The sequence below is a fragment of the Homalodisca vitripennis genome, chromosome 8 (genome assembly GCF_021130785.1).
Source record: "Homalodisca vitripennis isolate AUS2020 chromosome 8, UT_GWSS_2.1, whole genome shotgun sequence".
In the NCBI taxonomy this organism is placed as follows: domain Eukaryota; kingdom Metazoa; phylum Arthropoda; class Insecta; order Hemiptera; family Cicadellidae; genus Homalodisca; species Homalodisca vitripennis.
The window spans coordinates 77,332,880-77,404,968 of record NC_060214.1 but is presented as its reverse complement, the minus strand read 5'-3'; the positions used below and the strand labels follow the sequence as shown (position 1 = coordinate 77,404,968).

The window sequence follows — 72,089 nt, the reverse complement described above, 5'->3', positions numbered from 1 at the left end:
CATAGTCAACTGAATACTGAATAGCCGATTACTAATAATTATATTTTTACCGAAAGAGGGCTCTCCAATATTTTACACACTGGAAAAGTATTTGACCATGACCTCCTGTTGACAATTTTACCTAAAAACCATATCTAGAATCCAGACAAAGCAATTAGTCGAGATGCGGTTTTCTTACAAGAAATACAAATTGCAAGGAACAATTATTTTGGCTTTAGAATGACTTCTCTATAGGAGACAATATATAAAACCATTCTGAAGCAAAGAAACAGGATTTATTGCTAAGTTTTTCCCGTCCGTATAAGTTACCTCACAATTACTTGAGAAACTTCCTCGTCTACAGCAGGGTTCCAGAAACGCCCCTGTAGGAGTACTTTAGAACATGACATGGAACAACGAAACGGAAGAAGATACCGAGGTTTAGTTTTCTCTCAAAGTTTTAATGAATGGATTCACATGTAGTTCGTCTCTGACAGCCGATATTATATCTCACACATCGACAATATATCTCAACATCACATGGTAACCAAAGAGTTCATATCACGAATCGTTGATGGTATTTGTATATTGGAGAACTCTTCTCGTATTTAGCTCAAACATCACGTCTGATATTTATTGAAGAAACTGTGTGAAGCAGTATATAAATTAAAGGTAAAATCCTACTTGGTGTACCTTACATTACATTTACTGGGGAATATAAGATTGATCATGGCACTGGTCCGAGTAATATAACAAACTAGAGACAATAGCAAAAATCCGTCTTGAATTAACCGAAGAGTACTGAATGTGGAGATTGCGATAAAAATAAATATAAGTTACTTAATCTACATCAGAGTCAAAACCCCTATGCGAGTCCTTTGAATCACGGCTTGGAGCAACCATAGGCCACGGAATAATATATTTAAAGCCCTAGGAATATTTATTATATGATTTTACAAATCTGTACTTAAATTATAACTTTTAATGTATCTGCAAGTGTGTTAGGAACCTTATTTTCTTACATTTTATACACGGGCGCGAGCACACACACACACACACACACACACACACACACACACACACACACACACACACACACACACACACACACACACACACACAAGTTTTTATAAGTTGCAATAGCATAATTGAATTTTCAACAAAGAATAAATCATAAAAGTACTCGCTCCAACAGAATTCGAGCTCGGGTCTCTCACTGACCGGGTAGAAATGTTACCAATTCTCTATATATTTCCGTAAAACACTGCAATATACTAAAAAATAAGGACAACAAAAAAAGTTTTAATAATAGGGTTAAATAGCACAGGTGAACACAGTCAGTATACATATAACAGTCATAATATTCTAAACTCATAAGGTAATAATTTGCAGTGATGATACAACAATACTAAAATAATTACAAGACATCAAGGGGCATCAAGAGCTTGTAAAAAACATCATTTATAATCCCTAACCATAAAATTGTACGGTAGAAAAGGTATATCCAGAAAACCACATACAATTCAGTTAAGGGTCGTTCTTGAGCCATTTACAGGATCGTGATTGTCCCAGCGGACAATATAAGACGACCGATGTGAAGGTTTCTCCATCCTCCAGCAGTTATCATGAATGTAGCAACTCTGGTCCCAAATAGGTGCACGGAAGCCAACGTCCCTTAACATGTCGACTCTCATAAAATATTATAGTTAAATAGTGAATAATTGTTTATTAATACTTTTCTTGATTTGATAGATAGTGAAAAACTGTTTAGTTATTCAATTTAATTAAGTTCAGTTATGAAACCACACTTTAGCTTATGGTAAACACAAAAGCGAATTGTTGACGTATTTATGTTAAATGTAAGGTATTTGCTATTTTTGGCACGTTATTAAAGGAATAGATATGAGTATAATGGTTGCCTGGATAAAGGTTGTAATATTTAGGGTATTTATATTTTGTTATCTTTAAGTCAATAATTTACCGTACAAAGATGTCCATTTGTGGTCAAAAAGTGGACAGCAAAATTTTAATTTCCACATATTGAAATATAATAGAACCTACATTCTATGAATACCAACAGAATAACTGTTATTTCTTAACCCTTTGAATGCCGCAAGTTGACTTTACTTACTGTCTAAGAATGCAAATTTCATATTGTAACCCGATTATTTCCAATCGTTTACAATAAAGTTTTAGGCATACAGTTAAACCACTGTATACATGTCTGATATAAGGTGGTAGCAGGAGGTACTCGCCGGGCTTAAAGAGTATTAAGGAGGTAACAAGAAAAAGCCAGGGAGAGAGTTGTATCCTTGTATACTTGTTTTAAAGGTATACTAAGCTAAAAACAATGGTTTTTAAAAGGTCCTAGCTAAGAGCTACAAATCTTTTTTCGAAGGTGGCATTTCTGTAGTGTATCCAAATTAAATTTTAATAATAATATCAGAAAATATATACGTCACCATATGAGTCCTTACGACGAATTACTATCGTATTATGCCTCCAAAAAAGCTATTTCGACTAGAATTGAGTTGAAAACATCGCCACCAGTCGATACTAATAACGATCTCCGCATATATTCTATAAAAAAACTGTCCTCTTCAGTTCGAATTGTTTATGATTAAATTATAAATTATTTAAGCGGAAGACAATCAATGAAAAAAAAACGATAATTAATTATTTTAAAGTGACAGGTGATTAGTAAGTCTAGGCCTGGTAGAAGGGTGGCTGGTCTAGACCTGTTTTCAGGTGATTTGGCGTAGGAAGCATTAATCATCGAGTATGAAATTTCATTATTCGATTTATTATGAAACAAGGAAATTACGAGTACCATAATGAAATTTTGTTTGATTTCCGATAAGGGATACTCGTGAAAAAATAGTGGTCTCCGGATACACCAAAGTACCAAAACTTCGAAGTATAGTGGACTGAAGGAAAGTCGCAAGTAAACTCTGCAGTTCTAAAGTAGGAATTCTGCTGAGGTGACGCAGCTAAATGCTAAAAATATTTGAGTTAATATGTTATATAGGGTTACAATATATTTCTCTATGTTATTCAGTTACTCACTAGATATCTCAGCATCTTTTAAGTATCTGACCTGTTCTTTTACTAGGTTTAAGAGCGGGAAATATCAGTAGACTTAGAAACTAATATGATAAAGTGTAACTAGAGATTAAATATTCTATTAAATATCAATAACATATTTTATATGTATTGTGAACAGGTGTGATTAAAATAAAGCACTAAATCTAGGGCTTGACCTACAAGAATTATATTTAAAGTGACCGCAAAGCCAATGGAGATTCTAACAATACGAACAATCAGATTGCACGTTGTGGATTTATTGGATTAGAGTTACTTGGAAGCAAAACTATGACACTAGTACAAAATAAATAAATATTTATCCTATCGGGAAGTTCAAATGCTTTCAATTAAAATCTCGTTACTCCTCAATTATTCTGTTTGAAATCGTGACTCGTGTTTTGCCGAACAGTTTAACGTATTAACCCAATTATTTCGTGACTCTTGTTTGTCGAGAATGAAACTATATTCGTTTAAACACACTGAGAGATTTTTATTTATTCGCAAAACATTTTATTTAATTTTCTTTGGCATAAGATTCTAAACAATAAGTGTAATATTCGTTTCTGAACAAATGAAATATACTGTAAGTGCTTTATTAAAACGCAATAATCAAATTTAAAAGGAAAAGTGTGTTTGATGTGGGTAACAACAACATTTATTTGGTTAATAATAATAATAATAAGATAATAATTTTAAAATAGACTTAAATATTTAACAAATTACAAAAATAATTTAAGATATAATGCACGTTGAGATTAAACATAATTGATATGTTTATCTAGATAAATATTGGTTTGCACAAACTTTTATATTTATTATATGTTTTCTGGAGTTACGTTTATGACATTAGTGATCCAATCCTAGTCTATTTCTCCTTGATATATACACGTTTATTTACAATGGACCAAATTATTAAACTACTAAAAATACATTAAAAGAAATTCATATAATATTGAAGGGAAATACATCATTTTAAACGTATCATCTTGAAGTTTCGTTACGTATTCGTTGAGTATTCGTTAATGTTACGATTGCATAACCTAATTTGTTATTTTTAACTTTTATCAGTTTTCATTACAATAAACAATTTACTTTAATAAATTAGTATTTTAATTAAATAAAAGTATCTTTGACACATAATTCAAGTATTAAAGTGTTATTTTCAAATAATATCATAATTTATAATAATGAAGATCGACTTTTGATATAGTACAAGACATATCAATGCAAGCTTGGCTGTATGGGAATTTATCACCACTTTACTCTCAACACATTGTTATGTCAGTTGATTTTCAGTATGAGGTGACGCAATTATGTCTCGTTTCGTTTTGGTTGTTTACGTCCATTATGTTCATTAGCTTTTGAGTATTCTGCATGTTTTTGTTTTATTATTATTTTTGACTCAAGTATCATGGCGTAAATACGTTCTAATTTACATGATGTATATATAACACGTTCAAGAAGATATAGATATAAAGATGAGTAGTTGCAATTACTAAATTGATAAATTTAATCGACTATCCCATGACTAGATTAATTCATCCGTTACAGTTGGCAATACTGCGCCACAACCCAGACTTCTATTGGTATATCTCGAACTATAGCACAATATTAGTAATAGCCACAAGTACTGTGTGTAAATATTAACCAAGACATTAAATTTGCTATTCATTATTGAGATCGATTTAATAAACTTAGTTCTAAATGATAAATTATGTTCTTTTTCATAAGAAAATTTTAATATTATTTAAAGTAATCCTTGTTAGAAAAAAAACCTTATAACGCCTAGGAAAGTGAAAGTTACCCAACACTCTAAAACTATCATAGAACTCTAACAAAGCGCTAGAACGTATTTCAGGAGACCCAATCTCAGTAAAATATACTAACGTTATATTGACCTATCTATTGGAGTCCTTAAGATTTTATACTTATTTCGACAAACGATTTTAAAGATTTTAATAATATTAATGTCATTTATAGGATGGAAATCAATGTATTCATGTTTTATAGTTAGGCTATATAAAGTTAGTACGAAATGGGTGGAGGTTGGTTTTATTAGTCATTGAAACAAAACAAGATAGGTGAAGGATTATTGATTAGCGATTGCCTGACATGGACCACATTATAAGGGTCTTTTCACTTTGTAAAAATGGCTTCTTATAATTTATTGTTATACACTTTTCCATCTAACAAAGAACATTCTTCACAGTAAGTAATGTATCTCTACTACCAACATAAACTTTTCCTTAAGAACATCTTAGTTGCCAAAGACCCTGAGACGTAAAATACTGTATCCTTTGTAGATTGCTCCCTGAGAACAAGAGATTGAGTAAACACCACAAAGTACTTAGGTCTGAAAGGTCCTGGTTGGTGATAGGGGCCCGCTTCTGTCCAGATCCCATGAGGAAGGATGGAAGGCTCAGTAATGTAACCTTTAAAGATGAGGAGGATGGTTCTGTTCCAGGTTAGGTACAGTATAGATTAATGTTTAGACAATCAATAGACTTTACACTGAATGAGTTCCACCCTGAACTACAATCAACCTCTGCAATAAGCTAGACCATCAAGCAACACTTCATATGTCGACATTTGCGGCTAGTGATCTGCGGCTCCTTGACATCAATGTTGCTCAGATGTAAGTGAAATGTAGGTTTGTACTACATCCAGTGTCGGTCTAACTGAAAGACAGAAGTAAACCCTCATGGATATATTTGGTATTTATTACGTAAGACACTGTAATTTTCCCAAGGATATACTATCGTCTAAATCATGGATAGGATTATAATACATTCATTTTAAATTGTTATTTTGAAGTGGTATGTGCTATTTTTTCTTAAATTGTTTGTTAAACCCATGGATAAGCTATTTGGAAAAAATATACACTATTATTAGAAGGAGAATATAACATAATTCTTAGAAAGATTCGCAGCTAAACTTTCTTTTAAAATAAAAAAAACGCCTTTTTCATATTTCAAGCAACTAAATATGAAAATTATTGGTTATCAAACTGGATATTTTTTGCTTAATTTACCGAATTTGTGTGCAGATACATAAATATCCATATTCAACAGTTGCGCCATGAAATTCCAGCAATGAACAATACAAGACTACAATGGCAATACATTGGGGAATGTCTTTATTTTATAAACAAGCACCATTCATACTTCAGTTATGGTGCTTCATCTAGACTATTCATTCATCACTATTCATCAAGACGTGCTGCAACAACTCTGTCTGTCGATTTAGGTGCAGGGTTTGTGACTAAGCGTTAGCGAAGCTCATTACTTGAAAGGTTAAGAAAACTCTCACTTTTGTGCATTTGCCTTTATATTTATCTGGATATACCGCAAGATATACCAAAAAGAAGCCTATAGACTTGAAATTGTGCATGATGCTTTATATCTATGTAGGCAACATTTAGTTAGATGATTGTGAATTTCACTATGTTATTTTGTGGAGTGTGCGTTAATCAGTACAATGGTCTTATGGAGAAATATAACGGCATAGAGAAAATAACAGAAAAACCAGTTTTAAACTAACTGTATAGAGTTATGTAACATACTACCGTGGTCAACGTAATATACGTTACTATAGTCTCGACATTCAAAGTCAAAGTCTTTATTGCAACAAAAAATTAGTTGGTAACTCATACAGTTGACGTCAAGTTGCCACAAGGCATTAAAAAACAAATAATAGTTAATACTACTTACGTCTTTACAGGTACATCTTCACTTAGAGTTAAAATAGAGTTCAAGTATTAAAACCGATTCTTCACATAAAAGTAAAATTAACAATTAACAAATGGTAGCATAGGTAAAGCGGAGTACAAAAATTAAAGTTAGTCAATATTTGACGGACAAAACTAATTAAGACTTAAAATTCCATTTAAGGTAATGCACAATAATAATAAAAAGTAAAAACATACATGTAAAAGATCCTTTATGTACACAGAATTCTAAATAGTTAATTCATATGTCAAATAAGGCAAGGTCATCAATTAAAGCTAATGTAAATGGTTTAAAAATCTAAAAACTCATTTACACTGTAAAAAGCATTCCTCAGTAGCCAGTTGTATAATTTTGTTTTAAAAGATTTAAAATCAATATCATAAGCATTTCTAGGAAATTTGTTGTACATATTTAAGCCTACGTGAGAATAAGAGTTTTGTGTCTTGCTAAGCCTTACATGAGGTAAATCAAGTAAATCTCTGTTTCTGGTGTAGTTGTGAATGTCATTCCTAAACAAGGAAGAATCAATCCTCAACTTAACTCTAACTAGATAATGAAATATGTAAAAATTAAAAACTGTGGGTATTTGTTCACTTCTAAACAATGATCTAAAGTGAGCTCTATAATTAGAGTAAGTAATTATTCTGATTGCTTTTTTTGGAGTAACAGAATGTTTATTGTACTCGTACTACAACCCCAGAGCAGTATACCATGAGAGATTATACAATGAAAAAAGGAAAAATAGGCCATTCTCAAATATATTTTTGGGATATACTTTTTCAAATTACGCAAAAGATATATTACTCTAGAAAGCCTGCTACACACACCCTGAATGTGAGGAACCCATGAGAGTTTTGAATCAATGTTGATTCCTAATTGCTTGACATTAACACTAAAGCCTATATCTTGTGAACCAAGTTCTAGAGAGCTAATAGTGAAAAGAACAGATTGAGTTTTTATTACCATTTAACAAAAGGCCATTTTTCAAACCAGTTTTCACATTCCTTGAGACTGTTGTCAATTTGGTTAAAAAGATTACTTTTAACATTATCAACACTTCAACATTTTAGACACAACCTCACTATTTCCTGTTACGCGTCAGGATATTGAGAACAGCTGAAATAAATGTTCGAAACCCAATTTTATATGCAACAATAAAACCGTTCAAAAGAATGTCCATTTTATGTAAGACTTTTATATTTTTAGTAGGGTACAGTGTCTAGGGAATATTTTATATCCATCGATCTGATTAACTATATGTATCTATAATTACTCGTTGGATTTTTTAATTCACCGGAAATGTATATGGATCGCACTAGAGGTAATCAAATTTTGTGTTTTATTTTATTTTATTTTTCTCATAAAGTTAAGTTTACCGGTTAATTTTTGACGGTATTTTAGTTTTGGATTGTTTGATTTTTTAACTCCTTAGCTGTAAATGACGCTGAAAATATAATTATGAAAGTGTATTTCTGTTTATTTAAACAGAAAATATGAATGGCTATTGCCCATCCTGCTTTTCGATGAGCAATATAGTAATTGTGAAGATTACAGTTCCGGAAGCTCGCTACTAATGCTTTTAGCTAAATCATCTCACTTTATTCAAACTTCAAAAAGATTTTTGTATTTTGAAGTACAATTTTCACAGTTAGTGTACGTCCAGAATGCAGCCTAGCAAAGTCACATTCAGATTCTAACTGTCTAACTCCGACTAGCAAGTATAATGTGGCCATTGTGTTGGCAGGCTATCAGTATACATACAATAGCTAACGTATCAAGTTAAAACTAACGAAAAGAAATATACATTCCATTAAAAAGATATGATTTATTTACCATTAGTACAAATATTTTTTCTGCAATTTTTTTCCGATATAAACATATTTGATACAAAAAATTGCAGCAAAGCAAAGTTAGAAACAATATCGCTATTTTCATAGAAGAATACCTTCTCTCATACAAAAAGAATGACATAAATTAAGACTGTTGTATTTGCCTCTTTCCCCATACAAACAAATACCGTTCTTTAACTCTTTATAACAGCTTATATAAACTACTTGTCTAATATTGGTCTATTAAAATGTGTATCGTAAGAACACATAATAGAAAATGTTAATATTAAATTAAGCTCTTTTTCACCTTCGACATAATACAGCCTTTAAAATTGGACACTGGTAGATATTCTTCGCTCTAAAGAGAACCAAAAAATTCAGCAAAGAAGACTTTCAAAAATACTCCTCATATCGTAACAAAATAGTTCATTATATATATACTTTTTTCATCAAAATTATTCAATATAAGGAAATAATATAAAATATAACATATTTTTCAACAATTGGATAAACTATCAACATTGATAAACACCGCCTGATATACATTTGAGAACTAATGAGCAGAAGAATACACTTTTTCATGAGTGTTTTGATCCTGGATTGATGCTCGACGAAACATAAATAAGGTTATATTTTTCCCTACGTACTACACAATTTGAAACTTGAAGTGCACTACGATTTCAATGACTGTAAAGCTAAAATGAAATAGTAAATCTCGCAGTACTTATAACTAAAGCTAATGCCTTTGAAAATTAGTAGTTAACACGGTTTATTTTATTTTAAAAGGGACGTTGTAAATTTTATAACGTAAATACGATTCGTGGTCATTGTGCTTGGTCTACGGAACATATAACTTGTAAAACAGATATTACTTGATTTGTGTTGTATATATGACTTATTTTGCTTAGAAAGTATAAATTTATCTTCGACGTATATCACATTAAACAGTTTTTTTATTAGTTTATTCTTTATAAATAAAAAAAAAACGGGATCGTATTTAGTATTACTTTGATTTTAATAATTCCACTATTCTAAGTTTGTTATTTTATTAAAAACAACTGAAAATTCCCACCAACATATCACGTAGATGCACATTTTATGTGTGAAAAGAATCATTCTAAGAATCAAAGCTTCACAAGGAGAAGAAAGGTTACCGCTATTGGTTTCAGGGCGTTTCAACCACCATTTATCTCAGGGCGGTAATGACACGTCACTTGTCAGGACCCTGGCTATTTCTTGTCGCTATAGGGCAGACTGGTAAAGGGCTAATCTGACCTAAAAGGTGTTTCCATTAAATTCCAAAATGTTCTGTTAAATTGCATTAATAATATTTGGAAATAAAGATTCCCCTAACTAATGTCTTCCAAGAAACTATCTAAATTAGTCTCAGAAGAGGATTTGATAACCTTTTTCTTGTTGTGTCCTGCTCGCCGGGAGCGTCTGTTTCAATGTTTCTCAGGAGATCCTGTCATTATACTGATCGTCCTCTAACTAATGAATTAAACCAGTTCTATTCTAAATGCTACATTTCATAAAATTAAATATGTAATATACATATAACAACTGAGTACTAACACACTGAAGTCTATAACTATTTAACATAACATGATTGTCACAGCACTACTATCTATATGTATTTAAAATTAATGTAAATTTTCTCGACATGTTTAAATAAAATTAAAAATATCCAAATCTAATTAAAAAGGCTACTTTTATAATACAAACTACTTTGTATAATTATGCATAACATTACTATAGTATAACCAATCAACGATGCACATTTCATCAATAATTGTCTATACTTAATGAAATATCACTATGTAAAAGTCTGTAATTAATAAAACACAGTTTGAGATACTCCTCATCTTACTGAATTCTTGAATCGTTTACATTTTGGCGACAGCCTCTGAGGAAGTCTTGGACGAAATCTTAAATCATAAACATGAATAGCTTTCTATAAAGGGAGCACTAACCTCATTTTGTGCTTAATCATTTATCGGAAAGCTTTGTTGCATTCATAAATATTTTATGGGGTATGTGCAAACAATAGATAGCTCCAACTCTCGTCCGGGAATATAGAAATATTCACAATATAAGTCAATTTATATTATCTCAATTTTCTCTAAAAGTAGGCTCTTTGTGGATTTATATAATTTTTGGACTGCATAAACAATTTATATTGCTATACAATACAAGATAGGCTTGGCAATAAGCATTTTCTACAGTTTCTACCAGTTTAATCTATTAAATTCAAATTATGCCTTTAGACTCAAGTTTCTCAACAGCTGTATAGACTGTCTTCCACCACAGTCACCCGATCTTTAGGTGACCTTTATTTTATATAAAAGTTTCTTATAACGCATTCCGTTATATGCCACCTCTTGTAATTTTCTAATTAATGTAATTAATTCATAAATGGCTGTACTTTCACTACCCTTTATTTTCTCAAATGCATTGTTTTCATTACGGGTTACACATTCAACGCAAGTATTTAATGGAACTAACAAGTATTAATAATATGTAACAAATTTATATTTGTTAGATGAACTATTTTAAATCAATAATCAAGTAATTTGTCTTCAGGTACTCTTGGTTAGGGTGAAGAAATAAGATTAACAAATCATTTAACTAAATTAACATGTGCTGTATACACTAGCTTGGTACAAAAATGTTGGCACATTGGGTTTTAAATATTTATTTGCGTATTTGTGTGCAACTATGTAAATTAGGTGAATATGAATGCGTTTAAATTACTAATGTAGGTGAAATTTGAGGTATTGTTTCTTGTCAAGTAGTTTTAATTTCACAGGACTGAGATTATGCAGCAATATTACTGATTTTAAAAATTTATATAGGGGTTGTTTTAAATATATGAATAATTTTTGAATCTCAACGATCAATACAAGATAAGTTTTATATATCATCCTTCAAGGTATTTCAATAAATAAGGCACACATAATATAGAAAAGAGTACAAAAAATACATGCAATATTTTTATTCTTTTTACTTTTGAATTTTTTTAGTAGTTTTGAGACATTTAGTGCAGTTTCACTTTTTTTAAATTTAAATCTATTAAGGCTTTCGTTTGAATCTTCAGGGATCTTATTTATGCCTTTGATGGTGTAGCAATTTTCTATCTGATTTTGTTTATGGACATTGTTAGCGTGACTGGCTAAAGGTTTTTCTATATCGCTATGGACAATGTCAAATCGATGGCCAGTTACTCGTATTCGTAAAGGATTCGATGTGTCGCCGACGTACTGTTTTTCACAAAATTTACAGTCAAATTGGTAAATAAGGTTTTTTGTGTCACAGTTGATAGTTCCTTTGATAGGATATACATGATTGGTTACATTACTTTTGAAATTTTGGCTTGTAGACATGATCTTACAGGTTCCACAACGAGGTTTTTGGCAAGGTTTACAACCAAAGGACTGTGATTCCTTATTGACCTTTTTTAGAGGATCTATATATATATATATATATATATATATATACATACATCAGGCTATATATATATATATATATATATATATATATATATATATAGATAGCCTGATAGTACGGGCATCGTTTATGCTGTTCATTTCAACGATTTCAGGAGTCAAGTCAGACTTGGTCAGATTCTAGTATCTACACCTGGAGGGGGTGTAAACTGGAACATTAACATTTAATCAAACCTTGCTATCAATGTTGTGGTTTGTGTACTATACAAAGTGACACATCTATGTGTTTAATATATATATATATATATATATATATATATATATATATATATAAGTCTAGTTTTATAATATTGTAAATTAGTCTATTGATAGTGGATGAATTTAAAAAATAGATTTTCACAATAATTGTCCTATCCTTTGAAGAAACTTTAAATATGTTTGATAATAGGAGATAGGAGATGATAGATCGATCTGGAAAGGACTAGGACCAAAAGAAAAATATTTCAAAAATATGCTTTAGACCCATAAAAAATACCGGTTAAATTTACTTTTTACTTTCTAATATTGTAACTTGTAAACATTTTATATGTATATATCATATACAATTTCAATTATGCAATAGTAATAATAAATACCTGAATAGCATTTATAGAGAAGGGAATAATCATACACGTACCCAAATAAGTTTGTGCGGGGAGGAAAAACTCCAGCAAATGATGAAATCTGCTTGTGTATTGCTTGTGACGGTAAATTCTACCGTATCCGTGAGTGACGGTCCATTAGTAACGGGAGCAATAGAGCGTGAATGTAACGAAAGATTAATGGTTTTAGTTCCGAAGAGGTTTGTTAGCCGAGGTAAATGTTCTAAGGCAGTTAAACGTTGTGTTCCGAAATAAGGTGTGAGGCGTTAGTCTCTTCCATTATAGATTGATGACCAGTACAAATACAGGTAAAACTTTCAACCTTACGAATTATTTACTTTATAGCGTTTGTAACGTATAATCCTAAAAATTAAAAGGCAGTAATAGTACATCTATAATAAAATAATAATTTTGTGTTATACATTTTAAATAGAAATTATAAAATGTTTGTGTAAAGTTCACCATAAACAACGTACAAGGTACCAGACAAGCACAGTTGTCATCATGACATGTGTAACTAAATCTATTTACAAAAATATTTTAACGCATTTAGCACATATTTTATTTAAAAAATTACCATATGAGGTTAAACATCCTGGACTGTATAGCTTATCCAGTATTTATATTACAGTAACGGATAGGTGATTGTGGAACGAAACGGGAGGTGTCTACGTAACGTTAAAGTTTGCCGGTATTAACTTAGGATTCTCGATGTTTAGCAAATTATTCTCTACTCCTTTTTACTTCGTTAATTAGCCTTTTAAAACGTGTATATTTTATATAACAAAAAACATTTTTACACCAGTAAAGAAACATTATTTAAATTAATCTCCTACATTTTTACATTTACGTCGTACATATGATTAGATTTATTAAATTTTTGTAAGTAAATGAATAGATTTTATTTACATCTATTAAAAGTTTCGTTTTTCCTGTTATATTATAACTGCAAATTGTATTGCAGTGTATTCGTCACATAGTGAACCTTATTATGTGAAGTTTAACTTTGAAGTACAAGGACTCCCACGCACAGGTTATCTAGGAACTTTGTCTTGTCAATGTATGGTCAACATAAAGTTGCAGGTGATGAGATAAATAAATTGGATTTGATTTTATTTAACAGTGAGGTGTTATACAATCTACCGACTCGACTTTTAAATTATTAAACGTTAAAGTCTATAATAACTTGTCAAACTAATTGGAATGCCCTCGCGAAAGACTTTCTTTTCAACGTTCGTGTATTAAAACATAGTAGAGCTTTACAACCCACTACTATATTTATAATTATAATTTACTAATATTATTTACAACTTATACTTCAAATAAAACAACTACAAAGTAAAAAGTGAAACGAATTAAAATAAATCTACAACTATTATAATATATCCAGGTTGCATAACACCACGTGTCCTTACCATGATTTGCTGGCAACATAAGCTTCAGCGAATCAGCCTAAATTTTATAATGTAGACAATTTTCAGTGAACTTACATGCATATATATATATATATATATATATTTGTTTATTACAATAATTGAAGAATTCATTTGAAGATATATATATATAAATATAGATGAAATTCCATGTACAATTTCTTACTCTTCAGATAAAATCTGTGTCAAACTATCTTGCTAAATGATATATTGAGATTTTTTCATTACATTTTGTTTTTATATCAGAGTTTTAATAATAAATTTTCTACCGATCAAGTCGTATACAATCATGTGTTGTGTTTCAATTCTCAAGGCTAGTTGTGTTAAATAAATCTCTTATGTGCGTTTTTGATTGTGTTTACACATTTATTAATGCTCATATGGTAGATGTTCCCCGTGTAAATTGATTAGTAATATTCTAATATTTCCTACCTGACAACTCACTCAACATACGACATTCCGAGCGCTCTCTTTTCCGTATTTCAACGTTAGGCACTTCATGAGTCTTCTTTTACTTATGACATACAATCAAAGCTAGCATAACATAACACTTAGCAATAAATCGTGCAATGTTTTCAGTTTCGTAATATAGAAAATTTGTTAAAAAGCGTAGTTTTGTTAATTTTAATGAGTACATCACAGAATATCTTTTACGTTTTAAAATTAAATAATATTACTCTATATTTCATTAAGTGAGCATTATTTTATTTAAGAGTTTAGTGTTCATTCAATTTACATTTCCCACCCTTATTTAGCTACTGAGAGTTAATTGGATGCCCGCAGATTTAATTAAGTCTGACTTACGTCTCGTATATATCTTGGATAATATAACTACTACTTTCTACGTGTAATCTATGTTTACTCTTTCCATAACACCCATTGAGGCAAAAGCATTACTTTTGAGTAGGAAAGGGCAAAGACCAAGGGTAAAAACGCAAGGGTTTACCAATGTAGTTCACACAACTAACATTTCCGCTAAAGGTAGCCCGAGGAAAAACGTAATTTTACAAAAATCACTCCTAAATGCTGGAATTTCTATAGACGATAGTAAGGCAGTCCTCTTTCAGTTGTCCAAAGGTTAGTGATTTTCTAAGTAGTCGTTTGGCGGAGGGAGGTGGGTGGACTAATTGGGATAGCGAGTTGTTCTTCCGGTACGTGTCACTTTGGAGAATGTGTGTTTTTATTTTGGAGACAATCGGAAAGAGTGTCTTAAGGTTTTTATTGGTATTAACGAAAAAACGATTTCATATCACATGTATAAATGAATAATATACTTAGTTACTGTGAGAAACAGTGAAACATATGTTGCATATTGAAACTTTGGGAAAAGCCTCTAAATAATCGTTAACGAAAACATAATGCTTCTAATTCATTTTTATTGCTCTCATTAGATGAGCTTAATAATTTTTTTCATTAACAGAAATTCTAAATGTGTTAGTATCAAGAACAGAAATATAACCTAGAAATAATATAACTCAAACACAAAAGGGAAAGGAACATAATTTGAGATAAAAGTGTCCCCCTTTACATGGCTAGAAAACATATCGTAAAAGGTTGAACATTACGTAAACGCCCGCAAAGTACAGTGTTTAGTGTGTAAACTGTAGTTACGGCTTACTTTTTTACACATGTAAAAGATAGGTTCGAACTAAAATTGTTCGTTATAATGCATTGGTTAAACAACTCATATTCGTACACTCAAAATTATTTTATTTTAGTAACTGATACTCATTTATAAGTTTACAGACCATACACATCTTGGGATTATTCACTTGGCTAACGTCAAATTAAATATGCTTTATCAAAATAGTAAATTTAAAAATCATATAGATTCGTCATTAAATGATGCATTACATAACTATAAAAAAATAATGAAGTACATAAAATAGTTTTTTTTAATAACTTGAAAAGTACAATAGAAGCACTTCAATATAATTGAAATTTTTAAGGAGGTAAAAATGATCAATATTAATTTAACCTACGATCTTTACATTGTTCATATTCAATAATTTAAGGAGTACGATAGCCAAATGCCCCAGAAAAATGTGGCATTTTCCCTGAGCATTGAAACTTTTAGAAACATAAATTCTTTAGCACAATGAATATTAAATTTATTATAATTAAGGCTATTTTGACTAAATTTTCAGCAAAATTTGATTTTATTGTAGACATCTTATTTGTTTTTAAAGCTTGTATGTGTTCTTTAAACCTTTTATTAAAATTTCCTTCCAGTTTGCCCAATATAATTTATTGGAGACTGACCATAACTACACAATATTGAAAATATAAACATGGAAATTTTAGATATCGAAAGGAAAGGAGAGAAATTAAACACAAAAGAAGAATTACATATTTATTCTAAATTATAATAAAGATCCTCATAACATTTTAAATAGTAATCTGAAAAATAAGACAAATCCAATTTTTGAAAAAATAAAAATATTAAATACAGATTACTAATAAGAAAATTAGAACTGTGTCATTTAAATTTAACATATGTTTAAAAGGTCCACATGTGTGTATCTAATTGTTTACTATTTATTTTATTTAGAGGTTAATGTAACACTGATGATGGTTAAAAACCGAAACACGTGTATGTAATAAAAAGTTTTTAATTTAAAAGGGTTTTTAGTTATTTTCATTACATTTATATATATAGATATATGGAGTTATAACAAAACACACACACTATATATATATATATATATATAGATATATAGATAGATAGTTAGACCCAATCATATAAAAACGTTCATGCTGAGACGAAATAGATCAGGATATAGAAGACCATCTTCTATTTTCATGAGTGTTTATTTGGCTTTTTAAAAACGGATAAGTCTATTAAATGCCTGTTGTTCTAAAGGAAACCGTGTTCAGTCAGTACTGCTAATGTTCTATAAAGTGTTACTATGGGCAGAATGTCTCTTTAATCCCAAAATATAACAGTTTTAGTTTTAGTTTATTTAAATATTGGACACATAAAAAACTGTTCTCAAATAACCGTAGCATTACTAAAAAAGTAACTAATAATTATTCATCTCTGTTACAAATCAACAATTACACGAACCTCAGTTCAATTACAGTACCTCATACTGTATCGACTCTTCCCCTTATTCTGTTTGATAAGATCTTGCACAGGCCAGTGGCCCATGAGGACGGACAGAATAAGGCTTAAAAGGGGATATGCCTCTCACTTTAAAAATAAAACTTCAGTTCATGGTTTTGGCATGTTTAACTTGACGGCAAAAATACAATATATCCATTTAAAACTGAATGCATCTGAGTTTATAATTAATACTTCATTAGACAATATTCCTAATAAAATTGAATATTAGGGATAGACCCAAATGTAACGTTGGTTTTTTTAGGTTAGTGGCTTGTTTACTTAATCCCGTATCTTCACATCATACTTATTTCACAAAAACTTTCTAGACCAAAAACAATGTAATATTCACAGTTGTTCTTTAATGTAAATTTTTATGTAATACTCTACAAATTTTGAACGATTGAATTTTAATGATGAAATCTACCTAGCCAATTGACCAATCGATTCATTAAGGATTCCGTCTTCACTTTACTATACGGTATGAGCAGTTACTTGAGTAAGTGTGTGTGATATTTAGGGTAGAGCCTACCCTACAGCCACATACATCCTCTAAGAACCATCAGACCTGATTCATATCTGTATTTGATTAATATGATATCGCAACGTTAATCACAGAAATTGTATTGGGAGCGTAATTAGTAACATCAATTAAAAGGTAGGAGGATGCCAAACCCAGTGTTATATATCTTGTTTCCTTCAGTTTAAGGACGGCAATAACGCTATGATGTTAGGCGCGCAATATTAAAATTCTATAGCTACAAAATATAAGATTACTTCACATGGTAAATTTTATTTAATTGAACTGAGTTTGTTTTAAACATAATTTATTCGATGTAGTTTATTAATTTATATTGAAATGAAGATTCGTGTGAAATTGTAAGGACAGACAGTCTTTTAGTTACAGCTGTGGACAGATAGAAATAAGATATCTCCAGCCCCCTCACTCAGCGAATATCTATGTTTTGGATAATTTGTGTAAAATTACATCTGGAAGAAAGGGGTTTTAGATAATTAAACTCGTTATTTTATTTATACAGTATTAGCCAAAATAAACAGTATTGAAATAGTAATATTTAATTATGTTAAACACAGTAATATTACATATAGATTTTACCAATAAATTCAAGTCAGAGGAAGCAAAATCGGTTTAACTCGGGTATTTAAATGTTCAATATGACCCCCGTTCAGTTTAAGGCAACACCTGTACCGTTCAGGTAGGTTTTACATAATTTTTATGAATAGGGGTTTTTCCATTCTCTTAATACGCATGGTTATTTTTCTTTGAGTTAAACGAAGGTGGATAGTGGGTCCTTGCGGAAAATATTTTCTTTCAACATTTCCCAAACGTAGGTTTCCGGTGTTGTAAGATCGAGGGAGTGGGCTGGGTAAGGAAAATTTGTTCTAAGGGAGATGAGACGGTCGCCAAATGTCTTTTGGAGGAAAGCAATGTTGTTAACTGCAGTGTGACCGGTTGCTCCATCTTGCTGGAAACACTGTGAATTTAACGGCAGGTGTGAATTCGTGCACGACAAAATCTCCTGAGTTCTCTCACAAAATGAACAAGAATGGCCCTATATCGACACTGATTTATCTTAAGAGTCTCTCCATTGTTGCCTTAAAAAAAGAATGGTCCCACTATGATGAGTTCTCTCCCAGGCACAGCGCACTAAATGGTTACACGCTTATTATGCTGCGACTTCTCTAGGACAATTTCAGGACGTTCAAATCCAAAGAAACGTGTGGCTTGCTTGTTTATTAAACCATTAAGTTGCACATGACATTCATCTGTAAACCATGCATCACTCAGAAACGCAGGTTCTTCATAGCATATTGCTAACATTGAAGCACAGTACTGAAATCTGGCTAGTTTCTTTCTACAGTTCAAAGGTTATCCAGTTTGTATCCTGTAGGGAAAACCACCAATTTTTATGAACATTCTTCACATTGACGTATTGCTAATATTCAGTTTAAGAGAATCTCGCAATAGGCTTCTTTTCGGTGACTGTAACACTTGCTGCAACACTCTTGCGTGGTTTTCATTTGTCTAGACAGTATTTGGGCGACGTTATATCTTCCGCTGTGTCAAAACACTACTTGTTCTTCGGAATTTTTCAACAACACTAAGAATCACAACATTACTATGCGGGTTTTTGTGTAAATGTTCTTAAAAACGTAATGAAGTATATGCCAAACTTGGCCCACCCACACGTCCAATTCCGTATGAGCGAAAATAATGTTCTACGATAAAAACTTTTTCTACAGTTCTTGCACCATGTTACCAAAAACTAACCTCAAATAAGAAAGAAGTAATGAACACGAAGCCGTGGCAACAACCGAAAATTTAATCAGCTGATCGAGAAGGCAACTACAGCTGATTCAGTTTCAGTACTGTTTATTATATACTGTATAATACATATTAAGTATTGTATTAATTTTCACACCTGGAGTGTATGTATTTGCATATTTTCTGAAAATAAACTTTAGAGAAGAGTAGTATTATATTACACCTCGTAAGTATTTCTACACTTAACGTGGTTATAATGGGTTGAGATGATTCTTTAAACTAAGCAGAAGTTTAAGTGGAGCTGAACTCAACATTCACATATTAAGTATCAGTATAATTACTAGACTAAGTGATACGACCCACTTTGTATTATCAATGAACATTACGGCGAGTATCATAGCGATAATTAAACCTGCGAGTATTTAATTAACTCCCGGTAAGACATTTGGTGGTGTTTATTAAAATTAACTTTATAGTCATTAACTAGGTTTATTTAGATTTTTTAAACCAACGAATTTTGAGAAAGAAATATTAGTTTAGTGTCGATATATATAAACAAGTCACCAACTGACTTATTCCTTATTCACGAAAAATATTGTATAAAATACCACAATTGAAAATAAACTAAACTAGTATATAAGCAATTAGCAGCCCTTCCAATTGCTTATTTTACTACACAATAAGAGCTCGTGCCCTGACCTTGGAGTATATGTTGGATCAGGCATCACATCACACCACATCACACCAATATATGTAGCTATGTTCTACGAGCGATAAACAATGTGTATGCGATAAACAATGGATCCATTTTTACATATCTATATGCCACATCGATGTAGATGATTATAATTCGCTCAAGTTACAACATACCTCAGTATTTTATATTATTTATTTCTATAAAATACACGTAAATTAAGAAACAAAATTGAACAAATGTGTTAAACTCGTAGTAGAAACATGTATTGGGCAGAGAATAATGTATTATGTACTAAATATAGTTTCAGGAAATTATTTATGTTTATATTTATTTACATGGATGTACGTTTCCTATTGCCATAAATAATTCATTTAGAATAAATAATATGTGCTATACTTGCCGTATTTTATTTCTGAGAATGTATTCAACTAACAAGCATTTATGGAATTCATTCAAGCTGGCTCATTACGTGCTATACTTGTCGTATTCCATTTCTTAGAATGAAATGAAAGGTCTAATACAATATCCTTTTTTACTTTTAACATAAACATAATATAGATTTTTTTTTATTAGCACTTTTTCAAAACATATTTAAACATGCTATAGTATTCATAAGTCTTTGTTGTCGGTCTCATTAAGTAGTATACATAATATTGTATACCACTCATATATGTATACGTAATTAGCAACATAAAAATATATAACTATTTAATTTTGATAACAATTATAGCCATAGGTAGACCCTATAACTTTATTTCAGTCTATTTAAGGGGTAAGTAATTATGACATAATACTCATGAAGTTTTAATCGGTAATGCCACAAATTTGTAACTATTCGAGCTTACGAGCATTATTTTGAATTAATTATCCTATTGTTTTATGTGTTTCACACAACTTTGCATATAGCTATTATGAATTAATTGAAAATAAATTACAGACACTCATTATGGATTAAGCAGGAATACGTTATGTTTTTCTATCTGTGTTTCCTTAAAGGAACTAAAATAAATTAATACAGGTAGGTATTAATACAACGGTGTTTTTATTAATAAATATAATTTACACTGTAAAAATATACGCAAGCCCCGGGGGAAAGGAACGGTTCCCGATTGAAGCTTTTTGTGCGCGCGGCGGCCCGGCCACACCTCAAGATGTAAAAACCATATGTGACGAATTTAATGTTTATTTTGCCTCAGTGGGGTCGCGGTTGGCGGGCAAGCTCAACTCCAGTGGGCCTTCTGAAGTCGAGGACGCTGACCACGCTTTGAATGCCGTGTTTGAACTGAGGCCTGCCACTCAACAAGAACTTTTTAGGGTCGTAAATTCTTTAAGAGCGCGGTCGGCTCCTGGTTGGGATGCAATTCCAACAAATTTAATTAAAAACAATCTTTGAAAATTGGCACAGCCTCTTCTCCACGTAATAAATTTAAGTATACAATCCGGAAAATTTCCTAACGCTTTTAAGATCGCTAAAGTCATTCCTATCTATAAGTCTGGCCAGAAATCACAACACAGTAATTATAGACCAATTTCACTCTAGACATCAATAGATAAGATTCTTGAGAAATGTGTAAGAATTCAGTTAGCGAGTTACCTAAATCAATTTCACATTGTAGCTAAAGAACAGTATGGTTTTAGAGAAGAAAAAAATACAGCCGATGCTTTAATTGGCGCTACTAAATTAATTTCACATAAAATTGGAGAAAAAAAGACATGTTATATTGACATTCCTAGACTTAGCTAAGGCTTTCGATTCCGTTAATAGAACAAATCTCATTAGAAAACTGGAAATTATTGGAGTTAAAAACAACGCTCTTAATTGGTTTAACAGTTACTTTAACAATAGAACCCAAATGGTTTTTATCAGCAACATTAATAGCGACACCATACCAGTAAGCTATGGTGTAGTTCAAGGAAGTACCCTAGGACCACTTCTGTTTAGTTTTTACATAAAAAACATTGTCAAAATTGATTTAAAAGGGAAATTATTTCTATTTGCGGACGATACGGCCTTAGTTTCAACTGGTGACACTTGGGAGGAGGTATATGACCACGCGTCCTTGGATCTCATGAGAATTAAGAATTGGTTTGACCACAATGGGATGAGCGTAAACGTTGACAAAACAAAACACCTACCGATTTTCATGAAGAACGATCCAGGACCGAGGCAACTGAGGATGCACTCCTGCGGTGACCACCGTGCGATAGCTTGCGGCTGTGGCACTATTGAGCGTGTGGAACAATACAAGTACTTGGGAGTAATTATCGATCGGAAGCTAAGTTGGGTTCCACACGTCCAGTATGTAAAAAAAACTTCGAACCATGATTTATGCATTCATGCAGCTGGCGCAGGTTCTGTCCGCTGGTCAGTGTAGGGAGGTTTACTTACTCGACGCTGCAGTACGGCATTCTGGCGTGGGGGGCGGCCTCTTCGTCTACTCTCGAGCCGCTGGCGGTTGCTCAGAGATCCATAATGAAAGTTATCCTTATGAAAAACGGAAGATATGCTACTGAATTATTATTTGAGAGGTTTTCTGTTTTAAATATAAGACAGCTTTTTATTAAGTAACTATTAATATATATTCGCAATAATAAAAATACAATGTTCCATGAAAGTTCCCATTCATACTTAACAAGAAATAGAGTAAATTTTGGATTTGATATTCCCAGACCGGCACACACTTTGGAAATTAATAATTCGTTTTATTTAGCTCACCAACTTTATAGGAATCTCCCAACTGATGTACTGCAGGCCGAGGGTGGTGGTGCTGCTGCATACAAGCGAAGGGTGGGCGAGTGGTTGCTCGGTCTGGGCTGGGCAGCAGCGGAGGCGCTCATTCAGTCGCCATACACATAATGGTAAATTGCACACACACGTTCTTTCACTCCATCACAAGCACTTACACACGCACGCACGCACAGACACACATGCACAAAACCAACAAGTAACGCGCTTCCTTGCACCTATTCTGCAACATAATATATGATTGGCTTGACTAGCTCCGATTATTCTGACAGTAACGTATATAACTTTCTCTTAGTTCTTGGATTAACTCTCTCTTTAGCTTTATTAATTAATAGAATATCGTAGATTGTCGTGTTTACTTTTTTTACTTATATATTATGTAGGATGTATACAATGTTTTAGTTTAAAATTATATCACATTTAGAAGTTCATTTATTTAATGTTAATGTATGCTAGCAAAGTTCAATTAAATAAGTCTATTAGTGCTGCTGGACTGACTTAAGAACTCTAATCCTTCACACAGATGTGGAGTCTCTGCAGGTATTATTCCAATTTTCGTTTTACTATTTTGTAAGTCAATTGTATTCATGAATTGTTTGGAAATAAATAAATGAAATAAAATGAAAATATTCATAAATGTTTAGAGTAGTAATGAATATTTAAATAAATTCTCAAACGCACCATTTTCCCAAGGAAATCTGGCACAATTGAGCTAATTATTCTTTTTTATATTCATAGAAGCCTTTGGTTACTTTTAACTAAGTGTATGTTTATAAACGATTCCATAAATAATTTAAAATATCAAAATATTAACTCTTGTAGACACTTGCAGTAATATTCTTCCAAAGAAGGAGAAAATTTTGTCTCAATATTGAAGGATATAATAATTAAACAGTGTGTGATCTATATTGAATGGACGATTGCAAAGAAAAAATTAACATTAACTTTTAAACTACAGAGTTTGTCTTTAAATACATGAGGTAATTGAAGGTAATTGGCTTCTTTAACATTGTGAGAAGATATTTACATAGTATCTGGAGCAAACCCTGGGGACTAGACACTAACAGCAGCATTATTTTGACCTCGGTATGTAATTTTGTACGCAAAGTACTTCTTTACATTGTATAGATTTTGAAGTGACTAATACATATCTGACATAATCTTAATAACGGTTTACTGTTTACATTATCAAAAGATTGTATATATATATATATATATATATATATATATATATATATATCTACACACACACACACACACACACACACACACACACACACACACACACACACACACACACACACACACACACACACACACACACACACACACACACATATATATACATAATTAATTATGCAGATATTCCATATTTTACTGATATTTGACGTATCAATGTGCAAAATTATTCTACGTAATAATATGTGCTTTCTTAGCCTGATAATCACTTTTTTATCAATAATGTTATTCCTGGATATAATATTTTGATGATAAAACGACAAATAATAATATAATTTAAATTTCTAAATCTCAATGAAGTTTTTTAATCTAAAATTACATTTTATTTTAACAGGCAAATGTAGGATTAAGAAGCTCTCTCTAACCCATAACCTGGTGACAAACGGCTTAACGGTGACTTTCAAACCGTCATCAATGGCCGGGCAGGCGGACTGCTTGAATAGACGGGAACGCTCAGCGGTCACCCATCCAAACAGTAGCCAAGGTCAACGTTGTTTAGTTAGAACTATAATATAATTTAATGCCGTATTGAAGATATAAATTTAAGGATAATTCTGATATTTTCATTTTTATATTGTCTTCAATTACATAATTGCTCTATTTCCCTGTTTTAAATACCTGTAATTTCTTAGTGAACAACAACAATTTCTTTCTTCAAGAACTTTGCTTCATTAAAAGCTAAGGCCTTAAGAATAGAAAGATCGTGGATTAACATACACAATCGTGATATATTAAATGACACTGTTCGTGAGAAAAAAATTAATGCAGTAATGTAGTGTAGTCGAAAAGCAGTTGTTAGACAATCTAGAAGGTTACTATAAACGAAACAGTTTATACGACACTCGAAAACCTGTGTAAATAGCTAGGCAATACACTTATACGTCATTAATTATAAGTCCCAACAAAACCTTCCTCCTCTAAACTTTTGTACAATAACGTGGAAACCGTTCTCCAAATTACATAGGTATATGCCTATTTTAGTGGAAGCTGTTTATTAATAAAAAACTCTGCTAATTTTAAATAATGAAGAAAAAGTATTATTTTATAGATTAGACAAACAAATGTCAAATAATAATTTTTTACCAATACATATAGTTAGATAAATAAAAACTGAAAATATAATAAAATTATAACAGTCATTGGTACATTTTTTACGAAGAATGCGAAATATTATTACACCCCTAGTATTATGCCACTCTTGTAATGCTGTTCTTCCAGCGGTTGTCACAAAAAGTATCTAACATAATTTTCCGTCCAAAGTGCTTAATTCACGAATTAATGGTTTTCTCAGATTATTTTCTAGCTAATTAAAGTTATATGTATCGTATTTTTATGGATATATACAATTTACTGGATGAGCGTTGAAGCAAAGCCTATCACTCGAGGGAGTGGGAAGATTTCATTTGTGTCTGTGTGTCTCTCCACAAGATTACTCGAAATTAAACGTATATACCTGTATTGTGGTGGTGTCTTCAATGATGATTCATTTCTATATGGCCAACACTTATTTCAACTATAGTTTACGTCATCACGTTTTCTGAGTATTAGCTTTTTTTTACATTAAGTTTAAAGGTAACCAAGGTGTCAACGACAAAATAGAAAAATAAAAAAATACAATAAAATATATGATTAAACAAGCTAAGTACAATCATAAGATATTTTAGCATGATATATACAGCTTACTCGTACAGAAAGAAAACATTACTAAGTGGACAGTTAATCTTAAAAGTCTGTGGCAAGATTTCCGTTCAAAGCACTCCTGCACGGTAGTGCTCTCCTTGATCCCATGAAACCTTTATTATTTAAATAGTGATACAATCCATAACCTAATGAGAAACGGATAACGTATTGTGTAGAAATATATCTTGAGATAGGTTAATTCATTTATTTTGTAGGAATAGCAAAGACCTTTAATTAACCTGATTTATATTCTATAAAATTACAACATTTAATTACAATGTCAAGATAATGGTTATGAACATGGTAGAATAATTGTGTTTTTGTCTGTTTCTTATACATATAATACTTCTTTTTACAAACAAACAATTAGCACTCGCTGTCATAAGATTAAATAGCAGATGGTGGATGCATGAATATGGGCATGTTGTCTGTATATATATTGTATGCAAGTCTGAAGTAGGTGCAGTCATCTTATTTTTTTTATCGTGTTTGTAAAATTTGCACGTAGATTTCATATTAGCGGTTTATCTGGTGTAATTTACGTTTATCTGTTAACGGTAACTTATATTAAAGAAGAACAAGACCTTTTGATTCCGAGGCCACAAAATAAATGTAGAATTCCATTTCAATTTATTAAACTGGTAAATTAAAAACTTCGTCAATGAACTACTAGGTTCCTTGACATCCACAAGAATATCACTCTGAATTAATCTAAGCTCTTGAACTATATTAGTTCCTTGCTCATTGTCAGCTAATTTTTTAACCTTTCTGTTCCCAATAGCTTTCAACTTGTACCCCGTTACAGTAAAGAAAGTGAGAACACAAATATTTTTAGGAAGTTATTACGCTGATAATATTTTAAACATTATGTTTATACATTTTAAAGACTAAACTGTTCTAAACGTTTACAAACATTTTAACTTATGCATGGAAATTGATTCCATAACCTCTAATTAATAAAACCTAAACTGTATGCCCACACTACGGTGAAATTAATATTGAAATATATATCTAAGTAGTGAATTACTAAAAAATAAAACAACTGTAAAATATATTTTTTACACTCTGAAATAAAGTTTGTCTAGTTTTTAAGTACAATACATTAGGCCTACGAAAAGGAATTTAATTCATTTTACAAAAGGACAGTGTGTTACTACTAAAATAAAAATCGTTATATTAATAGTGAATGTGTTTAACGGTGAGTGATGACAGTTATCGCGTAACGACATTGTGTCCCCAGCCCTGACCACACAGGCAATAAAGCACATGCATTTTCTGAATGAGGTGTTTATTTGGAAGATATATGGCTCAGTGATTTATTGTTTGCTGGTTCAGATATAACATGACTCCTATTCATTTTAGTGAATATGATATTATATTAAGTGTTTACAATCAGCAAAACAATAATAGATTATTTGTGTATTACATAAAATTGCCAAAGACATATTAATATTGTCTAATTAATGCAAGGAGAGATCAATAGTTTTATTTGAAAAATAAATGAATATTTTCATGATTTCATACTTGGAATGAATTATTATAATAATTTTCTTCGGAAGTTTGTATTCAAATGTATTACACCCTACAGGAAAAGCTAGTAAGATTTAAAACTGCTAGAATAGTAATTATTATTATTTCATGAAGGTCCTGCGGGCTTCCACAGGGGCAGTTCTTAGCTGCTTCTTTATTATTGCTCGAGCAAACTTTAAAGCGATGATATGACATGTTAATAAATGGAAAGGTTTTGTACCTTTGCGTAAGACGTTGTATCGCTTTGGAGTATAAACGGTTATAGTGCGTCTAAATTTGTTAGCTTCTTTAAAAGACGTATATACTCTGATGGTTTAGAGATACATTTAAATAAATAATAAAAAAATTGAATTACCGAACAAACTTGATCGTAACGAGCCCATTATCAAATGTACTATTAATAAATAATTTGTAGTAAAGAACGATTTTTAGTGAAGGAACACAATTTCTTTACATACAATTATATATACAAATAAATCAACGATGACGTTAAATGGAACTATATGCAGAGTATAAGATGATCCTAGTTGCTCATCTCAGTATAAAAATAATTTTATTCAATATGAAACAACTAAATACTATTACTAAATAACTATTAAAATTCCTGTAAGTAGTGATTTTGTTTTACTACTATAAAGCTCACTAAGGAATCTCGATGTCCTTTATGTGTCATAACTGACAAATTAAAATGTTGTTTAGTTTTCCTCCAGTTCCATTTACAGCATTTACAGCATCTGAAATATGATTCTGTTGCAGATAAAACTTCTGAAATCTGGATTCATGTTCGTCTTGATGGATCCATAAATAGTCGGCGATAAAGATTAAAGAAGTTTAAATGAACCACCCGCATCGTTTTTACACCAGAGATACCAAGACTGCAAAACGTAGTGCAATCCAGGTGAAGAGATATTCTCATTGTCTCATTGCGTGCACGTAAGATGAAGGTGAGCTGGAGCTAAAGTCAAATTCGTATCCATTATTTACTTTTTGTTATTTCATTAATGGACACCTTGTCAAAAACTTTAGTTTTAATACAGTTTATCAGTGACGAACAAATCAATTTACATTACAATTTCATGTTAGGAATAGTCTCATATTGTGTAAAAATATGCTAAACAAAATATATGTTGTTTGCAAATATTTACCGTAAGCAGCAGTGCGTTATCGCAAGTAAATCCTTTTCCGCATTGGCCTCTTCATATGAAATGCAACAATAAAGTATATAATTTACAGGTAGGAAGCTCTGATTTGATTTTGGTTTATTGAAAAAAAAGATGCAGAAGAATGATTATCTGGTTGTTACAGACAGAGCAACAAATGAGCTGTAAAAGTGTTATTATATTTAATATACTGGATTTTTTATAAGTTACCATTTAGCACTAATGTTTCATAGGATAAGAAACGTATCCAAAAAATATATCAGAAAGGAATCAACCTAAGAATTTGTTTAAAATTTGTAAATGATAACAACATGGAAAAGAAAGAAGACTGTTTTTTCAATATACTCAAAAAATATACTGTAGTCATATCTCACTTTTTATACTAGCTGAAATATTTCCAAATATTTTTTATATTCATATTTACATCAAATGGTATTTTAATTGAAATAAAAATAATGTAAATATTTACTTGTGCAGTCACCTAAAGATGAAACATTTGGTTTCAAAGGGCCTCGTCCAAAAGTAAATAATTTGAAAAAGTTTTTTACAATAAACTGCTCCAAGAGTGTTCAAAATAGCAAATAGTTTAATTCGTGAAAAATATATTGGTGTATGTTTTATTTTCCACCTGGCTTATTCCTTGTCCATAACTTAGAATATAGTAACAGGAAAATATTATAAAAATATCTAACCTTTTGAGTTATGTCCATCGAACTTTATGTTTGGGTAGCTTATCGCTCATTTGTCGTAATTAATTGTTAAATAAGCTTAATAAACCGGAAAGGATAATTACACTAATATTTCTATGTCTATTTTTAACATTAATAATAAGTTTTACATATTTTAATAAATGTTTTCAAAATATTTATCTTTTTTTTATACTTAACCTATGCCTTATAATGCAAAGACTTGAGAGGTTAAATGCTTATGACAGTTTTGAAATACCTAGTTTCATGAAAAAACAACAATGGTGAAACACATATGTATTCCTCTTAGTTTTTCTGGAAACTATGTCTTATAAACAAACAATGTGAGTTTTAAAATTTATTGCTGATTACTGCCATATATAAACCTATAAATTTGTGGAGGGACAATATTCCATATCTAGAAAGCGTTGATTTAAATTTTTGAAATATTATTTTATAGCCAGTTAAGATACTTATAAGGCAATTACTCCGATCAAACCCCTCTTAAGTGAAATTTTGGAAGTTTTTTTTCTTTCATAACAAAAGTCTTTCACAGATTTAGATGAAATTGATTATATGAAGTTTTTTTTTTTCATTTCGTTTCCCAATTCGTAGAACGCACATCGATGAAACTTGGTTCATGAACATTTAGTTTTCAAACATTAACACTCTGTGCTCCTTATTAATTTCAGAGATTCCTGCAAATAAGCTTTAAAACAATTGCAACTGTTGACTCTGCCGACTCTTTATTTTGCAAACATTTCCGTTCTGTAAGTCAAAATGTGCCCTGATACGGAGCCGAGACGTACATGAGTATGAGACTAGAGGCAGACACAAATACCGAACTAAAAGACACAGAGCTGTTGCCTATAAGCACTTTCCCTCACGGGCTTCTGTCTATTTAAACAACAGATTACCATATTGTATAAAAAGTGACCCAATTCCCAAAGCGTTACAAAGTCGTTCTAAACGCATCAAAGGCATTTTATATTGTCGGCGATTTGATTGCGCACAACAGGGTCACATTTACAACACTAACTCTGACGGTGGAAGTGGATAGAATTGGCATATGGCTGAAAGATTAAAAAAAAAACTGTATTTATGAATGGATATTGTGGTAAAATAACAAAATTATTAAAGTTTAAAGTTCTAGACTTTTGCTATAAATGTTAACATGTTTTCGCAATAAACAATATTACTTAGACTCTGATATACTTTGTTTTTAAAGGCGAACTGAAATTCGTCTAAATTTTTATCTATCCGTAAGGAAGTATTTCCGAACTCATGTTTATTTATACTTTTTTCGTTGTTTTTACATGTAGAATACGCTCCTCTAGTTTATTAATATATTTGAGAATCACTTCATATTATCATATGGTTCAAATCTTCGAAAATCACAAGTCACTTAAAATAAAAGATTCAACTGTCAGTAAACGACTATTTATAAAAACTATTCTGCATCTGTAAATTCTTAAAAGGTGTTAATAATGTCATACATTATAAATAAAAAACAACCAATAATCTTATATCTCTTACGATAATTAATTTTTAACCTCAAACTGTAGTCTTTTAGATTTGCAAATTGTATTAAATTATAAAAAATGGAAATTACAATTCCTATCATATGAATTAAAAAGTAATAATTGATTTAGATTTTTTTCAGAGAAAGTGTGAAAACAATAGCATTTAATTCAAAGATATGACCCTATTATAATCGCAATTGAAATAAAGTTATTTTTATAAAAGTTTTGGTAGTTTTAATTTTGTTCCTCCTTTTTATAAGCCTATCACTTTTACATCTACTCAAACCATTTACATAATAATATTGTGTTATAATTTGTAGAGTTGTATTTTAAACAACCAAAGAAAAATTTGGTCGGTTCGGTAATGGCTCATTATCAAGGACCAGAGAAAGGTTCATCTTAGAATCGACTGATCGTCTTTCCAACCTTAACAACTTTTAAAGACAGGTTCTGAAGACTGGAAATTTGATACACATGTTCCTCTTAATCCAAGAAAGAAAGTTTCTGGTATCTTTCCGAAACCTGAATTTTGGGTAGAAGTGCGGCATACTTGCAATTAATCACATTGCCTTGAAGTTAACAGTAAAGGAAAAAGACTGCATATACGCATTTGTAACAAATAGAAATATAATAAATTGACAATATATGATATTATAGTAACACATGACGTAAAATTACATTCAATTGTAACTACATTAAAACTGATCTAGACTCTATATTTTATTATTCTATAGTTTTTAGGTATCATAATTTCCACAAATTTAATTAACTTCAAATTGAAACGAGGACAAACTGTTGAAGATTAGAAAAAACTGCTAGTTCACCGATTGTGATTGTGAACTTGCGAAATCAGAGAGTGACGGCCCATTAGTCTTGTTTGCAATGGACCGGAAAAGTAACAAAAGATTAATGGTTTTAGTTTCAAAGAGGCTTGTTAGGCCTACTATTTACACGATAGTAGATAAATGTTTTTGAGAAATGAATGAAGTCTTCTCTGCTAACGACTCTAAATGTAAAATAAAAAAAGGTTCATTCAGGTCTATCCATCGTCGAGGTTTGTCTTGTCTACAGATGTAAACCGATGCACCGGGGAATCAAAGGACCTGATAGAAATTTATAAAAGTCATACAAAGCAATCAACCAAATATCATATGTTAACATTAAACTTTATTTGCAAAATTATTTTATTTTCTTATTGTAATCATACAATCCAAAATTTTCAGCATTACTCAGCCAAATCCTATAGATTATAAAAAGAACCATAGCACAACTTGATGTTCACACTATAGAAATACATCTTCATTCTAAATCTAATGTCTCCAAGGCAGCTACTTTTTCAGAAACCGTGGTCATAATTTCCACGAGCAATAGCATTTGCTCATTATTATCTAAGAATAAAAGGAAAAAGTCTAAAAGAACTTTTCTATTTATATTATTCATGCAGAGAAAATAATTGTGAATTTACGTTCCTGTCCTTGAGAAGTCTAACTTTATACAACAACAAATATATATATTCCAATTTCTACTAATTATATATAAATTATAGCTTTTACATTAAAAGGAATTTGTAGTATTGAGTCTGGTTTTACGGCCATATACAGTTACAGCGTATTTTGTGTGAATATCTTAGTATCAGCCGATCCCATTCGAATAGTCAAGTATAGTTATCACGATACCTAAGTAAATCCATCGGATAATGTCAATCAGGATTCCAAATAACTTCTCCACTGACATGGCAAGAGGAGAATCGCTGCGGAGATCAAAATTGTGATCTTTATACTTGCTACCCTAGGTAATACCCTTTAAGCATGGAAGATACACAAAAAAACGTTCAAAAGGAATTAAATAAATGAATTGAAAGACATTTTATGGCGTTAAAATTTTTATTTTAACATGTAAGATGAGTATATTAATATATTATTTTAATTAAATACATTTCTCAAATAAACAACTCAACGCAACACCTTTCGCAGACGCAACCTTATTCCCAAAAGTTTTTTATAATACTGAGGGTTCAAGAAATTATTGAATAATTTGAATCGATTACAATAGGGTAATAAAACATGTTTTCAATTGTTTAACTATCGCTTATAATTTCTATTATATACCTAATCAAACTTGGCTTTATAAAAGACCAGACAATCATCCCTCTTTGATTTATAAACTAATAACTAAAGTAATACAAATTGTTAAAGAAACAAGTATTATAATATATGCAATATAAGTGATATTCCAGTAAATAACCTATCCTTGATTTATTTTGACAATATTTTAGTAATAACTATAGTCACGGATACATTATGATCCGTTATTTTCTAAAATTTCGTCACGAAGCAAAAGGGTTTGCTGAATCATGATAAAGAATTTCCCTTCCATTATTTATTTTAAGTGCTAAAAATATGCTGTCCCACAATATCTATGAAAACAACATTCAATGACACTATTATAAACATTAATAAATTTGTTTATTATACAAAATTCAACACAAACTAATTGATTTAAATTCAGCTATGCTGCCATGTATAATAGAATTTGCATCCCACGACAGCTTTTTTATTCAAACACAGGGTTAAAAATAGGGCTCAAACATTGGGATATCTTTATTCCGAAATAACACCCAAATAGTCTTTTTTACAATTTAATAAAATGTATTCTAGGTATTCGATATTGATTAGGTTCATAATTATTCATATAATTCCTGGACTGAACAAATAATTTAACGTTATAGAACATGGAGTGGTAAGCGAAAATTTATACTGTACTCTATGAGGTTAAAGAGATAAATTATTATTTAAAAAAATTACACAGAGGATACAAACAATGGCAACGAGAGTACTTTTCACTAAGTACGAATACATTTCATATCATAGGACTAAACTAATCAAAAATAATAACAGTAAATCAGTCAGGTTTAATAGTTTGTGTCTTTATGCATTTTTGTATATATTTACGTAGTTTTATCTGCTAATCATCTACAAAACACTTAAATTTATAAGGAAGACAACCAATGTATGTATATGTTGTAAGTCAAAGTAAGATGTTGCACTTTATCATCATATTCGAGTGGGAATACAAGCGTATTAATAGAGACATTAGTGGGCATATTAGTCAAAAGTGTGCACTATGTATACACATCAAAATATTATATTGAAAAAAAAAAACACTCACTTATGATTAACAATAAGCAAGAAAATATCATTTGTTTGTTATATTTTACTGAAATTATAAAATCCGTTTTAAAGCAAAAATATCATATCGAAATTGATTCAAACTAAATAAATTTTGAATAGCTTTATTTTATGAATTTTTTCCTCTAATTTATGAATACAGTACAACCCCGTTAAGTCGGCTCCCGTCAACCCGGAAGTCCGGCTAGCCCGGACCGATTTTCAATTAAAAAATAAAAAAATCAGACAAACATTACAATAATAAAAACGTAATATTTTTTAATGGTATAGTATCCATTAATCGATGTCCAGTATTTGATGGGACTGTACAACAGTGAGTATGTGATTCATGGCACACGACGGACGAGTGGCGGTAATTGTCCCGGATTCTCGGAAACAATAACAGACGCTTATTTCCCCAAATCCTGACCCTTCCACTTACTGACGAGGAAGTGATCGCGTCGTTTTTACCTGATGCTAATGAATCAGACGCTGAGAAGGCAGACGGGGACATTGAAGATCCAGTGATGAGTCATGGAGATGCAGTGTCCAAACTAAACGAACTAATGGTTTATTTCGAGCGGCAGGCAGAAGCATCTCCGGCTGAATTGCTCATGTTGAAGAGACTGCGGGATCGCACAGCACGCAAGCGGCAGACGACATTGGCACAACCAAAGCTGACTGAGTTTTTTACCAGGAAATGAACAGTTATAAATGTACTGTAAGGATTAATAATAATTAAATGTACATATGTTTGATTTTTTTACAATTTTACAATAATGGAGTTTATCTGTAAATCCTCCTAACCCTGAACATTGAAAAATATTTACGTAATACATAGTTCGTGACTAGTTCCGCCATAAGTATAAGACGTTATCATATTACATCCTAATTGTTTTCCCTTAGACATTTACGCACTATGACCTGAGAGTTTCCACACATTAGTTTAAAGTGTATTAATAAAATCATGGGAGCTATCCTATTAAATTCATAGAGAGTTTGCAAGCGAAGCCGTGGGTAATTTGGATGACTTTTAGTAAAGCCTATCACTATAGGAGTGGAATATTTTCATTTCTGTCTGTCTATCACTTTGCATGTCTTTGCACACGTAATTTTAAACTATATATATATATATATATATATATATATATATATATATATTTTTAGAGACAGGAAGGAAAATGCATTTACGCACACAGTTGGCCAGCCTGTAGTGTGGGACTCTCACAAGGTGGTAAACTACCCACTAAAAACCTCCTCTACACTTCAGGATCCCAACCCGGAAACTGTTTGTCACATTACTTCAGGTTAGGCCTGAATTTTACCTAAGCCCTCAGGGCTCGCGCCTATCTAGCCATCAGAAATTCAAAGGTCTAAACCGCATTTAGGTCTACATCTATCTTTTTAGCGCGGAGAATACCCTGGAGAATCTCGTAATATTGAAACTATATATTACGAGATTGAGAAACGCAATTACACAAACACATGCGCGCACACATACACACACGGGCACGCACACGCACGCACGCACTCATAAACACAATTAGACTTTTTTATAACAATATATATATATAACGGAATGACACGTTAGACTCTATTATTTAAACAGGAGACACATATCCATACGCTCGGGGTGCATTGACATCAGAGGAATTAATTTAGATAGTTCCGAGGGTCAACTTTAGCACTGTGCCATGTAAAATATCGAACCGAGGTATAGAATTGACAGTATGTATAAAGTTTCATGTCCATCTGAGAACACTGAGTTTTTTGGTGATGAATGTCACTCCATAGGACTTTACTGAGCATTTAGTGATTAATTTTACATTAGCTTATGGGTATGATGGTAATGAGAAAATTAAAGAATAAATACATAAAAAAATAATTTAATACAATTGTAGGTGTATGACAAGGAGGTGTAAACAAACACATGATATGATAATACATGTAATCTAGTTATTCCAATTTACGCAACATCGTTTCATTGTCATGTGGTGCGTCTAATTTTATTTTTAAACCCTGATGTAAAAGACAATTTAATAAAACAATATCTATTATGCCATATTAAAGGTCTATCGACAAGTATTTCATCTGTAGACTTAAGTTTAGGATTGAATTTTATTTCTACATAGAAAACGACAAGCTCTATGCTGGGGGGTGTCTAAAATTAGAATGTCTCTAAGCATTCTTGAAGCCATCTTAAGAATAAAATTAACTATAGATTTTAAATCTTGTATGCAACCTCAGCGAAACAGGTTACAACATGTGTGGTGTACTTGTAAATATGAGAAGAAAGCACGGAACTTGTCCAGAACGAATCCAGTTTACAATTGTTACATGCGTATTAGTAAACTTGTTTTATTCCTTAACAGAAGTAATATAATATAACTTTGTAAATATAAGCATGTAACAAAACATGTATGTACAAACAAGCATGTACAAAAGCATGTAAATATAACTTTGTTATATTTACATGCTTTTGCTTAAGCAGGTGTTACAGAAAAGTAAACATAGACTACACGTAGAAAGTAGTGTTTTTTTTTATTATCAAAGAAATGTACGAGAAGCATCTCAGATTTAATTAAATCTGCGGGCTTTTAATTAAGTCTTTGAAGTGAAGTAGTGGAGGGCAATTTAAAATGAACCAACATTAAACTCATTATTTACATAATGCTTACGTAATAAACTCTACAAATATACCTGACTGTCAAAAGAAAAATTACAGTACCATTTGCTTACTACATTAACAGGGTTCTGTTTTTAACATTGTTGTGATATTGCATAGTATATACACAACCATGGTAATAAATTATATTACTATCATGTATAATATAAAAAAAACTGGTGCGATTACTTTGATTTTACTTCTCATTCGATTATATATATTGAAGGAGGAAGAATTGAGCACTCAGACTACCATTTGTGGAGAGAGAGGCCAGCTAGTAAATATTTTAAGAGCAAAAATCAACTTTTAATCAATTTTACTGGCGCAGATTGAGCGTTTCCGCTCCAGATATGAAAAATAATTCCTCAGTTCTGAGTTGTTTCTGTGTCACTAAAAAAATTAAAGAAGTAGTGCCGTTAATGTTTTATAAAAGTCTAATAGTGTGTTTGTGTGCATATTTTTAGAAGAGTTTAGAAGAAACTCATTATTGAACGATAAGCAATGAAACATGACAAAACAAACAAGATGCATGCCCCACGTGACGGACATTCGCTGACTAAATTCCCCAGTCTCTCACTTTATAGCCTCTTCTATCTCTCTCACACTGCTTGTGACTTATTACTTCGTGGGAGAGGCCCTTAGCCATAGCTGATCTTCCAGTATCTGGAAGCCACGCTTCCTCCACGGACCCGCTCTTGTTGGTTCGTAGTTCACGTCACACGATTTCCTCAGCTCTCCATTTTTCGAGCATTGTTCTCGCCGTTGCACACTCTGCTTGACGTAACTCCTTCATGCAGATATCATTTCCCACTCTCCACGGACATGATTTCTACTGGTAGCATTCTGATTGATTGATTGATTGATTGATTGATTGATTGATTTTTTTTATTTCCCAAAAATATGTACAATATTATAATACAATCTGTACAATTAATTTACTAGATTGTTACAATACCGAACCAATTTTGAAATGTGAAGAAAGAATAAGAAATAATCATCATAGAATAAACAACATAAAATAAACATCATAAAAATAGCAATCATGTATAAAAACATTGGTCCTCGGGAAATGAGCCTGCATGGGCTATGATGCATGTGCGCAGTCCTCGAGTTGTTCACGCCTGAAGAAATAACGGACTGGATTAATAAAAAAAAAAATGAATATAAATATAGTACAAAATAATACACCACTACACACCACACACATACATACACACACACATACATATATACATATATATATATGCATGCACATACACATGCGAATATGCAATGAATATATTAAAAGGAAAAAACCGCGTAATTTTGCTTTGTACCTGTTTTAAAGCATTAAATATTATTAATTTTAAAATATATACATATTAGCAACAATGGTAATTAAGCAGGGTCAACCGCAGATTATAATAGGTTATTGATAATGAATGATGATGGGATAGGAGTGGTGGCTGTTTACATGTCAAACTGTCCGTCTGTAGTTCGTAGACAGCACTGCCTCGGCCTCCTCAATAGACAATGATAATAACCACTGGTTAACCTTCCTTTTAAAAATAATTGTAGAAATTTCACTGAAAAAACTAAAATTTGGAAACTGTTTACTCATATTTATAAAAAGCACGTGAGCAAGATAGTATGAGTTGGTGTTAGAATAAGATTAGTTGTTAATTGCAGTGGTAGAATTCCTGTTGATCTAGAATAACGTGTGTATGGGTGTGTTGAGTTCTTACAAATAAATCATCTAAATTTTTATACATGTGTATTAAAAGAGATTTTTATAAAAAGTTGTCTTATTGTAAACATTTTAGTTTCTTGAAATAAAATGGATGTTGAAAACCTATGACATTTTTTTAAAAGCTACTTTCAAAATTGTTTTCTGAACCGTAAAAAGAGGATCAAGATTTGATTTATAAGCTGCCCCCCAAGAAATTATCCCAAATGCAAAAGAGATTGCACGTATGCATAATATACCAATTTTCATTTCTTGAACAGCAAGAATATCCCTAAGGTTCTTAAAGGCAAAGATATACTTTCGGGTCTTTTTGTTTGAGATATTCAATATGGTCTGACCATTTCAAACGGAAATCTAAAATAACGCCAAGATATTTATACGAGTTTTATTTTTTTTGATTGCTTCACAATACAGGTACTGTTACTGTGATTTCCACAATTATGTATGATCAGATTTCCTAAGACATAATCCGACTGAGGATTCAAAGAAATTGGCATAAATTTTGTTTTAGTTATATTTAGGGAAAGGACATTCTGATCAAACCACTTTTTTCAATAACATTAAATCACTTAATGCTTCTCGTCTCACATCCGCCATGTATTTTCCTTTCAGAAACATAAGTGTGTCGTCGGCAAATAATGTTATTTTTTCCCGTTTAAATTTAGCTTGGCAATATTATTTATTATATAATAAGAACAGAATTGGCCCAAGTGTACTCCCTTGAACTACACCGTAGTCTACATTAATTGCATCGCTACTAACATTAAAAAATTGAGACATATTGTTTTCTATTGGTAAAATAACTTTGAAAACCAGGTAAGGGCATTGCCCCTAACACCTAATTGTTCTAATTTATTCATTAACTTATTTCTATCAACAGAGTCAAAGGCTTTTTTGAGGTCTAAAAAAGATTAGCATTGATTTTTTGTTTTCTGAGATTGCACTATTAATTCTTTATTTAAATCAACAATGCATCCGAAATACTCCTGTCGTCCCTAAACCCATACTGACACTGAGAAAGTACATTATTTACCTGGAGAAAATGTACGAGCTGTTCCTTAAACTACCTTCTCCAGTAAACCTTAGCAAAGACACTCAAGAGGGATATCGGACGGAAGTTGTTTTTGTCAGTAAAGCTGTTTTACTTGTGCAAAGGGTACACTTTAGCCAACTTAAAAATTGTCAGGGAATATCCCTGGGTTGTACTTAAATTGATCAAGTATAGCATGTGGTTTCATAAAAGTGCTTAAATTTGTCCTTGAGGACCCGTGCAGAAACGCCATCATGACCCGGGGCAGAGCCTCCACGTAAATTTGTCACGTGCCGTATTATGTTCCAGTTTCTGTCACCGTACGTAACGTAAATGTCGCATCCAGTCTATAGTCGCTATCGCTCACCACTGGTCCCCTACCGGTTAATTGTATCGGCTAACGTTTTCCCAACAGACGCAAAATAATTATTGAAATCATTTGCTACTTGAGTAATTTTATCGTTAGTAATGTTTGAATTTGTCGGCAGAAACTTTCGTATTGGAAATGTATCCCTGGTTTGCACCCTACCCGCCAATTCGTTTACTATTCCCCAAAACATTTTAGGGTCTTTTCTGTTTTCAGTAATTTTAGAACGATAATATTTCTCTCTTAGCGTGTTTTAAATGATGTGCTTAGAGTTTGTCTATATTTGTGGTAATAATGTTTTAATGACACATTAAAAGGTTGTTTTTTAACTTATTTACTTAACTTATCCCTCGCTCTTATTGGAACAAATCAATCCCGCAGATATCCAAGGCTTAAGTTTCTTAGATCTAGTAGATATTTTATTACTTAACTTTGTGGCATTCTCAATTGATTTCTGTACTATATCGTTAAATAGTGTGGAACAAGTATTGGCCTCCAAGGACTCAAGTACGGGTTCCCAGTGGGGCGCGTGTCAGGTTGTCAGCAAGTAACATTCGGTCTACGTACGTAGCTGTATCAGTCTGTGTCTTGTTAGTGGCCGTAGGTCCGGTTATTGTCAAAACAGTGCTGTAATGATCTGTGAGGCTTGTCTCGACCACAGCTGCTCTAACTCTACTCATATCTCTATATCGTACAAAAATGTGATCGAGACAAGACTGAGTGTTTTCAGTTACTCTAGTAGGTTTGTCTACACATTTCACAAGTCCCCGTTCCAAGTAAACAATTCATGTATTTATCCGTCAGCACTTCGTTCTTAAGCAAGTCTATGTTTATGTCTCCTATCAATACACACATTTTGTTTCTAAAACGTTCTCGAATAATAATTTTCTAACTCATCTATAAATAAGTGTAAATTGCTATCAAAAGTTCTGTAAAGTGCAAGTAAGTTGAACTGTTCTCCTAAATAAATAAAATCTAAACTAATTCCAAACACCATCCCCCAACGTAATCTGCGTGGCAGTGGCAGTCAATCGCTTGTTTACATAAAGTATTGTCCCGTCATTCCGGTTCCGTTGCTTATCTGTAAAGTAAAATGTCAAAGCCATCAATGCTCACCCCCCTCCACCCCATCACTCAGCCAACACTCAGTCATAACTAATATATCCAGATTAAAGTTCAAATCGCTTAAATAAATCATCAGTTCATCTATGTTTTATGAATAACTCCTAATATTACAGTGATATTTTTAGTTTGTCGTGACCATTGTTGCTACTAAAAAAATTATTGAGAAGTGAAAAATCTGGGATTTGTATGCATGAGTTTAATTTCAATTAGATCATTATCGCTGCCCTCTATCGGATCCATAGCCCACGACGCCCCACCTTCTAGCAATGTCATTAATGGTATCTTCGGAGAACGTGCAAAAAGCACATGCCAGTCACAAAGATTTGAATTGCTAGGGTGCTGCCACCTTCCTTCGATACGCCTTTTTCTATAGATCAACAGCCCATATGGGTATACCATAGGAGAGCACTGAGGTAGTTACGGTGTAAGCAACTGTGCCGTTTTTTGTTTGAATACACCGACATTGTGCATAAACCGGAACAATTTGGCTGCTACCACAGATTTTTTGGCGCTGATGTGCTCCACCTGCTTCTTGGTATTAAGTTTGGCATACACAATCACACCCACCAAGATACCAATGGACAGTCTTGATGTGATCCTAGTATCACCGACATGAAGGATCACCGTCTCAGACCCTTGCGCAGAGACAAGAAGCGACTCCGTTGTGTGTTCTGCCAATTGCGATCCAACCGAGGACATTCATTTCTTGATCTCTGAGTAAACCTCATCGAAGATGGCGATGATTTGCTCTACAAGCTTAATGATAATTTCGATTACTAAGTTATCTGCGAATGGCACCCGGAAGTCACAACAACAATAATGAATTCTACAAAATGATTCACTGAAGAGGGCACATTGCAGAGCTCTAAAGGACCACTACCATCTGCTTATAAATCTTCGGTCTTCTTCTTTTTTGTACATAAGGTACCTTTCACGTGGATAAATCAAAGGCAACATGAAACATTTAACTTCTTTAAGGCATTTATAGTATACCTCTATCTCGCTGAGTTGAAGGCAGAGAGAGAGTTTCTGTGTTTAACAGATTCTGCTAAAATTTAAAATAAACATTTAACATTCTTAGGGTCTCTGGTTAACATTTAGGCCTATTATTATTCCTAAAACCAGCCTCGCAGGTCTCCAAATTTACAAAAAAATACATCTTGGCCTCTAAAGTTGTATTTCAGAAAACAAATTATATTAATCTAAAGGGCCTGTAAAGTATTATACACTGTTTTGTATATAACATTATTTCATGACAGTAAAACCATACGTTTCAGCACTTTAACTAGTATTTTAATATTGTTTAAATTTATAGTCTTAATAAGATACACTAAATGTGAGAGTAACATCAATTCTTCATCCAAGCACGCCTGCCACCACTGTTCAGCACAGCATATAAAAATATCCAGATGAAAAAGTAAAATGTAATGTACAAAATGTTAAAAAAGTCCCGGAACTTACAGGTATAGAAAGTGTTCAAAATGTTGTCCAAGTTTCCCTTGGCAATACCCCAATCTGTGGTAGAAGCCTTCAATAACTTTTTGAATCATCTCAGGAGGTATTTGATGAGTTTCCTCTGTTATGCGGTGAATTAGTTCTTCTGTGTTGGCAGGCTTAGTTAAAAAACCCCTTTGTTTTAAATTACCCCATAAAAAGAAATCAAAAGGATTTAGATCAGGTGATCTAGGTGGCCACTCTATTATTGCTCCCCTACGTACTATCCAACGATTGCGAAACCCTCTGTCAAGCTTTGAACAGAATGTTTCTGTTCAAAGGGAACAGAATATAGTTTCATTGCGAAATCCTGGCTAAATAAACTATGGCTAAAAATACTAGACCTAACAATAAAATTTTTTTTGACATTTTATTGAAAGTCAATCTCAAAATTGTCGTTATTTATACAACTTTACTATAACCAGAAATGCTCATAAACGTCCCAAGCCGACGAGATTTCATTCTAAGTAGTGGGTAACTGTTTGTAAGATGGAGCTCACCCCAACCGACCAAGAAATATAAGTTACATCACACCCCTCTTGTTCTGTCAATTATAGAAAAATAAAAACTTTTCTGTAAGTATAGGAAAAAAAATTATTGGAACTGTAAATTTCCAAACTAATTGTTACCTTAAAGGTTTCCCTGAGGTTATATGCAAAATTTCAATTGCATTGCTTTTTCATACTGTAGGAGAGTCAAGACCACTTCTGATATCTTTCAATACCACCAAATCAAGTCGCTAATCACCTCTCTTGAGACTCCAAATATAATCTTGTGCACTAATGTTGGAGACGTAATTACTACCTTAAGTGCCTGAAAAATAAGGTAATACCACTACAGTACACAGCTGCACCGTGTACTTGGCCAGGAGTCGTATTTTGACTCGTCTACAGTATGCTATAATGTTACTGTATTCTATGAAATGTTTATATCACTGTACTTATTTTATTTTACAAATTTATTTATGCTTCAATTTCCTTTTTATCCATTAGACAATGCAAATACCTTTATTAATACGTATCAAAATCCCGTGTAGGCTAAGCAACTTAATTGAACCCGATTTTCCTTACATTAGAATACTTATCGTTTTAGAAATATCACGCGTATAGTTAGGAATAAAATTTTTTTCACAAACGATCAAACAATTTATATACCTGTTTTATTAAAATTTATATAGAATGTTTAATTATTTAATAAAAATAAATGTAAAATTATAGTAATAAATCTTTAAAAAAAATGTGATCAAACGACACTTTAGAATTAGTTATAAAATTATGTTAACTGTTATCTTAATGCAATATTTGTCTTCAAATAAAACTGACAAACACCTTCCGTGTAGTTTATTTTTTAATCTGCGACATCAAGCAACGTTAAAAATTGTATTATGTTGACTTTGTTTAATTGTGTAGAAACTAACTTAGGGAATAATGCATGACCTTTTCACTGGAAATAAAGAACGGATCAGGCTACTAATCTTTCGGATACAGTTTTTTAACCTAATTTTCAGGTTTAACATTGTTTATTCAGTTGTGTTTACATTTAATAACTCTGCCTTAAATGTTTGCTTGTTTAAAGTCTGTGACGATGAATCTAGGTCACTCACTATAGCCTTGCTCTTGGCACACAATCCCATGTCGCATGCATAAGACAGAGATAGACTATCGTCTAGCAATTAAAATTTGTTCACTACAAGATAAGCCATTACTCACATTTTTGCGCTTGGCCATAACATGACAGAAGTGTCTTGATAACACATCATAATTAACGTCATGAACCAGAACAAGCAACCTGTATGTTTTTGGACAGGTTGATTAGGAAAGAAGTTTAATAAATTCGGTTCACTGTTTCACAAGGAGGATTGGAATTATTTAAGTTTACTGTGGCCCAAACCTATAAAACCTAGGGGATTATTTTCTTTCAGCTATCCTGTTAAAAGGTAATTATTTATTTTCAAATAATAAAAAAAAATCATGTATGTGGTTTTGAATATTGTTCTTAAATACATAACGTAATATATCATTGTATTAAAATTGACTTGTTTCTAGTTACATAGTAACGCATGTAGAATATAATAGCTATCCGTAAGATAAACCTGTTACCTTTCATGAAAATTTATTTTTAAACAGCCTCGACTGAATTCTATGATGGAGTATCTCAATCTATTTATCTGCTCTTTAAATGAGCGTTAGTGAAGCCTACCACTCTTTAGGCTGTTTTAAAATTAATCTCTTGTGTGCCAGATGGATGTATTGTTAATTTTTACATTCGACCAGCTTTTCATAAATTTAGTTTAAATAGGTATTTTAAATGGTCACCAGGGCCGTACTTTGGTAGGCCTACTTTGGTAGGCCGTAGCTTTGGTAGGTCCCTTAAAATGTATGCGGCCGGGTTCCTTGAGGAAACGGGCCTAGGTAAAATTGTTCCGGAAATCCGGCGTGAGTACTAGCCTACAAGTGTTAATAAATCAGTTTTTAAATGTTCATATCCAAATGTCTTTATCTATAATTTGTTTGTAATGTAAAATTAAATAATGATAGTTCATCGGTTTAAATATTTTTGCTCGTGTTCTAACAAATTTACAAGTTGCTACGCAAAACAGAAAGGTAATGTGGTGGACCTTAACATTGTTGATATAAGTAATCAAATATTTATTTAGAATCCTTATTAAAAAGTCTTATTAAAACTTTGGTAATTTCACAAATAGTATAGTTGTTAAAAATAATACTAAATATTAAAACAAACTATGTTTTAGTATTTTAGTGTAGGGAATTATAAAATATTTGAAACATCTAAACTAAATAATGTCATCAGTTAAATTGTTAGAGTTAGGTTCTAATTAAACCATCAGTTTTTTAATGATGCATCTAATTTTATGTAAATCGTTTTATGCTACCTACATTAGCCTCTATATACACCTGCATATTTTGTAATTTTATGCTTTGTAAGTTCTTTGAAAGTTTTTGGTTTATTCATTTGTTAAAGACGAATTCATTACAGGAGGATATGGGATAATTTATAGTTATAATGAAGTCAAGGATTTTCTAGAACAAGTTCAAAATTAGATTTTATTATGTGTCCAGTCACTAGTAACATTAAGGGAATTATTGTTTATAGTGTGCACATAACTTCAACCTTCAAGATTTTATTAAGTAATTTCGTACTAAGTATTACATATAACAAACCAAACTAAAGGACCTATATTCTAAAACGAATCTCCAAACGACTAAAAAACTTGTTATTTAAAGGAATTTAATGCATTTTTTATTCATTCAGGTAATACATTATTAAACATCTGTGATTTAAAATGGGCTTTAAACAATTAGGTATTTAACTTTTAAAAGTATTAATTTAAATTAAATTATAGTACAACCAAGTATATAAATTAATTAGGAGAATATATCCATAGTGAACAACAAATTTATTACGAACATAAAATTTTAATTAGTATAGCTACTTTCCTAAACATAAACATTTATTTATTATCCAAATAACTTTTTTTAGGTTTTAATATTAATTTTATTTTGTTCGCTCGGAAGAGGAATTACGGATTTTTTTTAAGCATTGAAGCACTCGAGTACGTTTCTAAAATCGTAATTATTAATCGTATTGTATGAAAATTCCAAGACCAGATAGATATATGAGGATTTAGGATTTTTGCCGCCAATATATGATAAAAAGATAAATATAAAACATAAAGTTTCGATGATTGAACCTATTCTCTTCTTCTTGTGGGTGAGGTAATAATACATAAAAATAAAGAACCGAAAGTAAAAAGAAATAATTTGTTTCAGATAACATTACATGGTGGAGACGAAAGAGCAGAAATCAATATTCATGTTATTATTCGACTTTCGCTTGTACTTAGTTGTGATTGTGAATCTCTTAATCGTGACTCGTTCTTGGGACTTGCATTTTGTGCAGTTACAATGTCTTGACTGAACTTCTAGCAGTTTTTTGGTATGTTTAAAACATTTTCTTCCTCTTGTTTTTCTTCTTTATATTATTGAATTTACTATATCTCCCATTTGACGAAGAAGAATGCTTCCAATCTTTAAAATGTTGTGTTATATCTATTTTAACATAAACAATGGCCAATTGCCAAAATCCTACCTCTAACCTTCCATCGACAGTAATAAACTTTAAAGAAAGAACCAGACATTTAAATTTTATAAGATCTTATTGATATTGTTGCACTGAATTCCAGGTATTTTGAGAAATAGTTATTTGACCAAGTATTTTCAAGCATATTATGATTGACTTTACGTGTTTATATTCATATTACTCTGAGAAAAAATATTTGCCTATTCTACTATTATACTCTATAAATAACCTGAAGTAATAGAGCATAGTACACCAGTATAATTAAAAACCAACAATATCAATAATCAATACACAGGACTGATATAATTCAACCTCGTTGTGGTTTTTTAAATATATATTTTATAGTACATACACTACAACGCTTTACTTAGAATTAAATGAAGAACAAAATATTTTTATAAACATTGGGAATTCTCGAAACGTATTGCTTTGTTTTAAGACAAAATAATATTTTAAAATAAAAATATTAAAATGTGTTATATAATACTATAAATTAAGTACAGTCCAGTAATTTTATATACTTTTTAGTGATTGCATCGAAAACTTAAAATTTTTAGATAATACGTGGTGATTTTAAACTAATCGCATCTAGCAAAGTTTTAAGTTTAAATTAATATTTAATATATCTCATAACATTCATGACCACATGAAGACAAATGTACTAGTATACATGAAATGTCACTACAGCTGGCGGAAAAGTGAAGACTTGAACAAGTATCAGTTAATTAAGTAAGTCAGATTGATGATGTCAAATAGACACAGTTGGTTACTCAATGTGAATGTGAATACGTAGATAATAATTGGATGCCTTACAGTTCGTATGAGGCGCCAGAATAATACGTATGTAGATAAATTTGTATGTATTATAAAACTTAGTCTTGCGTTTTACAGTAACAAAATATAATAATATAACTATAATTTACCTCGTAAAAAAGAAAGTTAGATAATATACATGTTGTTAAATAAATTGGTAATACTTATGAAAGTTTTGTTAACTATGTTATTGAATAAAAGTAAATACAAAATTAGTCTTACTTTAGCGTTAATTAAGCGATATTACCTGTATTATTTGCCCGAAACAATTGAACCAGCATTAAATGGACTCCTAAGGCAAATGTTATTTAAAAATCACGTTTTTACTGGAAGTATTGTCTCATCTCATATAAGGCAAATAATAATAGTTTGTTCTTCCCCGATTGCATATATAAGGTTCATTTTATCTCTTTGAGCATCTTATTTAAGGGAGATAAAGTCAAAAGCTAACCTACCATTCATTTAAATGTGTAAATCAAAAGAATTCGGAATACAGATAAATAAGGTAGCGGTAGTGGGATGACTCCGTTACGATGAGTGGTCGATTTTAATCGATTTCAAATTCTGCTTAGTTCAAGGAGTAAAATCTGACGCTGTTATTTAGGTGATATGTGGAATCTACTTCGAGCACGTAGCTAACTTGTCTGTTGAAAACTCAGTTGCTAACCGTTATTTTGGTTCGTATATGAACAAACCGTTTCATCTAGATAACACTTTTAAAAATCAAGATTTGTTTCATATAGAAATGATAAAATGACTTCTTTTTGACTTTCATTACCCACTTTTTGAATATTTTGAGCAGAAGTTGATTGTAGATTCTATAATTCAACGTTTGTCACAATGTCAGTTTTCAGACACTTAACAAAACTGATTGTGAAATAGAGTTGAACTTACTATTCGTACAGCATAAGTTTTAAACAACGAATAATTATCATATTATTTATGAGTGTGAGCAACACAGGGTTTGCTCATTTTCATAAGATTCGTACAAAGGTTAACAAAAAAAAAACAAGTAAAAAATGAATTATCTAACACAAAAGCATGATACTTGTAAAATTAATTTACATAGTAAGAACTTTTTTCTTATGAATATAGAAAATTTAATTAAGGATTATATTCTGTTTAAGCTGAAATGATACACCCTAATTGCCTGGCATTGATCACAATATGTTTCAGCTTCTATCAAGGAGGTAAGAGCAAATAGAACAGTTTTAGCTATACATTTACACGTAGTTGATGAATTTACAGTAAAATCTGTAAATAAATAATTTCGGTACTATGGTATTATTAATATGTATGCAATCAAAAGTTTTTAGACGTTACCCAACAAATTGCTACATTATAAATGCACATAAATTAATATAAAAAATATTTTTATGTTCTGAACGTATTTTGTGTAGCAATAGAATGAAATTGGTTTACTATACATTTAAAAATCTGTTTTGACATATTCAATACATTATGGTTTATATACTTTCCCTAGTCGCCGGTACTGAGGGTGAAAACGATTGGCACTACCAAGCGAAAGAGTCACATCCCTGTCAGCGTCCTTGTGTCCCAGGGGACGTGAAGACCTGCTACTACAGGTTCTCCATAGAGTGGTACTGGGCTCTCAGTAAAGCCTGCTATGACTGCCCCCAGACCCTGTCCGACTGCTATAGAGAGGACTGCGTCCCGGCCGATGGCATCCAAAGGTCCATTATGGTCGTCAATAGGCAAATGCCTGGTCCCAGTGTCGAGGTATGAGGTCGCTTTATTAGTCTATAGTTAACATTTCAAATGCTATTTACATTTATAGCTATAAAATTTTATGAAATTTACTAAGCAACACGATATTTAATAGTATTGCGATACGTTATATAAGGCCTTTAACATATTTAAAGACGAATCTCTTTACAATGGATATTAAATTTTTTTCCGTATTTAGACTGTCTTATCGATATGGCCTTAATTGGTCTCCGTATAGCCGAAAATATATTTGACGATTTCCAGGTTTCGCTTAGTCGAATAAATTAACGTGAGAGTTTTATTTGATCTGACGTCGAGTGTCAGGTTTTGCTATGTGTGAAATTACATGTGTTATTGCAGTTTGTTTTGTTCTGACGTCATGTAAAACTTTGGAAGTATTGTTTTATGGCGCAGTGTAGCGGGTACGGCGGTTATCGCAAGATAACCAGATCAAGCAACGTCGAGCGTGGCCGATGCTTGGATAGTTGACCGCTGAGCGATCCTGTCCTTGCAAGCGGCCCGCCTGCCCGGCCATTGGTGGTGGTTCGGAAGTCACCTTTAAGCCGTTGGTCCCCAGGTTAAGTGTTAGAGAGGGCTTCTTAGCCCTAACTTCGCCTGGTAAAATAAGACATTCTTTACTTTTACTTTACTTTACTTTTTATATCATATGGCATAGTTTTAAAGATATATGCAGTAGGATATGGTGGTGAATGAATTATTTAAAATAAACACGAAAGTTTTGCGTTAAATCTCAATTATATATGTGTTCTGTAGGAAGCAAATTTTATTCGGTCGTAAAATATTGCAGGATATCTATAAGGATAACATGAAAAGTGAGTTAACATGATATGCATTAAAATATTTCAAAATTTAAATAAGCATAAAGAAGGCTCCAATTACTGTAAAAGAAAATAAATCATTTAAATGGGTAAGTTTTATGTTGCAAAGCTCGCGGTTACCTGTCAAACTTACATTTGATATCACTACCCATACATGAATTATATAAAGTTTGAGAAAGTTCTAGTTGAGTTAAGATTTGCTTTTTTACACACGAGTAAGTAATGCTGCGTCCAGAAGGATGAACGTCAATCCAAATTAAACTTTTTACTGACATATGAAAGAGCTTTATACGGAAGTTATATTGTACGACGTGAGTTTTTGAATAGATTCTTTACAAGCAATCCAAGAGAAATTGATATTCCCTGGATTTATGACATGATTTTTATATTCCTTTTAAACGATAAGCTGGTTATAAATCTGTTAAAGTTTCTTTAGACAAAATTGTAGATTGAAATAATCAAATTTAAATAAAAGAATTATATCTTTCGTTATTTTTGTTTTCCTTCCATATTTGTATTTAAAATTTAATATAAAGTTTTGGCAATACACGTACGGGATAGTAAGATCAACATTATTATACCACGATTATTATTATTTAATATTAAATATAGATACATTTTTATATTATAAATAAAATATATGCATTTAGCATCTTTACATCGAGTAATAATAGGGCTTTATTTCTATGGATTCCTTATTTTCCTAAGAAACCTGTTGATAATTTAAAGACATATTAAAATAGAAATAAATTCCTTCACACTATTAATTGCGGAAACCTAGAGACCTAAAAATATTTAACAGTATTTAACTAGATGCAACATTATTCAGACTCTCTACTCCTAGAAGCAGAATTAAAATGCTATTCCCATAAACAATTATAAACGTGAAAGATCTGCCTTTATGGTTTATGTTTAGTACACCTTCATCCCGCTTTATTTATTCATCCGCTTGCCAAAATTTCAGTTTATATTACCCTGTCATATGCAAATTATAAAGTACCATATTTAGTAACTAATATTTAAAAAACGGGTATTACGTTTAGCAGTCATTTGAATAACCAATAAATGCTTAACCATAAATGGCTGAGATTTATAAAAATTTAACACTGGTGGGGCTGGAAAAAGAGAAAATTAAATGCTGAATATCGGTCATGTATAAATTAGCGTCATTGCGTTCGGTAATGTTGAATGTCACTTCATGGGATTTGGCTGAGCGTTAGCGAATATTTTTGTGTTTGTCTTATGTTTAACCGTAATGAAAACGATGAAAAGAGGAATAAAGAAATTTGTGATCAAATATCTTTAATATGATTAAATTTTAGAGCAATCTTTTTTATAGTAAACTCGTTAGCTCACACGACCATTTAGTAATAAAACACTTCTATGAAACCTGATTTAAAGAGGAAAAACTGGGGTATCATCATGTAACAAAACATATCGATAAAGGTAACATACTTCTTGTTATTTTGTGTGACTCCTCATTTCCACGTGTAAAATAATGTGTTTTACGAAGCTGTTTATCTAACTATGGAATTTGTCTGAGCGTTATTGAAGGCAGACTCTGTAGGCAGACATTTTTTTTTTTTTAATTTTCTGCTGGAAGGTTTAATGTTCTATATTACCTTCAGGCCTTTCCATTCCTCGACAGGAAATTTCAAGAAAAAAAATTTAGATTTGAATGATTGAATGCAACCTCAGAGAAGCCTCATGCAACACAAGGTGTGGCGTAGCCTTACGAGTTCGTAACTAAAATAGTATCCTTTGATATCTTCATAGGAATGGCGATTTAAAATACGTATATGTGTCGTCATAACACAGTTCATAGAATGCAAAAACATTATTAAAATGTTAGTATTTCCTTTGCAATAGTGAAGGTACCCCTACAAATATATGAATTATCGGTCTATTTCATCATGGTGATGATCCACCAGGTATGCTACGGAGACAAGGTGGAAGTGGAAGTGGAGAACCTGATGAATGACCAAACCACCTCGATACATTGGCATGGCCACCACCAGGTCAAGACACCCTACATGGATGGGGTACCCTTCATCACCCAGTGTCCTATATCGCCCTATTCTGTATTCCGGTATACCATGGGGGCTACGAACCTCGGCACCCACTTCTGGCACGCCCACACAGGTGAGTTGGAGTATTACATATCTTTGAAAACTCCTAGTACACAATTTTCATTACCATAACATGTGGTAATTTATGCTGCTTTTGAATACTCTGGAACTAGCAGAATCCGATCAGTCCTAGATACTTTAAGGGTTATAATACTATACATTAGCTAGTTGGCCATTGTTACCTGACAGTTGTGTGCCATCTATGACAGTTATGATGAGCAATAATATATATTTACCTATTTCATTATTTGTAATATTTATGGTTAAAACCTTTAGTAAATATAACAAATATATTAGATATATTATTATTATCTTGCTGATTCTATGTAAGAATAAAAACAATCACTAGAAAATAAATTATATTTTAGTTATTTGTTAAACTTTGTTATTGGAAGTATATACTGATTGAAGTTCATACTCATGCGTGTTCATAAAATTTGCAATATACAATGGACTGCAATACAATAAACAATATTTCTTTCAGAACTAACTGATTGTTATTTGATTGATGAAAATATTAACTTTTCTCCTTTACATTTAATGTGTGTTAAAATCATTTACTATCTGTTGATAGTTCATGTATGTACAGATTTAAAAACTTAATATTCCTACATACAGGGCGTTTCAAAAAGGATTTTACAACTCTGAAATTGCATATAAAATATATTAAACAAGGTACAGAGCTGGTTTTGGTGTTGTTTTGAATGAATACAGTTCAAGTTTTGACTTGCGTAGTCCGCTAGTGCCTCATCGCGCCGCACAATCGCTAGTGACAGTTAGGTTAAACATGGCTGCCTTCACTGGACCGGAGCGTGCTAATTGTGTGTTTTGGTTTGAAGATCGAAGTCTGCGACAACAGTTCAGCGTAATTTTCGTACTAAGTACGCTAAAGATTCTCCTAGTAGGCCTACAATTTATGAGTGGCTTAGTTGTTTTGTAGAAAAAGGGTGCTCAGTGAAACATAAAAAATTCTCAGGTCGTCAAAGCACATCTGATGAAGTCGTTGAGCTAGTGAGACAATGTTTTGTAAATAGTCCTACGAAATCGACCCGGCGTGCATCTCGTGAGCTGCAAGTACCACATACGACGGTTTGGCGTGTGTTAAGAAAACGTTTGCACTTTAAACCATAACGATATTCGCTTTTACAAGCAATTAAAGACACTGATAACATTGCCCGTAGGAACTTCTGTGTGGATATTTTAATCGAGTGGATGATGATGAACATTTCTAGGACAACATAATCTTTTCTGACGAGTCCACTTTTCACTTAAGTGGCAAGGTAAACACACATAACTGTAGGATTTTGGGCAGCGAAAATCCACATGAAACATTACAACATGTTCGTGATAGCCCTAAAAGGAGCAATAGGAAAGTGTACGGGCCCTTTTTTTCCAAGAGAGAACCATCAATGGGATAGTGTACCTTGATATGTTGCAACAATGTTTAATACCACAGATTGATGAGGATGACCGAGAACGAATTTTTTTCTTTATGCAAGATGGCATACCACCACAATATCTGACTGACGTCCGGGATTTTCTAAATGACCGCTTCCCAGGTAAATGGATTGGCCGTGATGCGCTAATTGCATGGCCCCCGTTCCCCAGACCTGACACCGCTAGATTTTTTCTTCTGGGGTTTCATAAAAGATATGGTGTACGTACCACCTTTGCCGGCCACTCTACCTGAACTTAGAGCAAGAATTTACGCTGCTGCTGAGCAAGTTACTCCTGAAATGCTAGTGCGAGTCTTGGAAGAAATCGACTACCGATGGGATGTCTGCAGAATAACCAAGGGAAGCCACACAGTCGTCTTTAGTTTAAGGTAAAGAACCTTGAAGTTTTTCCCTTTAAAATAACATCAAAACTAGCTCTGTATCTTGTTTTTAAAAATTTATATGAATTTTCAAAGTTGTAAAGGCTTTTTTGAAACACCCTGTATTTATAAAACGAGTTTTATTATGTAAATATGCTTATTCTATTGCATATTCTAAGACAGAATATCTTTAATAAGCTTACTGAACGTAATTCTATACGGATATATTTGTTACATTAAGATAAAATAAAAATATAAAATGTATATCAATCAGGCGTGCAAAAAGTGATGGTGTTTTTGGACCCCTCATCGCCTGAGCCCCTATGGATGCTGAAACCTCTCTCCTCTACGACGAGGATCTCTCAGAGCACACCATCGTCATCAATGACTGGACCCACGTGACCGGCATGGACAAACTCCAGTGGCACATCCAGAGTTCAGGCAATAACAAGCCGGATACTATCCTTGTGAATGGAAGGGGGCGATACTTCAACGACTCCGTACAGCTCATCAATACTCCTCTTGCTATCTTCACTATGCAAAAGGCAAGATCTTACACAAACAAATAAAAAATTATGATTAGTTTTAGTAAACTTATCAAAGAAGTTAAAGTTTAATATTTTTATCGAAGTCCTTGAAGGATTCATTGTGACACGTTTAAAGCCCCGCATGACGTTTTTTACCTCCATAAAGGAAGAGAGATAATAACTTTAAATATTTTTTATAATATTCAAACAGATTATTTTCTCCTTGTTTGTCCACTTACAGGTCTTCATAACAGTAAGACAAAATTATCTCTTTCACACTTGATGTAACGTAAATTGGAGTTATTATTTACTTTAGTAATTAATGAAAGACAATTCGTAGCTGGACGATTCACTAGATTTGTAACGAAGAACAGTAAATGGAATTAACTAGTAGACTAATGCGGTCTGACTAGTTACTGGTAGTACTAGGCCTGGCTGTGTGTTCACGGTGAGAAACATATTTCAGTGGTGAAATTTGTGTTAAGTTGGTATTGAAGCATCAGCTGGCAGGTCCATTAAATAGATTGATTCATTGGCTGCGTTGTCAGCAGCACTATGTTGCTCGGTGGTCACAATAGAATGTTGTTGTCAGTAATGATATATTCCGATAAAATACCTTCTGAGATAGATTCTTTCTGGCCGTGTGGTTGAATAGGGTGTGTTAATGAAATAGAGTGAAATAAAATGTACAAATTATCTTATCTAATCGTAAAAGTGTACGAATTAAATTTCCAATTTTTTTTTTTTGGGGGGGTCTACCTTTACCTCCGCTAGACCCAACCCCTAAATAGGCTGTGTTATATAGACAGATCACCTGTGACCTAGAGCTGAGGTAACTTTGAAGTACACTCTGATAGGATGAGGTAATCAGAGACAGGCTAGTTACTCTATACAAGAGTCTAACTGGCTAAACAGATAAATAATGAAATTTAGATGATTCATTCATTAAAAAAAATTTAATTACTATGAGGTATTTCATGTACTAGTGGGTAAAATATTTTTATTCAGAAACACTTTCCTAAGATAAACACACGTATAAATTCTGTCCGCAGTTCGGGGTTTAGATTACACTAATTTGGCAGCGCGCATCTGCTCTTTTCTTTTACCAACTGAGTTCTGCCTGTCGTATTACAAACGTCTAAGTAGGTTATAGATATCATAAATAAACTTCTTGTAAGTTTTTAACGTATTTTTAAAACTTTAATTTTGTGATAAAATATCTCATAATATAAATAGTTATAGATTTATAGTTCCAACCGATCCGTTAAGAATTTTATTTTTGCCCAGACACATTTACCTGCGTTCTTGAAGATTCTTAATCTCTTGGTGTATATTTAAATTGGCTGATTTTTGGAAATAGATCGGAAAATCATAAAATAATTGGATTGCAATTATTACTGATATGATAGCAATTGAAAAGTTAAGTTTACTTTGAATTCTCAATTTTCGTCTTTATCTCCTTTGTCGTCAGCTATGCCCTCTTCTAAAAATATTGCAAGTCTAATCAACGACGATTTAAATTGACGTATTTGACATATTATGTGTTTAGTTTGAGGTATTTTAATAACAAATACAATAAAGAGATCCTGCTTGAGAGGTTAAAATATATAGTATTTTGAGATTGATATCAAAAGTAAATAAGCATTACTTATTGCACATCTGAGCAGCGCAAGAGAGATTTGGCCTTGAGGGGTTATCTTTCTCCAATTCAGGATAACAATTAACAAAGGGACATACAGTCTCAGATGATCAAAGTGAACCGTATTTAGAGAAAGATTGAAAATAAAATGAATCAGTTAAATTCGGACATAGAAATACAGTTTTACAAGAGTTAGAAAGGGTTTAATGAGTACAGATTCAAACACACCGATGTTAATATAGTTTCTTGCCTCGCTTGATCCGAGGAGGGAGGGACTCCAGTTAGTTTAGAACTTTCAGAGCTGCAGTGGTATCCATGGAAGAACGGGTCAATGGAAGACCTTTATATTGTTGCTAGGATCAAGGTGGGACACAATTATGGAGGAACCATTTGTCCAAAGGACACGACGGGAATCTAGTGCGATCCGAATGCGGCAACCGCGTTCATAAAGGGGGTTCATGTCGGGACCCTGGGCGAAACTTCTACTACAAATGATTACGAGAAATAAAAATATGACACCTAGACTGAGAACGGCACTACTCTGCTAGCGAGTACGAAGAAAGGGGTATCAAGAACCAAGATGAGACCTACTACATCCGAGAACAAAGGGCTATGTCTCTGTGATCGACCGTGACCACAGCATATGATGTTCAGATCGACTCCTTTAGTAAGACGTGTTACGAGGACGAGGAAAGAGGGAATCGAGACACAAGATAACGTTACTTTACCAAAGAAAGAACAAAGTTCGAGACAATGAGAGACCGCGACCAGACCATATATTTAGAATGGTTACAAAGGTACGACTAATTGCTCAGATGTCTTAGGACGCTGCAGGACGGAGGGCAGGGAGACAGGCGGGACCACGCGATGAGTTCACCAATAAGAGACAGTCTTTTAAATCAGACGAGCTGGTTTATTCTTTTCGCATGAGAATGCTCTAAAATCTTTCAAGTGATGTCAAAGAGTATTGTAGATATACAACTAAACCCTACTTTAACTGTACATTGCAAATACTATTCATTCTGCTTTACATACCATTGATAATATATAAATCTTTCTCATAGTTCTGTAATCAATGGTTTCTAAACGTGTTTCCAGTTTTTGGGCAGATAAGAACTGTGGAGTCCCTGCAAAGCTACTAATTGTACTATATTAGGCACTTTAAAATCAGAAACTGCCTTGTTAAAATTTTGGCTGAGAGAGATATTTTCTGATTATTGAAACACTAAATTAAATGTTAGCCAAAAACGTATTTATTAGAAGGTCATACCTATAGAGGCTAATCCATCAATGTACGTCTGTGAAACCACTATAGGTATCTAAGTGAAATCTGAAAGGATTTGTATGTCCTGTATCTGATATTGTAAAATATGACATCATTAAAAAAGTTACCAATTACCAGGAAAGAATTTTATAAATATTGACTTGTGGTCTTGCACACAATGGAAAGTCTTTTGATATTATAAATAACTAATATAGGCGAGAAATTCTTGAATTTTAAAATTGCTTAAAACACTGATTGATCTTAATTCATATACAATAGACTCAAAACTGTTTAAAATTCCTCGCTATACGGGAAGGGCAAAGATAATTTTTTTTATCAGTATTTATTACAAAAAATATATCATTGTAACGTTTTTTAGTATTGTAATTGATTTCTGATTACAATTCATATTAAAGTTGGAAATGATTGCGGTTATCAATGTTTTAAAGATAAGATTAATATTAACTTCCAGAAATTCTAATAATACCTATATTCTACTAATGGCCTTCAGTTAAATTAGTAATTGTGTAAAACGATTGTTTTTATTTATGTTATTTCTTGCAGTTCCTACACATAAATCATATTTTAACCTATATGAAACAACATTTTTGGAACTGTCAGAGTTGTCAATATAAAAATAAAATAGTTCAGTACATTCATTAAGTTATTTAATAAATCCAGCAAGTGAATGATTACATGCCTTTTGATCCCAGGCCACAGATAATATAGGAGCAGGATAATTCCCTGGCTTTGAGTTGAGTACTTCTTAACTTAAGAAGAGTACTTCAAGGTGCTGTCCACCTTGAACAGCACTGGCTCTTCCCCTTGTTCTGTTTAATCAGATCCGCTTCCCTTGGGAATGAATAATACAAAAAGCCTTATAAGAGGCATTATTCACATCTGCCTTGATTTCTCCTAACACACACTTTGTAATGCAAGAACGTAATTATAGGTGTTAGGTTAATTTGGTTTTTTTTAATACAAATTATATCATCACTTTCTTTAATAAAATTTAGCAGTAAGTATGGCAGTAATCCAATATATATGAGGAGCTGGAAACATATATTTATCCTTACGTATGTATATCCACACAATATCCCGATAATAACCCGGTCCGGATGATTGAATCTTTATTGTAATTTTTAATTTATTATTAATTTTACCGAAGCATATCACTGGTACGTCTTTAAATTTGTGCCTGTCTGTCTATCTGAAGGCCTGTCCGCACAATATTGGGAGATCCAACTGACATAGAAATGGATCTACCAAGAATGTAAACTTTTATTACATAAAGACTATTTAGATTTAATTCATGATGTATGTCTCGCCATAGTATTTGACTAAATTTTTGAATTTTTTAAATATTTTATTTAAATGGTAACTATGATTAAAACATTGAAAATCATGTAAAGTAGTAACACACGAAGCTTAACCATGGGCAACATTTCTCTTTTATTTCCCGAAAATGTAAAAATTCCTTTCTGCCTGCGATTCTCTTCCAAGGAGAGCTCACGAATTAAATGAACTATTGACTTAAGATTTTGCATGGGATATCTGCGAAGCTTGTTAAGTTGCCACCCACACCTTTTTTAATATATATAAACATTATTTTTAGGGCCTCAAATACAGATTCCGGCTAATCAACTCAGGGGTTCACAACTGCCCTGTAGACATCAACATTGACGGCCACACTATCACTGCGATCGCCAGTGATGGCCATGACATCGAGTCTGTTGAAGGTTTGTACTAAACAGATCAATCAAGTCCAAAAGTTTTTAATAATTCTTCCCTCCTCAGAAGGGTTCCTTCTTACTTTTTTTTACGTTCCATTTACACCTAAAATGGATATAGAAAAAAACTATGTGTAACGCACATGTGGGTAACTCAGAGTTTGTCCAGGAGGGGATAATCCGTAACTGCAGATATCGAAATATGAGGGTTGATCGATAGGTCCAGTTTACTACGTATAAAATACTTTTAGAGTGGTTAGAACCCCCTTGTTGTTTATTGTTGTTGTTATCAAAAACGTGAGGAAGTACTTTCCCCTACCCATTTTTACTGGAAGAGAATATTTTCTTCCAAGGGGAAATAACTAATTAGCCTTTAAGCTTCTAGACGTATTACGTACATGATTTTATAAATTTAGATACTACGTATGTGATTTAAGAATAAATAAGTATAGGAGACGTATGACTTAGGTCAAGTTCCAAATTATTATTAATTAGCTCATAGAAAGTAATGTTGTACTTTGTACATTGTATGACGTTGCAGCAAAACTAGCTTATTCATTATATTTAATTATTTTAAAGGAGTAGCTAGTATCTTCCAGCTGTTATTATATGTCCTTTATTAAATGTATTGCTCTGTAACACGGAAATCAAATATTTTAGGTTGTATATTTAAGTGGTAATATAATATCAAGTTGCAAGTTCAACACATATCAAGTTGCGTGGGAATACCAATATAGATTTAAAATCCTGTTATTGAAACTTCGTAATTAAAGTAAATAAGTTTTTCTTACATTTTTCATAGCATATAATGGGTTTACAAATGTATTGAGCAGATGGGAATTCTCATAGTTTATGGACCAATAAGATACCATAATCTCGGATGATAAAAAAATTATTCATTGTCACTTTTCAAGTGGACTCCCTTGTGTCTTACGCTGGCGAGCGGTGGGACTTCGTGATAGAAGCCAATCGTCCTGTAGGCAACTACTGGGTGAGGTTCACCGGACTGATGGACTGCGATCAGCGGTTCACTAAAGCACACCAAGTCGCTGTTCTGCACTGTTAGGGCGCACCTGAGCGGGAACCGAAGGAACCAGTTGGGTACAACGTGCACCCCAAGCCGCAGCTGGTAAGGAGTAAGCTGGAAGGTTGTCCACAACTTATCCTGTACCAAAGGATAGTAGTTGAAACATTAAGCTTGAAAGTAGATTAAACATATAGACTTGCACTTTACGATAAATAAATTACTTATTGTTTCTAAAATTAAATTAATAATTTAAAATGTATCATCAAAAGAACTTAATTGATATAGTCTGTATAAACTATACTATAATACTGAAACTGTACTGTTCGTTACAGCCGCAAAGAAGTTTATTATTGCAGTTAAAATTTTTTTAGGACATACTAAGTATGTAATACAGAAATAGGTATACATTTTTTTCAGTACATTACAGTAGAGTATAAGAAAGATTTTAAACTATAACTATGAATTCCAAGTTCATTAAAGGAGTTGTTATTCTGAGCTAGAATTCAATTTTAAAATTATTGAGTACAACTCATACTATTTATTAAACATTTTACATCAACAGCGATAATAATCACTGAACCCTTAAATAGGAGGCTGAGTATTTTACATCTACACTATAGCTAGTCAGCTAACTTTATTAATGTTTCAATCCTATTAAACTACAGCTCTTGAATACAAAACTAAATTGTTTACACTTTAACACCTGACACGTGGAGAAAGTATATCCACAACTATAGCTAGTCGTGTATAGCTATCAACGTCTAAAACTATAGCTAGTCATGTATAGGTGTTAACACAGACAACTATAGTTTGGATTTCGGATATGCCCGTCATTATATCTTACAAAAGGTGTAACAAAACATTTCGAGGAGAGGAATCTATCCTCTTATACCTATTATAATCAACAACTATAGCTAGTCAGATAATGCTATCAATATCAACACTGTAGCTAGTCAGTTTTATTTCAGCAACTGAACTCTCTGAACGTCGCCCTCAACTAAACTGGGACTATCAGCCTCCCCGTGCTTATAGCCAACAATAAGTCTGACGACCCTGTCCTACTCCACGACCCGGATACATCTGTGGTACTGGCATACGACTTCAATAAAGTCGACCATCCGATGTATCACAAACCCAATGCGTACGGATTTAATCAAGGTAAGAAAATATTGGGTTCATATACGTTTATGAATCGAATAAGAAATTGATCATACTTCCTTTTGGAGCTGTGGTCTTAATTAAAACTGGAGTGCAAATTATCACGTAACGTTTTTCAAAATTAACCTTTACAGTGCCAGAGTCTCGTGTCGATTGTAAAGAACATCTAGATAGTTTCTTGTTAGATTATAGATGATAACACTCCAGATTGAAACGGCGATATTTAACTAACTATGCTATGTGTTGTTAAAAACAAAAGATTTTATATTTGAGAGTAAAGCTTTTGATAGAATAGAAATTCTGTACATTGGCATCCAATATAACAATATGTACGCAGTATGTCCTTCAAACTTTGTTAAAGCGTTAGTTGTAACGTTTTATTCATACTATAGAATAAAAATAAACATTTTTAACCGTTGATTGCTATACAACTAGGTGTGGTTGCCTTAGAGTTATCCTAATACAAATTGCTTTCAAAATAATAAGCTAAAAAGAAAACTCCATTTTGAAATGTGGATGTATCACGATTTATCTTGTTATTATTGGCTAAAAATTCACAATTTGAAGGTTTTTTTTCAGTGTTAATTTATTTTATTTTGAACACTTAAATGCTTGCAGACTTTGGTATAAGTGTTCGGTGCTTCTTAAACTATTTAAAGATTGTCATTTTTAAAATAATAATTTAATTTTCTCTGTAATAGTGAATGCGACATTTCGAAGGTACACGCCTCAATTCAACCACATATCATTCAAAATGCCACATTCTCCCTTGCTGTCACAATACAGCGATGTTGACCCGAGGATCTTCTGTGAGAATCACAACCTCACCGACTGCAATACAACATTCTGCGAGTGTTTAAACATCATAGAAGTTCCGACCAATAGCAACGTGGAAATCATCCTGATTAATATAGGTAAGGGTAGTTTCCATCTCTATAATTGTTTTTTACTGCAGTACAACATCGACACTAACCATTTGGTTTTCATTTTTATGAGAAATAAAAAATGTGCTGATGGTTTACACTAGAGTGTGCATAGTATAGAAAGTGGGAGATTTGCATTGTACAAAACTACAAAGTACATTTTCCTACGATGAACGTATTTCCTGCAAGAAAGTAAATCCTTTAGGAAAGAGGTGAGACTGTTCCTAATCCTACATATTTTTCACCCTTTTTGCAGCTTGATAATGTACACGCCTATCCAAAACCCCATCACAAATCACTTTATGTGGAGACAGCGGTAAATTTTATTTGGACAATTCCACGTGTTTTCTTATTGACTGCAAAGGTAAGGGTTCCTCGTGCGCTAACTGCACTTCGTTCGTGCTAAATGGTTCGATCTTTAGTTCCACTAATTCCAAACTAAATCTAGAACTGAACTAATGGTTAAGTAACAAGTTAAAAATATGATCAAAGACATTATTTCTTAGCTCTTAAACCTAAATGAGCCGTAATACCCCTAAACAATACTTATATTAGTTTCAGAAGCAAAATGAAGTTAATAAAATTGCGTGGTATTTATTTTACTCTTAATGTACTCAATAAAGCTTAAACTATTTTTCTTGTTTGAAATATAAAATTAATTTGAAAATAAAGCGATTTTATTTTATAAAAGTTAAATTCACAGCATTAATTTTGTAGTAATACTCAAGACTTTGGAGTATTAATGCTAGTTACATATTTTAAATATTTGGGAATAATTTAAATTGTGAATGAAAAAGTTTGTTTTAAGTTTATCAAAATACAAAATGTTTGTTATTAGAAAAATACTCTCCAAACAGGTCGTTTACTCTGATAACACTGTTTTCCTTATGAAGAATTAAATTTTAAGAATTAGTAATTCTGCTTGTCCCTATTATTCTCACAAATGTTTTTACGAGTTTGTAGAATTTAGGGTTTATTTATTATTGAGTTGCTATAGTCACATATTATTAAACCATCTATATTTGTTTTCGTAAACAAGATTTAATACTTAGGATAGTTTAAAGATGTAGGGAATACAAGTCTTGTTCAACAAAAATACCGCAGGTTATAGAAAAGTCAAGTAAAGTATGACTTTCTAAGCAAAACATCTGAAAGCAGAAACCTCAAAGTTTTACTTTTAGTCAAAGGCCAATAAAGAGGCTAGGATCTGGAGCTGTTGAAAGCATCTTTCTCCCTTGAAAAGCTTTTGTATAACGCAAACTTAAGATATCTGATACTTGTTACACTTTTCGTATAATTAGGTAGTAATTTTAACTGTTAAATCTTTGGAAAAATCATACATTCACTTTAAAATGTGTTCTTTATGAGAATTATTCATTAATATCAGAAGTATATGATTTCACCACAATTAGCATAGAACATAAATCATAAATATCATATTATGGTTTATAAACAGTACAAATTCCGCAAGTGATCTCGGTGTATAAGTATATAAGTACAGGTACTTAAAAGCTCATTTTTATAAGGATTAAAACGCAATAATTCAAAACAGATTATCTTAAAATGTAAGCTGAATACTTAAAATTAAACTTATGATCGATATATTAAATAAGCAAAGTAAATAGTTACGTTTAATTACTTATTAGGGACAATAACTGTTTTACGCATCATTGATGATAAATAGAAAATAAGTAAAATGGAAAATCTTGCAATAAACAGTTAAAATATGTTTTCCAAAAAATATAACAGATTTGTTTTGATTAAGGAACGAATAAGTTGGGTTTGAATTTATTTTCAGTACCTTGCTTTTAAACATTCCTATCTGTTACAACACAACTAGTAAGTAAATTGTAATTGTCCTAGCAAAATGACCGATTGAATATCAAATCAAATCTTTAATTGCTCGCAACAATTTCTTCACATTGTATGGCAAACGTCATAATTATTTCCAACTTTTAAACTCTCATACCACACAACTACCACATTCAAACTTACATAATTTTCATACATTCCAGTCTCATTCATCCTTCGTCAATTTCAACCCACTTACAGCGCTGGAGTCAGTTATCGAATTGGGTGGTCTCCCAGTTAAACGCCAGAAACTCGTCAACGCTGTAGAATGCCTTCGACACCAGAAAACGCTTAAGACGAGCTTTTGACGCCTTGGCGTTTGGGCGTTTTTCATAGAATTTGGCAATCTGTTGGATGAATTGAACACCTGCCTGCGAAGGCAAGTGCTCATAAACTACCGTTCTCAGTCTTCCAGTTCGGTAGTTATCTCTGCCTCTAGTCTCGTACCCGTGTAAGTCACGTCCCCTAGTAAGGGCACATTCATACAAACAGAACAAAGATGTTGCTAAATGTAGAGACTGGGCAAAGTCAACAGTTTTTCAAATTTTTGAATGCTGTCCTGCACGACTCCCTGAAATTCAACTTTGCGATAATACGAATCGCTTTTTTTTTGTAATTTAAACACCATCAGGAAATTGTTGCCTGCACAGGCCCCCACACAACACCACCCCATAGGAAAGGTGGGAGTGAATTAGCCCATAATATGCCGCAATAAATACCTGACTGGGGCAATACCGGGCCAAGGAGCTCAAAACATATATTCCTGAGGACAGTTTGGTACACACACGGTCAATGTGGTTATTCCATGTCAACCCTCGATCGAGGAGTATTCCAAGGAATTTTTGCGGAGTAGACTTCTTCCAATATGGAATCTGCCAACATGACAGCTGACCCCACATTGGGAGTCCCACTGGCGCAGCGCGATATTTAGCACGTTGGATTTAGAAGAATTTGTTTGAAGGTTGAGGTTGTTGATATATTGAACACAGTTGTTCTGCCAACATGACAGCTGACCCACATTGGGAGTCCACTGGGCGCAGCGCGAAATTTAGCACGTTGGATTTAGAAGAATTTGTCTGAAGGTTGAGGCTGTTGAAATATTGAAACACAGTTGTTGATATCGACAAAGGTTTGTAGTTCCAAACCTTCTTGTGAGTTATCTCTGAAACAGAGAGTCGTGTCATAAGCATACTGCACGATTTTGCCATGCAGCAGTGATGGATGTACGTCGTTGACATACAACAAGAACAGGATTGGGCTGAGTATAGATCCCTGGGGAACTCCATAGCTCAGTTGCATTGGTTTTGGAAAATTGGTTTGAGATCTGAACACCTTGAGCTCTCTGACTTAAAAATGATTTAAGCCATAAGAGCGGCACGCCTCTGATGCCATGAGATTGTAGTTTTATCAAACAGTATTTTCATGGTCAACGCAGTCGAATGCTTTGGATAGGTCAAGGAACACACTTGATGTGTGATCCTGACGTTCTAGCCCCTTTACAACCATATCAACCAGACTCACCACTGCGTCTAATTATCGATTTATTTTTCCTGAATCCAATTGGTGTTCAGAAAGCTGGTTGTTTTTATTTAAGAAGTAAAGCATTCTGGCCAGAAAAAGTTTTTCAAATATTTTGCTTCAAATAGGCAAAATTGAGACGGGCCGATAGTTATTTATTGAAACAGGGGTTTTCTTTCTTGAAAATCGGATGCACTTTTGCAAATTTTAACAAGGGAAAAACTCCTGAGTTAAAAGACAAATTGACTAATTGAGTCAGTGGTTTTACAATATGCCTTGAGCATTTTTTAATTAACCAAATGGATCTCAATTCTAGATCATTTGATTTTTTGGTAATTCTAAGCAATATATGGATCAACCTCGATTTTTCTCATATTACAAATCTAATGTTTCAATAGTCAATTAGAAAAGGAAATGACTAGAATTTCTTGCCGGAAAGCAGTTATATGGAGCAGGCAACTGCCAGACGGTCATGTGTTTAAAATTGTTTTACATACATTACCTACATTATATTGTAATATTAATAACAATTTATCAGTAATTTTTAATAAAAAAAGATCACGCACGATGCCTGCCCGCTGCGCAGCGCTTCGCGCTGCTTTGCTCTTTTAGAAAAAAAATTAAACTCGAGTAATTCCAAATTTGAATCCAGATCACGTCCGTGCCCCTGATCACTAATAGGTAATTCTAAGCAATTTATGACCGTCTGGCGGTTGCCTGCTCCCTATAACTGCTTTCCCGGCAAGAAATGCTAGTCATTTTACTTTTCTAATTGACTATTGGAACATTATATTGTAATATGAGAAAAATCGAGGTTGACTCATATATTGCTTACAATTACCGATTTTTTGGCAGGGAGTTCTTGAATAATTCTATCGAGCTCTCTTCATTAAATACGGGAGTCAGAGCCATTGAGGCTATTGGACTCTGTCTACGCGTGGGGTTCCTCTGTGGCATTGATGGAAGAGGGCTCCGTCCACAAGCAACAGACGCAAAAGAGGCCGTTAAACTCGTCGTGCCAACCCTAGAAGCATCACTCACAAGTGTGTCCCCAATTTAGACTGTGATTTGCTTGAATTCTTGATGTTTATTGTTAATGATTCCCCATACAGTTTTGGAAACGTTTTTTGAAGAAATAATTGATTTTGAGACATTTGAGACGCTTTTGCAGCTTGGATCACCTTTCTGTAAATTTTTTTATTATTTCGAAAAAAAGATTTTGAACTGTTCATTGGCTGACTTTTTGTTTATTTCGGAAAAAAAACTTGAGTTTTTCTCTCGAAACCAGAATACCTTTGGTGATCCAAGTATTTTTTATCTTCTTTGGACGAACTTTAAACGTTTTTGTAGGGCAACAGGTGTTGAGGTGGAAACTCAAAACATTCATTGAAAGTTTGGAACTGCTGCTCTACGGATTTGCCAAATTTAGAAAATTCCATTTTCTTTTTAAAGGAAAGCGTTGAGGAGAGCGATATTTTCTGGCCTTGTGTCTCTTATTGTTTTGATAGTTTTTGGTTCTCTCGCGATTTGTTTACCACTAATGACAGCCTCTTGGCTATAGTGGTCCGAGATAGCTGTGTTGACCACCGACACTGTGACATTTTCAATGTTCGTAAATGATATTATCAATAGCCGACTGTGTTGTGGCCGTCACTCTCGTTGGAGCTTTGACCAAAATTTCAAGGCCAAATTACCATCAGCAGATCGACTAGTCGCTTGGTGGATGGATGGTTGCTGTCCATCGCATCCACGTTGAGATCTCCCATCAAGATGTAATCGTATTGATGGTTAGTCAGGTCAGTGAGTAACGCTTCGAATTTTGAAAAAAAAAAACTGATCTTCATTTCCACTGGGAGACCTTGAAAATCCCTATCACAATTAATGTTGACCTGTTAGTTTGTACTTTGTTCCCAACTACTTCGAAATCTTTCGCGGTCGTTACTTTGATTGGAAAATTTTGTGAAAACTAAATTGTGTCTCAGAAAAATTGCTACCCCACCTCCTTTGGAGGTCTGGCGGCAGTACGCTTCTGCCAATTTGTAATTTGGAATTTTGCATAGTTTCAAGTTTTTCGTTGTTAAAACCGTTCTCAGTTACAACGAGAATATCTGATTTCAGCTCCTCACACTTCAGCTGAATTTCATCCAATTTTTTGGTTGCTTACCGAGCGTTTTTGGTGGAGTAGTCTTAGGGAACCTTGAACATGTAATTTTTGATTTGTCTGATTTTGTCGATTTTGGTCTGTCAATTTAGTCCTTTGCTGTAAAGTGGGCTCCCTAAAAAAACTGAATTTTCTTTTAAGTTTGCAGAGCATCCTTTGCTCTACAAAATGTCAGGACTGGGGGAGCGTCTCACGGCGTCCGCGTAGGTGACATCTTGTATGCCAGCTGGCCGTTGACAGGTGTCGCCGACTCTCCTCTGGCAGCAGCGGGCGTTGGAATGTTGTCAGTGGTTGCAGCCGTTGTACAATGATTCCTCTGGAATCGCGGCTGCGCCGTCATCCCCGGTCCCTGAGTGGCTAGTCTCATCGCTGCCACGATCTTCCCAGCCAGTAACCGTTTGCCCCGCCAGGAGGGATGTTGGCCGTGTCTCGTGAAATACCCAAGGCCGATGTCGTCAAAGTTTAGCACTCTAAGTTTAATATAATAATGTTCAATATAATGGTATACACCTAGCAAAGAGGGAGATAAAGCGCACAATTAAATAAGTCTCCTTTTCTCACTCTAGAGCTAAGCAAGATTTGCACACAAAGTTTTTTCAAGGCAGTTTACATAAAGTTTTGAATACAGAAATAATCTACTGCACAGTGAGTTAAAAAAAACTTTCCTATTAAATGGAATTGAATACAGTCTAGTGATTTTCAGAACTTATAAATTCTATTTTGTGACACAAAACTTTGTCTAAATTAACATCTACAATATGCTTGTCTGCCATCAAGGATTAACTTACAATGCCAACCATCCATTCCACTTGCATGGCTATGCCTTCCGGGTGGTGGGGATGGATAGGCTCGGAGAAAGTTTGGATGTGGAACTTGTAAACAAGCTGAACAGAGAAGGGCGGCTTGTAAGGAACCTCGAGAATCCTCCCTTCAAGGACACTGTAACAGTTCCTGATGGCGGTTACACCATTCTCAGATTTCACGCTAGTAACCCTGGTAAATAAATTTTCTTTTTTTTAGATTATTACTTAAATATACAGATTCATTACATTGTGTATGATTGTACAATAACTAATTAGATAACTACATAATTAATTTGATAATATTAAAGTAACTATTTAATAACATAGTATGAAATACAGTGTACTGATATTCTACAATATAATAAAGCTAAAAGTTTTATAATATATACGGGATACTGAAAATCCTGATTAGTTTTTTTTATTAATTATAAACCATTTTGTAACTTTTAAAAAGTTCTCCTCTCAGGCAGCGAATAAATTACTGCCAGAAAGTCTTTACCTGTTTGGTTTATAAAGTGCAGAATAAAATTAAAGCAAATGATTGAAATAAAAAAATATAATTCGTTATTATATGGATTACATGAGGCTTATTATTAATAGCTACGCAATTTTGTAGGCTTTGAAAGTGTATAAGCACTTCTGATTCGAGGGAATTATATTTGCGACTCCATTTTGAATTCGCCTTATTTGCACAATGAAAAATATACTTAAATAGGATTATAATGACCATTGTAATATAGTCCAGTCTTTATAATCTTTTTCTTTGATATCTGCAGTAAAGCACTGACCAGGAACTGCTAGACTAACACGTAAAGTTAAAATAAGTAAAAAATTTTATTGTAATACCCTGTGCTCTACAGTTATTTCAGAAAGTATTGAAATAAGCATTGTTGTTACTATCATGTTTACCCTATGCATTGATGGTGTATGCATAAATGTAAAAAAAATTAAAATAATCGTTAAATTATATTTATATACGTTTTTGCTATCAAAAATAACAATATTTACACAAGGTTGAATTGTTGATTTAAATGAACAGGCTCTTTCATTCTACACCATTATTTAAATACCTTTTAAATTTTATTTGCTTCATTTTATTGGTTAAAATTTACGATAATTTAAGATACTGTTATTTTGCTCTTGAGTTTGGTTTGGTATATCAGTAATCAAACACACCAGAGATCATTAAAAATTGGTACAGCCAGTATTGAGTTGTACAGTATATGATGTATCTAACACTATATCGATTTATGTATATAAATATCCTCCAAATATATTTGGTAATGAAATATATAATGTAATATGCTCAAATTAATCTATGCTATGATGGTATTTGAAAAAAAAAATATTATTAAGGGTTTTGATTACATAGCTTTATTTAATTTGTTTATGTACTCTTTAATGCTATACAATATATTCTCATTTATATTACGTGATAGTGTGTTGCAGAACCCAATTTAACAATCTTTAGTAAATTTTAAATTTATAGCGAAAAAATTAGAAATTTAAATTAATATATCTAAATTTGAATAATAATAACTAATTACTCCTAAATAATGAGGACGTATGTACCTAAACATTTTAGGACTTAAAAGTGTTATAGTAAAGTGGATAGTACAAAGGTTAAAAATGTATTATTATTTTATATACAAATAGGTTTGAACTTAATTTTAACTATATTGATTCTATTGTGAAGAAATATTATAATTCAATTGAGAATTTATATCCGCGATTATATGATATCTAAAACTATCTAATACAATAAATGTTGCAAATGTTTATATTTTTCAGGGTACTGGCTATTTCACTGTCATATAGACTTCCATTTAGAGGTTGGAATGGCTGTGGTTTTCAAAGTCGGAAAAGACGAGGAGTTTCCTCCAGTACCAAATGGATTTCCGAAATGTGGAGATTTTAAGATAGATAATTTTGAGAAAAGTTCATATGACCATTGAATTTTGATCTCTCACAAGTTATGTACAATGTTCAACATTAAACTGAAAAAACTGTCCAATGATTTTAAATAGTGTACATATATAACCTATGCATATCCTGAAACCTACCAAAAGTTACAGAGGTTTCTGCGGAATATCGAGAACATAACTAGTGAATTTTTTAACAAACTATTCAAGCGCGAAAAAGTAAAGAATTGTGTATAAAACAAAAATTGTAATTCACTTCGTTATCTATTACGGGTTTCTTGAAAATGTTTTATTTTTCCGTTTTCATTATAACTAAAATAGAAACTACATACATTTGGTTTCATGTAAATACAATAAACAAATGTCCACTAAACAGCAAAATGTTTCATACTCAAAGCAACTGAGCAATTTTGAACAATACTGGTGGTTAAAACGAATACATTCAAAATGTTTCACTGCATTTCAACGAGACACTAGATATCTTTTTACTTTTAATAAGGGTTCTTGAGAATATTGTTTTCAGCCATGTACGTGGTGTAGAAAGATATCAAAACTTGACCATACATGCTTATTCTTGAGTAGCATGGTCGGCCACTACTACAAAAATTGCTGTAGTTCATAAAAATGCGATAGATTGGAGGACAATGCACATAACAGGTAAGGATAATACATTTTCAATTGTTTCACATTTTTTACACAACAAAGGAATTCTTTGTTAATTGATTATTGTTCGTTGTTGTTTTATTTGGTGGATTGTAGTTCATCCAAACTTCAAAACGTTGTGTTTACAATTGGTAACATAAAAGTATGGAAAATGTCCGAAATCCTGTAGTTCTTACAGTTGAATGTTCGACTACAACAATACTAAAGTTTATTTTCATTATAATGACTTAAATGACCAAAAAGGATAAAAAATACAAATATTTTAAATTCATTTATCTGCGTATTACGGGTTTTCTTCAAAATTACTAGAGTATTTCTACATTTTTGTTAAAGTTAAGTACATTAGGTTGTAATATGCAGAGTTTGCAGGTTATCTGGCTGTCTAAATATTTATATGGCGAAAACATTAGTTAAGTAATCCATTTTTGCGATAGTCGAAAGAAACCAGTAATAAGAAATAAGTGTGCTTTACAAATTAAGCTATGTTATTATAACATACCAAGAAAACAGCTTTCGTAATAATATTTGTGTAGTAGGCACTGTTTACCCTTAAAATAGCAAGTCAAAAGCCTTTAACTGGTATAAAACTTGTTCCTCCAGCAAACATATTTCTAGGATACGATATATCAACTACCAAAGGTCCAAACCTTGTCTTACACTAGCTCTATATTAGAGTGTGGATTACACCACACGTGTATCAACATCCCACGCTCAGCCAACATTATTATTGCATTAAAAGTAGACAATTATGGTGAAATATGTACAGTAACATTGTATTAGGTAATTTATAAGTATTTGTAAAACTAAATATGGCACACCCGGATTTTTATTGCATATTAGAATCAATATAGTTACAAAATACCGTATTATCTCATGTCAAATCTTCTTAAATGAAATTAAAGTATCTTTTAAACTCAGAATAGGTCCTTTTTAATGTGAAAAATGTAAAAATAAAAATACACTATTTAAAAATAAAAAAACTACAAAACACTAAAACATGATAAAGTAACCAATTATATAAGAAATATATTTTTAATAATTATATAGCAGGTAACCAAACAAATTTAGAAAGTAGCACTAAAGTTTAGAAAACACATATATGTATACAACAC

The 72,089-nt window shown here is 32.4% G+C and overlaps 1 protein-coding gene across 1 annotated transcript; it reads left to right on the top strand.

The window, feature by feature from the left end:
* Positions 1-47,249: 47,249 nt before the first annotated feature.
* Positions 47,250-70,416, top strand: LOC124367712 (laccase-like). The gene is given in 11 exon segments (XM_046824787.1): positions 47,250-47,306; positions 48,407-48,469; positions 48,763-49,019; positions 51,778-51,992; positions 54,066-54,336; positions 58,837-58,960; positions 59,866-60,080; positions 60,947-61,136; positions 61,838-62,050; positions 68,367-68,585; positions 70,184-70,416. Coding segments are annotated over 10 exon segments (1,926 nt in total). The 5' UTR covers positions 47,250-47,306; positions 48,407-48,411; the 3' UTR covers positions 70,348-70,416.
* The last annotated feature ends 1,673 nt before the right edge of the window (positions 70,417-72,089 follow it).